Source organism: Piliocolobus tephrosceles, chromosome 14 (assembly GCF_002776525.5).
Source record: "Piliocolobus tephrosceles isolate RC106 chromosome 14, ASM277652v3, whole genome shotgun sequence".
In the NCBI taxonomy this organism is placed as follows: domain Eukaryota; kingdom Metazoa; phylum Chordata; class Mammalia; order Primates; family Cercopithecidae; genus Piliocolobus; species Piliocolobus tephrosceles.
Genome location: NC_045447.1, coordinates 41,106,707 through 41,178,614, shown reverse-complemented (window position 1 = coordinate 41,178,614; position 71,908 = coordinate 41,106,707). Strand labels below are relative to the sequence as shown.

At 44.0% G+C, this 71,908-nt stretch overlaps 1 protein-coding gene and 1 non-coding gene across 2 annotated transcripts; both read left to right on the top strand.

The window, feature by feature from the left end:
- Positions 1-19,716: 19,716 nt before the first annotated feature.
- On the top strand, positions 19,717-51,533 carry ANP32B (acidic nuclear phosphoprotein 32 family member B). Its single transcript, XM_023203008.2, has 7 exons — positions 19,717-20,129; positions 30,889-31,038; positions 34,777-34,899; positions 40,852-41,041; positions 47,070-47,188; positions 48,218-48,269; positions 51,077-51,533. Exons 1-7 carry the CDS (start codon positions 20,076-20,078, stop codon positions 51,142-51,144), a joined length of 756 nt encoding a protein of 251 aa, XP_023058776.1. The 5' UTR covers positions 19,717-20,075; the 3' UTR covers positions 51,145-51,533.
- Positions 51,534-68,245: 16,712 nt separating this feature from the next.
- Positions 68,246-68,351, top strand: LOC111536850. Its single transcript, XR_002729830.1, has one exon. It is a non-coding gene; the product is annotated as a U6 spliceosomal RNA (small nuclear RNA).
- The last annotated feature ends 3,557 nt before the right edge of the window (positions 68,352-71,908 follow it).

Sequence of the window (71,908 nt, the reverse complement as noted above, 5' to 3'; positions counted from 1 at the left end):
ATCACTTTTTGTTAATGTCTGTCTCCCCAAAGGTGACTTGTAAGAGCAGTATTTTCTTATCCCTAAAGCACAGTGCACACACATACACAAACACACACATACTCCAAATGTGCTCATTAATAACTATATGTTAGGTACTTTTTTAGAGGCCTTAGAGACATTGACTCACTTAATCCATATAACCTTATATACATTTTATTGATGATCCAACTGAGGAAACAAAAACTTTCAGGTTGTAAAGTGATGCTAAAACAGCAAATCCATGTGATAGCAAAACCAAACTTGGCCCTTCGTTGCTGCACATGGTTGCCGCCTGTTTTCTCTAACAAAAGAAAAAAATAGCTAATAATATTCAGTGAATGAAAGAGACTTTATGACTTAAATGACATTTAGGAAGATGTTTCCATACTTTTCAGACTTCATAGTGTTAGGGTTGAGAGGGACCTTGGGGATCTCCTGGTGCAAGTTAAAGGTAAGGCAGGGAAAATAGGGCTTGCCTGTACCAGAATAATCCTGTAGAAGAAATCCTGTTGAAGAAACAGGAATCTAAAGCTTAAGGGGAGAGATCAGGAAGAGGAAAAGAAGCCAGGAGAGTGAAGGGGTTCATCAAGGAGAGAAAGGGTAGTTAAGACAATTATTCAGCTAGCACCTTTAGAAACCCTGCACAGAAGAGGGCCGAGCGCGGTGGCTCACACCTGTAACCCGAGCACTTTGGGAGGCAGAGGCAGGCGGATCACAAGATCAGGAGATCGAGACCATCCTGGCTAACATGGTGAAACCCCGTCTCTACTAAAAATACAAAAAATTAGGCGGAGCTTGCAGTGAGCCGAGATCACGCCACCGCACTCCAGCCTGGGTGACAGAGCAAGACTCCGACTCAAAAAAAAAAATTCGTTTGTTGATTTTGTTTTTGTTTTTCTTAACCCATCCTTGCTCAAAGAAATAAAATACATTCATTTGTAAGTAACTAAAACACAACCAACAGACTGACCTAACAACAAAAGTTCACACTAAAAGTCCAGGGTAATTCAGGCTCCAGGCTTGGTTTGATTTAGCAGATCACCAATGTCATTAAAGCTGACTTTGATGTGAGATGGCTGCCAACAATTCCCAGAGCTACATAAGTCCTTGTCCATATCCAGATGGACAAAGGTCATTTCTACAAGCCTCTCTCTCAGGAGCCCCCAGAGAACCTCTGTTAATCTAAACTGAGTCATATGCCTACAGTGGCTATGTGGGAACTTGCTCGGTGCCCCTCTTCCCTGCAGATACACCCATCCTTCAGCTGCAGGGGATATTCCTGCTCTCAGCCTCAGGAAATCATTTCATGTTCTCCTAGGGTACAGCCTGAGACCAGTGACAGGCTGATGTGGGAATACACTTCGACTTCGGACAACTCTGAAGGGCTAGCTCAGCCCCCAAGCTCCCAGTGGGACCAGAGAAAGCCTTCATTGTAACTACCCAGCAACTATTTTGCTGGTCAGCTTCTCTCTACACCCAACCCTGTCTTCCCCACAGTTGTATGTCCTGAGAACACTTTTCAGTAAACCATCTGCATGCCATGCACAGTAGTGCATGCCTATACTAGGTACAGATACAATCCTATACCAGCTACTTAGGAGGCTGAGGCAGAAGGATTGCTTGAGCCCAGGCATTCAAGTCCAGCCTGGGCAACACAGCAATTCCCTGTCTCAATACTAAAAAAATGAAATAAGAAAAAATAACCCTGTCTCAATATTTAAAAAATGAAATAAGAAAAAATAAAAATGAAAAAAAAAAAGCCCTTCTGCATGCAACTTTTCATCTTAAATTCTGTTTCCGGGGAATTTAGTCTAAGACAGTGCTCATTTCTGAATCAGTAAGTGTGACAAGATATGGGACTATGCTGATAAATTAGGATTAATTGCATGCCCTATCCTAGAGTTGGAATCAACCTCTGTTGCTTAGAAATTAGCATTATAGGCCGGGCACGGTGGCTCAAGCCTGTAATCCCAGCACTTTGGGAGGCCGAGACGGGCGGATCACGAGGTCAGGAGATCGAGACCATCCTGGCTAACCCTGTGAAACCCCGTCTCTACTAAAAAAAAAAAAATACAAAAAACTAGCCGGACGAGGTGGCGGGCGCCTGTAGTCCCAGCTACTCGGGAGGCTGAGGCAGGAGAATGGCGTAAACCCAGGAGGTGGAGCTTGCAGTGAGCTGAGATCCGGCCACTGCACTCCAGCCTGGGCCACAGAGCGAGACTCCGCCTCAAAAAAAAAAAAGAAAGAAAGAAATTAGCATTATAGTCTAGCATGTCAGAGCTGCAAGAGTTTCAAAGATCATGCAGTCGTTCTCCTTTAGCTAACAGAAGACACAAAGAGGGGATGGAAGTTACACAGTTTACCACCTAAGTTACACAGTTAAACCAGGACCTGGACCCAGATGTCTTTATTCCAGAGCAGAGTTCTTTCCACTGTAACCCATTTCCCATTTTTGGTCATTAAGCAGAAATGGCAATTGATCTATCTCAAAGTGACAGGACTGCCTGTCTAATGGACCTCAACATTCTCACAAATAGGTGGTAGACAATCTCTGCACCCCATTCCTTTTTAACAGCCTAGAATGCCTAATTTATAGACATATTTTTATTTTATTCCATTCAAGATTTTAAAATATTTTTTGAAATAGTAATGTGTGCATATGGTTCAAAAAATATTTTTAAGTATAAAAAGGTATGCACCAAAAAGTTTCACTCTTACTTCTTCCCCATCCCGCCTACTCCCCTCCCACAGGTAATTTCTCTTATTCAGTTTCTTATGAACCATAACAAGAACTTTGAAGTCAATTGTTCTGATTACCAAAACAGTCTGGGGGAGTGGCAATCCTGCGATGTAGACAGCCTCAGTGAATGAAAGAATGAAATATTGACCAAGTCCAAATTCAGTGTTCTTTCCATAATATCACCATGCTTTTAAAAAGACCTCAGTTGTGTGGTGAGAGCTTAGATACCAGAAGTAGGATAAAAGATATGTTAGCCTGGAAGACAGGCCGAGCTATTGAACCAGGGCCCTTTAAATTCCCTGACTGGACAGAGCCTGCAGAGGGGTTGATTGGCCCAAGCTGTGAAGAGAAGAGGAACTCAACAGGCGGGTATCTGCATTGAAATAGGACTTGATTCATCCCGCATCTTCATGTAATTCACCTAGTCTGTCACAAAGTCTTGTCAAGTCTTCTTGTGAAATATTTACCCTATCTGTTCCTCACTTTCTCTTCTCACAACAAAAAAACATACTCCAGACTTCAGTCAACTCACATATGGGTTATTGCCACAGGCTTTTAAAAATTTATTATTTATTTATTTACTTATTTATTTGAGAGGGAATCCCACTCTATCACCCAGGCTGGAGTGAAGTGGCGCGATCTTGGCTCACTGCAACATCCACCTCCAAGGTTCGAGCAACTCTTCTGCCTCAGCCTCCTGAGTAGCTGGGATTACAGGTGTGTGCCACTACGACCAGCTAATTTTTATATTTTTGGTAGAGATGACAGGGTTTCACCATGTTGGCCAGACTGGTCTCAAACTGCTGACATCAAGTGATCTGCCTGCCTCAGCCTCCCAAAATGCTGGGATTATAGGCGTGAGCCACTGCGCCCGGCTGCCACAGGCTTTTAATTGGTCTCCTGGTACAGAAATAGCTTTAACCTAAATGAGCATTTATTGCATCCAGTTTCCATTTATAGCTTATGTGTAAATTTTGCTGGTCCTTTAAAAAGCCCACTTCTTTCAACTTCCAACTCCATGTAGTGGCAACAACTCCATTAGCGTGTTAGTTAAAAGGCTCAAAGAAGACTTGCTCCAGCTCAGAAACAAGGCTGATCACCAGAAAGATGAGACTTGCCCAGCAAATGGATAAATTGTTTATGCATTGTTTATCAATTGTTTATCCATTGTTTATCCACTGTTGCCGGGTGCAGTGGCTCAAGCCTGTAATCCTAGCACTTTTGGAGGCTGAGGTGGGCGGATGACCTGAGGTCAGGAGTTCGAGACCAGCCTGGCCAACATGGCGAAACCCTGTCTCTACTAAAAATACAAAAAAAATTAGCCGGGTATGGTGGCACATGCCTCTAATCCCAGCTACTCAGTAGGCTGAGGCAGGAGAATTACTTGAACCCAGGAGACGGAGGTTGCAGTGAGCTGAGATCGCACCCTCTGTATTCCAGCCTGGGTGACAAGAGCAAAACTCAGTGTCAAAAAAAATTGTGATATATTCATACACTGGAATACTAATCAGTAAAAAGAACGCCAGGCACAGTGGCTCATACCTGTAATCCTAGTACTTTGGGACTGAGGTGGAAGGATCTCTTGAGGCTAGTAGCTTGAGACCAACCTGGACAACATGGTGGGACTCTGTCATTACAAAAAATAAAAGAGAGAAAGAAAGAAAGAAGAAATGAGCTACTGATGCACCCAACAACCCAGATAAATCTCAAAACATCATGTTGAGTAAAAGAAGTCAGATATAAGAGAATACATGCAGTATGATTCCATTCATATGAAGTTCAAGAACAGGTAAAATAATCTATGGGGGCCAGATGCAGTGGCTCATGCCTGTAATCCCAGCACTTTGGGAGGCTGAGACGGGAGGATCACCTGAGGTTAGGAGTTAGAGACCAGCCTGGCCAGCATGGTGAAACCCTGTTTCTACTAAAAATACAAAAAAGCCAGGCATGGCAGCAGGCACCTATAATCCCAGCTACTTGGGAGGCAGAGGCAGAATTGCCTGAACCCAGGAGGCAGAGTCTGCAGTGAGCCGAGACCACGCTGCTGCACTCCAGCCTGGTGACAGAGTGAGACTCTGTCTCAAAAAATAAATAAATAAATAAATAATAACAATCTGTGGGGATATAATTTAGAATAAGGGTTGTCTCTGATAGGCATTGGAAGGAACACAGGGGCATGCGATAGCAGTACTTTCTATCTTGACTGAGGGACTGGTTATATAGGTGTATACTTTTGTTAAAATTCATCAACTGCATGCTTGAGATCTGTGTATTTCACTGTAACTATTCCCCAATGAGGAGGAGAGAAAAAGACAGAGTCCAGACATGATAGCTCACGCCTCTAATCCCAACACTTTTGGTGGTCGAGGCAGGAGGGTTGCTTGAGCCCAGAAGTTCAAGACCAGCCTGGGCAACATAGGGAGACCCCCATCTCTACAAAATAATTAATAATAATAATAATAATAATAATAATAATAATAATAATAATAAAATTGGCCAGGCGTGGTGGCATGCACCTGTAGTCCCAGCTACTTGGGAGCTGAGGTGGGAGGATTGCTTGAGTCCAGGAGTTCGAGGTTGCAGTGATCATGCCACTTTATTACAGGCTGGGCAACAGAGCAAGACCCAGTCTCAAAAAAAATAATTTAAAAAGCCCAGATGTTGGTAAAAAAAAAAAAAAACAGAAGCTTCCTAGTAGACTCCTACTTTTTCTCAGTTCCTTACTAAAAAAAATCTGAAGAAAATGGAAAATTAGGAATCCCCAACACCGTAAAAAGTCTGAAAGAAATCTGATGCCAGAGTCTTGGCAGCATTTCTGTTCTCTGTTCTTCTAATGTGCATGCTGCAGCTGCATTAAGAAAAACTGACCCAATTTAGAGCACACATTATACTCACCTGAATTTTATGAGCGGATGCCTGTGAAAAGGAAAGAATGCCCTTGGCTGCTCCCACACCATCTGTCCTCTGCCCCTCTGGGACATTAGCCTGATGGGAACAGATCACTGAGGAGGCAGAGCACCTTTTCCCTGCACCTACACCCAAGGTCAGGACCCTCCTCTGCCAGCTTGCTTGCTTTTTCAATGTAAATCTCATTTGTTTCAGAGTAATTCATGGGCAGAGTTTTAAACATCAAATAGAACTACTCCAAAGTTTGGAGGCGCAGTGGCTCACACTTGTAACTCACTCCTAGCACTTTGGGAGGCCGAGGCGGGTGGATCACTTGAGGTCAGGAGTTCAAGACCAGCCTCACCAACACGGTGAAACCCAGCCTCTACTAAAAATATAAAACTCAGGCCAGGCGCGGTGGCTCAAGCCTGTAATCCCAGCACTTTGGGAGGCAGAGACGGGCGGATCACGAGGTCAGGAGATCGAGACCTGACCTCTAACTAACGTGGTGAAACCCCGTGTCTACTAAAAAATACAAAAAAACTAGCTGGGCGAGGTGGCGGGCGCCTGTGGTCCCAGCTACTCAGGAGGCTGAGGCAGGAGAATGGCGTAAACCCGGGAGGCGGAGCCTGCAGTGAGCTGGGGGATCCGGCCACTACACTCCAGCCTGGGCGACAGAACTAGACTCCGTCTCAAAAAAAAAAAAAAAAACTCAGCCAGGCATGGTGGCTCATGCCTGTAATCCCAGCTACCGGGGAGGCTGAGGTGGGAGGATTGCTTGAGCCCAGGAGGCAGAGGTTGCAGTGAGCTGAGATTGTGCCACTGCACTCCAGCCTGAGTGACAGAGTGAGACTCCATCTCAAAACAAACAAACAACAACAATAACAAAGTCTGTTACCAAAAACGGCAGGCCTCTGCCTTATCCCTTCCCACCTCACTTGTCATTCTCCACAGACAGTGCTCCAGAGACTGTTCTTTTAGCGGTTGCTTCTGTTGTTTACCTCCTTTTATATAAATACTATGACTATATTATTATTTTTTAAAATTTTTGCCATTAACTATTGACTTCCTACTATGAAAAATAAGACTACCTCTCTTCATCCTTACTCTCACACACTTTTGACTCCCCCCTCCTTTCAGTAGTGGTTACTTATGTGAATGTGACTCTGTGGTGTTTACAGGTGATTTTAAGACCTACATATAACATACTATAATTACATATTTTTATACAACTTTTAAATTTTCCTGGCATTAAGAATAACCTCCTTTTGTCTTCCTTTGGCTTAATTTGCTACATCCGTCAGAACTGTAAAACTCCTTTCTCTTCTCAGTATGGTTACACAGGTGGTAACCCTTGATTGTTATTTCCTGACATCCCCACACCACCCCACCTCCGGCCACCCCAAGAACCTTCTGTCCTCTGGTACCCGCCTGCACGGGATTGCTTTCTGGACCAGCTGTACAGCTAACATTATTGGAGTATATTCTCCAGGAGCAGGGAAAAGGGGTGCATGGAGGGTCAATAGTCTGACACCCTGAATGTATGAAAATGTCTTTATTCTATGCTTACTCATGAATGATAATTTGGCTGCAGAAGTTCTAAGATGATAACTTTCTTCACAATTTTGAAGACGATGTCAGTTGCTCCACTGTCTTCTAGTTTCCGGTGTTCTATTCAGAAGGCTCATGCCATTTTGAATTCTAGTCCTTGGATTATGAATTTTTTTTCCCCTTTTAGGACACTTTTAGGATTTCTAGTTTTCTGTAACTTCATTATGATATGTCTTGGTGGGCTATTTCGATCTGGAATCCCAAAGGAATTGCATTGTATTACTGTTTGATAATTTCATTATTTACAGCTATCGGTACTAAAAATACTGACATTTGGGGGTTCCTCAAGGAACCTGCTTCCTGATCACCCTGGGGGAATGTCCACTAGTCTTTAAGACCGACCAGTGGACACAGAGTTCCCACAGGAGCACTTTTTAGTGCCTCTCTCATAAATATAAATGATATTTAAGGATGATCATATACTCAGGAAAGACTCTACAATGAAAGCCAGAACTCTGTGTTACAAAAAGAAACCTGGAGGCCGGGCACAGTGGCTCATGCCTATAATCCCAGCACTTTGGGAGGCCAAGGCAGGTGGATCGTCTGAGGTCAATTTCGAGTTCAAGACCAGCCTGGCCAAAATGGTGAAACCCCGTCTCTACCAAAAATACAAAAAATTAGCCGGGCATGGTGGCGGGCACCTATAATCCCAGCTACTTGGGGGGCTGAGGCAGGAGAATTGCTTGAACCTGGGAGGCAGAGGTTGCAGTGAACCGAGATGGTATCACTGCATTCCAGCCTGGGTGACAAGAGCAAAAACTGTGTCTCAAAAATAAACAAATAAATAGAAACCTGAAAATGGAGACAATTCAGAGATCAGAATAAAACTTAAGGGGCCAGGCATGGTAGCTCCTGCCTCTAAATCCAGAGCTTTGGGAGGCTGAGGTGTGAGGATCACCTGAGGCCAGTATTTAAGAGAGCAGCCTGGGAAAAACCAGCCTGGGCAACATAGTGAGACTTTGTCTCTACAAAAAAATTAAAAATGAAAAAAATTAGCCAGGCGTGGTGGCTACTTGGAAGGCTGAAGCACGAGGATTGCTTGAGCCTAAGAGTTTGAGGCTGCAGTTAGCTATGATCATGCCACTGCACTATAGCCTGGGTCAAAGCAAGACTGTGTCCCTCAAAAAATGAAAACTTAAATATATATATTTAATGTACATATGTTAGATATAAATATATGTTCATAAATATATTTATGTATACACATATTTATGTATATATGTTTACGTAAATATGTGTATGTATTTAAAGATGTTAAAATATGTTCACCTGAGCTCCATATGCTTGAAAGAAAAAAAAGATGCTAAAATATGTTACATTAATGGAATAAAAACAGCGTGTTATGAAAAATGAACATTAAAATAAGAAAGAGCCCTTGGAAATTAAAAATATGATAGCCAAAAAAAAAAAAAAACTAAACGTGTTTATCTTATTTTTTCTTAAACCAGTCACTTTCCCCCAGAAAAGACTCTTCCAGTCTCCTGCCTCTGGAGATTTGCCATTAGCATTCTGCAGTCAGCTGGGAAAAGGGGAGTTGGAGGAGTAGCTCGCCATTTAGGATGTAGACTTCAAGTTCATCCCCTCCATTCTGTCTTTTCCGTCTTTCTTGAACTCTGATTAGTCAGATGTTGGACCTCCTGGACCGAGTCTCTAGTTTTATATGTATTCTTCCTTTAGTATATTTCTTTATATTTTCATGCTACTTTCTGGGCAAATTTCCTCAATTCTATCTTTAAATCCTTTTAGTGATTTGGAAGAGTATGAAGATAAGCATATCAATTTACCATGACTAACTAGAAATCCTTCTGATAGCTTTCTACATCTTGGCTGATAGTTTGTCCTTTTGCAGAAAGAGAGATAAGAAATGGGCCTGGGGAATCCACAGCCACCCTCATCTGTGCCTGGTGTCCCTAAGCCCAGTGCCTCTATGAGCCTGTTTCTCTAGAAAGTAAATTTCTGCTCTTTTGCCATTTGTCCACTGGCTTAGCATTTTCTAAACTCTCCCAGAGGTACTGGTAAGGCCACAGACAGAAAAATAAACGAACAGAGAAGGAGGTTCAGAAATAGACTTAGAGCTGGGTGTCATGGCTCATACCTGTAATCCCAGCACTTTGGGAGGCTGAGGCGGGTGGATCACTTGAGGTCAGGAGTTAGGGACCAGCCTGGCCAATATGGTGAAACCTCATCTCTACTAAAAATACAAAAATTAGCTGGGCATGGTGGCATGTACCTATAATCCCAGCTACTCAGGAGGCTGAGGCAGGAGAATCGCTTGAACCAGGGAGGCATAGGTTGCAATGAGCCAAGACTGCAGCACTGCACTCCAGCCTGGGTAACAGAGTGAGACTAGTCTCAAGAGAGAAAGAGAGAGAGAGAGACTCACGAATATGTAAGGATTTAGTATGTTACAAAGATCACATTTCATGTTCATTGGGGGAAAGATGGTTATTGAAGAAATGGTATTGGAATAACAGCTAGCCATTAAAATGAAGAAAATTAGATCTTTACTTCAAACCATACATTAAAAGTCCAAGAAGGCTGGGCGCAGTGGTTCACGCCTGTAATCCCAACACTTTGGGAGGCTGAGGTGGGTGGATCACCTGAGGTCAGGAGTTCAAGACGAGCCTAGGCAACATGGTGAAACCCCATCTCTACAAAAATACAAAACAATTAGCTGGGCATGATGATGGGTGCCTGTAATCCCAGCTACTCAGGAAGCTGAGGCCAGAGAATCACTTGAACCTTGGAGGCAGAGGTTGCAGTGAGCTGAGATCGCACCATTACTCTCCAGCCTGGACAACAGAGTGAGACCCCTGTCTCAAAAAAAAAAAAAAAAAAAAGGCCGAGTAAATGAAAGATTTCACATAAAAAATGAAACCAGAAGTACCAGAAGAAAATATAGGTGAATACTGATATAATCTTGGAGTGAGAAAGGTCTTTCTAATCATGACATAAAAGCATTAACCATAAAGATTGGTTTGATCCTAAATAAAAATTTTAAATTTTTCTTCATCTCCCCCGTATGTGTGTGGTATATGTATGTGTGTGTGTGTGTTGTGTTTACACCTATACATGGAGATATATCTCTATCCTATAAACATTTAAAAAGCACACACAAAAAAAACTGGGAAAAATAGTTTCGACATGTATATGTTAGACTATGGGTTAACATTCTTAATATATAAGAGCACTTGTTAAATAATTTTAAAACACCAATAAGACACAAACATGCAACTTATAAAGTACTTATAAAGGCTTAAAAATATCTGAAAAAATATTTAGCTTTATTTGTTATATAAAGAAGTACAAATTCCAGAGCATTTCCCCTCCCCAAAAAAGAAGCCCCATACTCATTAGCAGTCACTCCCCATAACTCCCAGTCCTTGGCAACCACTAATCTGTCTCTATGGGTTTGCCTTTTTTTTCTTTTCTTTTTTTTTTTTTTTTTTTTTTGTTGTTGTTGTTTTTTTTTTGAGACAGAGTCTCACTTTGTCACCCAGGCTGGAGTGCAGTGGCCAGATCTCGGCTCACTGCAAACTCCGCCTCCCGGGTTCATGCCATTCTCCTGCCTCAGCCTCCCGAGTAGCTGGGACTACAGGCGCCCGCCACCGCACCTGGCTAATTTTTTGTATTTTTAGTAGAGACGGGGTTTCACTGTGTTAGCCAGGATGGTCTCGATCTCCTGACCTCATGATCCGCCCACCTTGGCCTCCCAAAGTGCAGGGATTACAGGCGTGAGCCACCGCGCCCAGCCTGCCTTTTTTTTTCTTGAGAGGGAGTCTCACTCCTTCGCCCAGGCTGGAGTGCAGTGGCGCGATATTAGCTCACTGCAACTTCCACCTCCCTGGTTCAAGCAATTCCCATGCTGCAGCCTGCCGAGTAGCTGGGATTACAGGTGCACGCCACCACGTCCGGCTAGTTTTTTTGAAAATATTTTTAGTAGAGACAGGGTTTCACCACATTAGCCAAACTGGTCTCGAACTCCTGACCTCAGGCAATCCGCCTGCCTCAGCCTCCGAAAGTGCTGGGATTACAGGCATGAGCCACTGTGCCCAGCCAAGTTTTGCCTATTTTGGACATTACATCTAGGTGGAATCATACATCTATGTGGCCTTTTATGTCTGGTTCATTTCAGTTAGCATAATTTCAAAGTTCATCAATGTTGTAGCATGTATCAGAATTTAATTTTTTTAAGGCCAAACAGTATTCCATTATATGGATATATTTGTTTCCCATTTGCTGCTATAACAAATTACTACAAATTTTTATTTATATTTATTTTTTATTTTTTTTGAGACAGAGTCTCGCTCTGTGGCCCAGGCTGGAGTGCAGTGACATGATCTCTGCTCACTGCAGGCTCCGCCTCTCAGGTTCACATCATTCTCCTGCCTCAGCCTCTCCAAGTAGCTGGGACTACAGGCGCCTGCCACCACGCCTGGCTAATTTTTTGTATTTTTAGTAGAGACAGTGTTTCACCGTGGTCTCGATCTCCTGACCTCATGATCTGATTGCCTCGGCCTCCCAAAGTGCTGGGATTACAAGCATGAGCCACTGCACCCGGCCACAAATTACCACAAATTTAGTAGCTTAAAACACAAATTTATTACCTTACAGTTCTGTAGGTTAGGAACCTGAAGTAGGTATTATTGGGCTAAAACCAAGGTGTTGTCAGAGCTGTGTTCCTTTTTGGAGGCTCCAAGGGAGATTCTTTTTCCTTCCCTTTTCCACTTTGTAGATGCCATCCACATTCCTGAATTTATGGCTCCCTTCCTCCACCTTCAAGGCCAGCATTCAAGTCCTTCTCACACCACATCGCTGTGGCCTCCTTTTTTGTAGTCAGAATTTCCTTTTTTCTTCTTTCATCTTCCTCTTCAACTTTTAGGCACCTTGTGATCACACTGGCCTATGCGAATAATCCAGGATAATCTCCCCATCTCAAGGTCCTTAATCACATCTGCAAAGTCCCTTGGGGGCCATGATTTTGCCTGCCACACAGATACAACACATTTTGTTTATGCATTTACTAGTTGATGGATTTGGGTTATTTCTACTTTGGAGGTATTATAAATCATGCTGCTATGAACATTCCTCTACAAGTTTTTGCGTAGATTTGTGTTTTCAATTCTTTTGGATATTTGCCTAGGAGTAGAATTGCTGGGTCATATGGTAGCAATATGTTTAATTTTTTTAAGTGTACAATTCAGTGGTATTTACAAAGTTGTACAACCAAACCATCACCACAATCTAATTCTGGAATGTTTTCATCACTCCAGAAAGAAACCCCAGACCTGTTAGCAGTTACTCTGCATCCTCCCTCCCCCAAACCTCTGGTAACCACAAATCTGCTTTGTCTCTCTCTACCTATTCTGGACATTTTACATAAACGGAACCACACAGTACGTGGCCTTCATGTCTGTGCATTAGCATAATGCACTTAGCATAAAGTTATTAAGGTTTACCTATGTTCATTCCTTTTCGTGGCCAAATAATATTCTATTGTATGGATAACCATATTTTGTTTATTCATTCATTGCTAATGGATATTTGGGTCGTTTCCATTGTATGCCTATTAAGACTAATGCTGCAATAAACATTCATGTGCAAATTTTGTGTGGACGTACATTTTTATTTTCTTGGGTATATACCTAGGAGTGAAATTGCTGGCTCATATGTAATTCCATGTCTAACTTTTTCTTTTTCTATGAACCTGACATTGTAAACAAAACAACTTCAAAATTGTTTTCCAAAGAGGTTGTTGGCCAGGCGCGGTGGCTCATGCCTGTAATCCCAGCTCTTTGGGAGGCTGAGCCGGGTGGATCACCTGAGGACAAGAGTTTGAGACCAGCCTGGCCAACAGGGTGAAACTCCCTCTCTACAAAAACACACACACACAAAAATAGCCACGCATGATGGCGGGCACCTATAATCCCAGCTACTCGGGAGGGTGAGGCAGGAGAATCACTTGAACCCGGGAGGTGGCAGTTACAGTGAGCCAAGACCTAAAGAGGTTGCACCATTTTACATTCTTACCAGCAATGCTCAAGGGTATGAAGTTGTATGTCATTGTGGTTTTTACATTTCCCTAATGACGATGTTGAGCATTTTTTCATATGCTTATTGGCCATGTGTATATCTTCTTTGGAGAACTGTATATTCAAATCCTTTGCCCATTGTTTTTTAAGATGGAGTCTCACTGTGTTGCCCAGGTTGGAGTGCAGTGGTGCAATCTCGGCTCACTGCAACCTCTGACTCCTGGGTTCAAGCAATTTTCCCGCCTCAGCTTCACAGGCACCTGCCACCACACCCAGCTAATTTTTGTATTTTTAGTAGAGACAGGGTTTCACCATGTTGGCCAGACTGGTCTCGAACTCCTGACCTCAACTGATCTGCCTGCCTCAGCCTCCCAAAGTGCTGGGATTACAGGTGTAAGTCCCCGTGCCCAGTCTGCAATAGTTCTTTATACGTCTGAAGACAAGTGTCTTATCAGATATATGATTTGCAAGTATTTTCTCCCATCCTATGCATTGTCTTTTCAGTTTCCTGAGGGAGTCACTTGAAACACAAAACTTTAAATTTTCATGAAGTCTAATTAATCTATTTTTCTTTTTGGTGTCCTATCTAAAAAAAACTTTGCCTAATCCAAGGTCATCCTACTTTTTCTTCTGAGTCTTATAGTTTTAATTCTTATATCTAGGTGTATGATCCATTTTGAATTAATTTTTGTAAATGATGTCCAACTTCATTCTCTTGCTTGTGGACAGCCAATTGTCCCATATCATTTGTTGAAAAGACTTCCCTCATTGAACTGTCTTGGCACCCTTGTTGAAAACTAATTGACAACAATTTTTCAAAGATAATACCTAGTTTAGGCAAGAGTGAGGGGAAGTCTTGTACACTGCTAATGGGAGCATAAAGTAGTAGCCTTTGAAGGGCAACTGGGCTACGTGTATACCAGTTCGAAATGTGTACACTCTGATTCAGGAATTGCACTTCTAGGAATTTATTCCAAGGAGCTAAATGTATTCAACGATGTTATGTATAATAGTAAACAATTGAAAGTAATCTAAATGTCCATTAGTAGGCGACCAAGTGAGTAAATTACTCTCCAATCCATACAATAAAATATGAATATTTACATTCTTACCAGCAATGCTCAAGGGTATGAAGTTGTATGTCATTGTGGTTTTAAAAATGAAGTAGTAGCCTTTAAAAATGAAGTAGATCCAACTTACTAACTTTGAGCAATCTCTGTGACCCATTGCTTAGTGAAAATTAAAAACGTATTTTACAGTATCATTTATAGAATTCCATTTATGTAAAATTATATATTATATATATGCACCTTCATTCACAGAGTAATAGCTTAGAAAATATTCACAAAATTGTTAACAGTAGTCCATCTAAGTAATGGGATTTTGGCTGGCTTTTATTTTCTTATTTATACTTTTTTGCATTGCATGAATTTGCTACATGAATATGTATTGTCTTTATGCCCAGAAAAAGAAAACATATTTTCATTTTTGTAGAAGAATATCTTCAAGGAATATGTATTGTACAAGATTATTCAATGACATGGAAATATGTCTATAATATATTGTTAACTAAAAAGCAGGTTATACTATCCCACTTTTGAGAAGTATTTTTAACTGTAATATTTCCTAGGTATTATATTTTTTTCACTTCTATATGTGAAATATCTCTTATAATTGACATGAATATTTGATGTTGTGGGTTCCCCCTCCCTCCCTCCTGAAAAGCTCTTACTAATGAGATGATGCTTCTCACTATCACTATCTGAGACTTGAGAAAATGCCATATGTGTGTAGAGAAAAGATTGGAGGAACAGACAACAAAACATGAACAGTGCTTGGCCCTTTAAAAAAGCCTTAGATGGAAATTCTTATTTTCTTCTCTGTAAGTATAGTTTCCAAGTTTTCTATAGTACATGCATAGATAAACATAAAAAGAAGCCAGGGGCCTAGATGCCCTTATTTTCAAGGATAAGGATATTTGGTACTTGTAGCCTTTATCAAAATAAGAGACTAGCAAATTTGGGACCACACAAGCCACCTCAGTAGTGCCAGGGTCTAGAGTGAGACAGGACAAAAGCACAGGCCCACAGAGGGGTGCCTGGCTGGACAGGAGCAGGTAAGGCAAGCTGGAGAACAGATGGCAGAGTTCAGTCAGCAGGAGCTGGACTCTTGGATCAGTCTCAGCTCCATGTGGACAAGGAAACCCCTGTGAGCTATGAGAGGGTCCAGATGGCAGGGATGCTGGCTAATTATGGAGAAGGGCACTTCGATATTTTCCAGTGTCAGGAGCATGTTCCAAGTTCCTCAAGAGAGACCAAGGACTATGTGAAACAGAAAATGAGCCTGACTATTTGAGATTTAAAAATATATTTCCCCCTCAGCCAAAGGGGTAGCACATGGAGCAGAGATGGAAAACCGATGGCCACAGCAGAATGTTCCTAGCCTTGAAGGAGGCCAGCAGGCTCTGGGACGCTGCTTGGGTAAGGAAAGGACTCAGGCTTGCAGTGACTGCGGCTGCGGGGGTGGCAGAGAAAAGTGACAGGCACTCAGTTTCTCTAATGTGATTATGTCCAACCCTCAATAGTTCTGAGATGAGCAGCCTGAGGCCCAGAGAGGCTATATGTTTTGCCCTCACGCACACAGCCAGTAAGTGGTGGAGTGGGATTCTCGTCTCACTGAAGTCCTTCTCCAAAAAGGGAAAACCACTGAAGAAAGTTATATTAATACAGATTTATCATAATGATAGGCGGAAAAAGCAAGTCTCTAAAAAAAATCTTCTATCTGATCCCAACACTTAAAAACAAAATGTATAGTATAGAAAAAATTGCAAGGACATACAACTTAATGGTGGTTATATCTCAATGGCAGGAACTTTTAAATTTATTTTGAGTTTTTAAATTTTCTCTGCACGATGAGCAAGTAAACCTTTTTAAAACAGGAAAAAAATGTTTTATTTTTCAGAAGCAGTTCTGAGGACTAGTTGATCAAAGTAATGAGAATTAATTACAGTGAGCCCTTAATGATAGAGAAATCTAGCTTCTTAGTAGTTATGTGAATTTCAGCAAACCTACTTGGCTTTCCTGAGTCTGTTTCCTAAACACTATAAAAGGTGGATTATCATCCTGTCCCGGGGAGCTGTTGCTAGGATTAACTGAGAAGCAGTGTACACAAAAGTCCCATGCACAGCACTTGGCATAAGGATGGTGCTTAATAAATATTAGACTTGACTCTTGGTAGTCATAGCTCTTCCTTGCTGCACCAGGAAGGCCTAGCACCTCCAGCTGGTTCAGATAGCAGAAAGGAACCTGGGCAGGGGCCCATTGCTGGGCCTAGAGCTTCCTGTACATCTGACACATTCCCCTCCTCTGTTTTTACCATGTGAAGACTAACAGGATCTCCTCCCTTAACCCATTTTCACCTATTTGCCTCTCCCTCTCCCCTTGTCTCAATAATCTCAGCTGCCTAGATGGTATTTTTCTTAAGTACATGTGACATTATTTTTAACATAACACACATTTGCAAAGCATCTGCTCTGTTCTAAAGATGGACCCAAGGTCTTCCTCTCCATTCCTATCATCCAGAAATACTTGTCTGAGTTCTAATTGAGAAGTTAGATCCTTCAACAACTACCATTTGTTGCCAAACTGCAATAATAGAGGTACACACACTAAGTTGTGGAAACTCCGGGGCGGGGAAGAGATTATGTTCTTACCAGTGTATGCACATGTGTATGGAAGAGGACAGGAAGAATGGAAGTATTTAAAGAGTAATCATTTCCTCATCCTATATTACACATCAGCTTCAAATACTGTCATTACTAAAAGGTAGGGCTGTTTCTTCTCATCTTCAGATTTATTAAAGTCTGTCCACAGCCACAAAGTTTGTGGGGAAGGCTCAAGTCATCTGATGATATGACAAGTAACATGCTGTTGCTGAGGCAGGGGGGTGGGGCACAGGTCCAAGGAGTTACAAACTGGCTCGCAGTGTTCTGCTCATTTTAGAGCTTTTCGGAAGACACAGCCATTCTGATTAACAGGCAGTTTTAAGGCTCAAGGGGTGCCAAAACCTGGCATTATTTGATATTTTTATTACTTACTGGTCAAATGTTAACATCAATGGAAGTAAAAAGAAATTCATTCTTAGTTTGGTCTAACAAACTCTTTTTACATTTCCTTATTCCCTTTCAGCCCTTGTTGAAATCCATAAATCCATGGTCACGATAATACTTGCAGATTAGATACAACTGAATATTCTACATCTGTCTCACACACAGATGCATACAGAGAATGATGTTAAGCGCAGCAATATTCAAAACCCAGGCCCTGTGACAACAGCCCCTTCAGGCCTGTAGACTGACACTCCTGTAGAAGATGTTGGCAGGGCAATGAGACACACCCTGTTCTGCCTGTGTTATTTATGCCTCTGGCAGTGAAGCCCCTGACAAAGAAGCATGTCACTGGAACACATGCTCTTTGTTCACAGAGGTGCATGCCAGCACCGGCTGCGTAAGAAGGGACAGTGCTGTGTCTGTAGTTTCTCCTCCTTTGGTTCTTTTGCCTTCTATTTGCAGCACATTGTGGCTATGTTTATTAATTACTTTGTAGCTTAATACTATAAAACACACATCTATCCTGTGAGCTATGTACCCTGGGGAAAGAGTCCTTCATACCCTCCAGTTGGCCATAAAGAGAGGACAGAGTCTCAAGATTTGCCCTGATGCTAAAGATTAATACCATCTCCTCCGGGAGCCACCAGGACTCCTTCAGCACCATCCCCTCTTTCCCTGCAAGAGGACAGTCGCATGCTGTTTGGTATTAAAAGTCCTCTACAACTGTTCCCAACCCACAGCACCAACGCAGCCCCCCACCATGTTATGCCTCCACTCAAGACAGACTGATGATGTAGCAGAAGATGGTGGCCTGCAGAGTCAGACCTATCTGGGTCTAAATCTTAGCTCCGCTTCTTGTTGGACGTGCAGCTTAAAATTCCTGAGCTCCTCATCTGTAAAATGATTAAATTATCACCTACTTCAGAAAGCTGTCTGAGAATCAGAGAAATAGTATCAAGCCCCTTAAAGCAGATGCTCAATAATGGCTTGTTGGCTCATGAAACCGATTTGGTAGTTGTTTTGTTTTAGTTTTTTTGTAAAATCCCTCATTGCATAGCCCTGTGGTTCTCACAACCTTAGTTACAGACCTCTTGTAACCTCCTGAGAACATGTCTCCATTTTCCCTTGTCATGAAGACGTCTGCTGAGACTATAGCAGGAGTCAGGGAACCACATACTAGAAAGTTTTTCTTTTCCCATATTCCTTCTAAAACTTTCATCTTCAAATGTTAACTCACTCAGTATTTTAAAAGCTGATCTATAATTGGCTTACAACTAAGTTGGGGTTGTTTGCCACTAAAACTTAGGTAAAATACGAATTGGGGCACTTTCTTAACTTCATAAAACTTTATATTAATGCATAGAATTTCAAGTTTTTCTTTAACAAATTGTTCTTAGTTTTTGGTGCTTCTAGTCAGTACAATCTCACATTGTATTTGACATATTATGTATTTACTTATTTTACACTGAATATAAAGTCATTCCCAGATGGTCTGCAAAGCACAACACCCACCGCGATCTGGTGCTCTAACCCCTGGGACCCTTTCAGCCAGACCATGACAAAGGCTGCCTGCCAGGTTTCAGCGAAACTTAGACCACCAAGAATTTACACACCTCACAGGGGTGCCCTAACGAATAAATGAGATTAAAAAAAAAAAAAAAAGGCGGGGAAACCCTGAGGCCCTATTAGAAATGCTAATTGTTCCCTTCTCTAGCTCCTATTAAAATGTTAGAAAACCGAGGGAGACTCTCCTGAAGAGGGTGGAGATGCTAGCCTGCTCTGTGGCTTAGCAAGCGACCCCAGCTGCCATGCCAGGGCCGGCCGGCCACGATTCTGTCCCGACGAGGGGCGCGCGGATCCTCGGCGGCACTACGGACGCCACTCTGCCAAGGAGGCAGCGGTGTTCGGCCTGTTGGCCCCAGACTGTGTGGCAGGCAAAAGGTGAACCTCAAAGCCTCTCTGTCCCGGGCTTCTTCACATTTCGCGCCTCCGCAGGCGTCGTACTGCCCCCGTGAGCCTCCCCGGATGGACTGGGCTTTAGGGACCCCTGAAGCCGGACTGCCAAGCTTCCCACCAGCCCTTCCTGCGAACCTCCGGGCCCGGGCCGCAGACCCAGCTCCGGGCGCCACGAGGTAGGGCCGGGAGAAGTCTCAGCCCGGCGGGGGTCGGGGAAGCCCCCCCCACCCCCGAGAAAGGTCTTACATCAGCCGCCCCACGTGCAATCGGAGGGAGGGAGGAAGTCGCTCCTCTACCTCGGCTGCGCCTTTGCCCAGCCTCCGCCCCGCCTGTCGCGCGTCTCCCCGCCCCGTCCTTGGTGCAGCCGCGGCCGCCGAGCCGAGCAGCGCCGCGCCGGGCCGGGCCGAGTGGAGCCGAGCAGCTGCCGCGCCGCGTCGCCGGTTTAAGCGCAGTGCAGGCCACGGCCGGGGGCGGCGGTAGTGAGCCCAGCGCTGCGCTCCAGCCCCCTTTTCCCTCCATGGTTTCTCTCCGCTCCCGTGAGTAACTTGGCTCCGGGGGCTCCGCTCGCCTGCCCGTACCCTGCCAGCCACTCAGGACCGCGCCGCCGGCCTCCGCCGCGAGCAAACCCTTCCGACGGCCTTCGCTGCGCAGGCCGGGACGCCTCTCCCCCCTCCGCCCCCGCCGCGGAAAGTTAAGTTTGAAGAGGGGGGAAGAGGGGAACATGGACATGAAGAGGAGGATCCACCTGGAGCTGAGGAACCGGACCCCGGCAGCTGTAAGCAGAGCCCCCTCTGAGCGCCCTCTCCCCTGATGACTTGCATGTAATGGTGGCCACCTGCGGGGCCCGGCCTGAGGGTTTGCCGGCCCCGGCGCGGGGAAGAGCGCAGCTCGTGGGCTCGGACGGGGAAGGCGGACGGGCGCGGAGGGGGGAGCGAGCGCGCGAGGATTAACTCTTTGCCGCCCGCGGGCCCCTGGGGCGGCCGGAGGAAGGCAGCGGTGTGGGGGAAAGCAAACTTTGAGCGCTTCGCCCGCCAGGGTCTTTCCCCGGAGGGAGCGCGTGTGCAAGTGGCCGGCGGCGAGGGAAGGAGGCGGGGGTTGTGTAACGCTGGGAGCCATGTTTGCAGCCTCCCGGGATGCGCGGCCGGGCGGAGGCCGGGCCTGTCGAGGAGCTGCGCGGCCATCCCCGCCTGGGCCAGGCCAGGCTCCGCGCGCCCCGGGCCGGCCGGGGAAGGGGCGCGGATGAGGCGGGGCGGAGGGGGGGGCTTCTGTGACCGGAGCTCGCGATGGGCGCCGGCCCGGCCGAGGGCAGCGGCCGTGGGGCGAGGAGGGGGCTTTTTTCCTTTGAAGGGAGCGAGAAGCCCCCTCGGGCGCTTGGGCGGGCGCGGCCTGGCGCGCAGAGCGGGGGAGGGGCGGGCCAGGGCGGCGGAGGTGGCGCAACCGCCGCCCCTCCGGAGGCCAAGTTTGAAAAAAGGACGCGGTTCCCGCCATTTTTCAAGCCTAAAAATAAAACTTTCTCTCTTGTTTCCTCGCTCCCTCTTTGCCCACGGCCTTGCCCACTTCGACCTCCCAGAGGCAGCCCGGGTTGACCGAGGCCAGCCGTTGTGGCGACGGCTTCGCCCTTCCTCCTGCGCCGCGGCGGCGGAGCCCGGGGCCCCTGCCCCGGGAGGATGGCCCCTTCGTGTGGGCGGGCGGCGGCTCCTCACGCCAGCCGGGGCGCGCCACAGGCCGCCGCAGCGCCATGTTGGCGGGTGCCCGTCTCCCTCCGCCTGGTGAGCCGACCCACGAGCTTGGCCTTGCCCGCCCTCCCTCGGCGCTGGCTGTCGGCCGCCTCTTCCCGCGCCGAGCCCTGGGTCTGTTTCCCCCCGCCCCGCCGGGGCTTGGCTCGTACTGTCGGGAGCCGCGCGCCGTGGCCGCCGCCGACTCATCCCGTCGCGGGCGCGCTGCCGATCCCCTCCCCCTTCTTAAAAGGGCAACGGCAGGCGGCCACCCCCGCTCCGCGCCGAGCGTGCGGGGTTTCGGGCGGGCCTCAGCTCGGCGCGCGGGATTTTGGGCGGGCCTCGGCTCGGCTTGTGGGCCGGGCGGCCCCTAGCCTCCCACGTGCTTGAGAGCGGCCTCGTTCGGCCAGCCGCGCGCCTTCCGGGCTGCAGGGGCCTGAGGGAGGCTCTCTGGCTGCGTGGGCGTGGGTTCGGTCTGTGGGAATCGTCCTTTTCGTCTCCCGGTTTTAGCGCGGCTGCTCGCCGCCGCGAGTCCCCCCACTCCGCGAACCGGCGCGGGGCCAGTTAGCGCCGCGGCCGGGTGCCCCAGCGGGCCAGTGGTTTTCCCGCCGAGGGCGGCCCCGCGGGGCTTCCCGCCCCGGGCTACGCGAGCTGCCGGGTTTCGTGCCCTCAGGTGGCTGTGGTTAACAAGTCGCGAACTTGTGGGAATTCGTCGACCAGGGTTCACCTAGTGTGCTCGACGTTTTACATCCTTGCTTTCTAGTCTTTGAGGTCACCACTAACGCGGGGTGGGCCGGGCTCCACCGCCCGGCGCTGTCCCTCCCGGAGGGCCCGCGAGAGTGGGCCGCTCCGGGGGTTCCGAGATGGAGGGTCGCGGGCGCGCATTTTTCCGACCTTCCGTCAGACATTTTGTGCCCGCCACGTGCTAGCCTATCGCCGGGGCGTCCAGTTCGCGCCAGAAAACTTGAGGAGAGGCGTTCTTGCCATGGGAAGGTGTTCCTTCCAGACTTTTCCATTGCGGCGTAATTGCAAATCCGTAGGTTATGGACTAGCTAAAATCAGCCAAAGTGCCTGCGAGAGAAGTACACATGTGGGTCTTCAGAAATGCTTTAAAATCTAGAGTTTGAGTTCTTTAGAATATGCTCAAACTAAAGATCTGTTATGATTCTCGAGTAGTGTTCCCTCTGGGAAATAACAGTTGGGCTGCTGTTCCCCTTAGATGATGATTTCATATATGAAGTAATATTGCTTTAAAAACACATGTATATTTACAGGTGTTCATTTTTCTTTTTCTTTTTCTTTTTTTTTTTTTTTTTTTTTGAGACTGAGTCTCTCTTGTGCCCAGGCTGGGGTGCAGTGGCACTGTCTCGGCTCACCTCAGCCTCCACCTCCTGGGTTCAAGCGATTCTCCTGCCTCAACCTCCCCTGTAGCTGGAATTACAGGCATGCGCCGGCACGCTGGGCTAATTTTGTATTTTTAGTAGAGACGGGGTTTCTCGCTGTTGTTCAGGCTGTTCTCCAACTCTTCACCTCAGGTGGTCAACCTGCCTCGGCCTCCCAAAGCGCTGGAATTACAGGAGTGAGCCACCGCGCCCGGCCGCGTGTTCATTTTTCAAGTAATCAACTTAACCTCCTTGCCAGTCAGGCCAGAGCCATTTAATTCAGTTTAAATTAAAACATTTTCTCGGTTATACTATCCACATTTCAAGTGCTCAAACGTGACAAGTGGCTCGTGGGTGCTGCATTGGCAGCACTGGCCTGCAGAATCCACTGGTTTATTAAGTAAACATTGGAAGCCTGAGAAACCATTGAGGTGGTGTGGTGCTTTTTGCACTTGGGAGACTTTGTGAGGCCTTGAGAGAGTGTTGCGGGAGCCAGCTGAGATTGTGGGGGTAGAGGAAGGTTCCCCTTAGGGAGATTGAGACCAATGGGAGTTAGGAACCCAGGTGGACGAATAAAACTTTGACCTAAAACTGAAGGGTTTTCAGGAAAAAATGCTGTAGATTTTGAAGGAAATTCTAAAAGAGAGTTTAAAGTGTTTTTCGCACAGAGGCATCATCTTTAAGGCAAATGAAAAGTTCGGAGATCACGCCCTTAAAATCACATTCAGCTAGTCACATGATACCTTATGTGCGATGTGCTGGAACATACTATAAACGCCACAGAAATTGGTGGCATGGTCAGCTGTTAGGCAGTAGGCTTGGCGTCTGGGATCCTGCAGACTTGTCATGTGGGGTAACAACAATCCATTACCCCGTTGAAGGTATACTGTTGTATGCATAGGATGCTCTGAAATATACAGCAGTGTCCCATGGTTGACCTTAATGATTTTAAAGTCAAGTGAGATGTAAGTGTGTGTGAAGAGGGCAAATAGGGGTTTAATTGTAAATGTGTTCTTATGTTTAAGACCAGGTGGGCTTTTATTGTGTATATGGCTTTTTTCTTATTACTAGGGTTTGAAGAAGACCCTAGTAACACTTTTGTTCAATTGGGCTCTTGTGTGTTCTGACCAAGGAAGACAAGAAGGTAAACATAAAAGTGTTGCTAGGGTCTTCTTCAGTTCACCTAGTACTATATCCCTATTCCTTATAAACACAAGTTTGCCCATTTCCCTAAGGGATGAGGGCGAGGGATTGTAGAGAAATACTGAATTTTTTTTTTTTCTAAGTGCAAAACAGCTCTTATAGCAGCAGGGTGTATTCTTATGGTGGAACAAAATGGCCTAAGATGGCATTTTAAAGTAATCTTCATGAAGAATGGTGGTTACCGTTTAAAAACTTAGACAAGGATAGGAGCTATTTTGCATGACAAGGAAATATTTTATATAAAATATTGGCAGTTCACTGAGAGTAAATTGAACAGTGCTAGAATATACCATATATACACCATGGAAACTGGAGGTGTTGTCAGTGGATGAGAAGACACTGACATGCAGTAGTTAGATATAAACCACATTTAGTTGTATTCCAAAATTGGAAAAGAATACCTGTTCTTTATGTGAGATTCTTACCCTTCCAGTAAACTGAACGTGTCGCTCTGTTAGAAGCACATCATTAACCATGCATCTGGGGACAATCAGCCTTCCTCTCAGCTCTGAGTTTTTCATTCAAAGTTAGAAAGCCAAGCATTTCCTTACTGTGGCTTGCAGTCTATGCCCCTGCGAAGTGCTGGTGTGCTATTTGCTGGATTGTGACATTTCATATACCAAAATAAAAGCAGTCTTTACGTAGTCCCAGTTTACTGGGAAAAAATGTAGATTGTCTTTAACTTCCATCTTTTTTTGATCCGCACCCCCTCCCCAGCTTTTGACCTCTTTTATTGTGTCTACTGTGATGTAATTTTGAGCTCAATCGCATATTCTAATTGGTTGCATAGCAACTAATCGGGTTTTTTTTCTTGTATAAAGTAATGTATTTTCATTGAAGAAAATTAGATATAGATAGGCCAAAAAAATTGTAGGTATAGATAAGCAAAAAGAAGATGGACATACATGCCTAACCTACCATCTAGACACTTTAGTGTATAGTCTACTAGAATGTTTAAATTTTTTCTAAACTTGGTTCATCAAATAATCTGAATGCTAGCTAGCTTGTTTTGTTTAGAAAAAAAATACAGTGAACATCTTTGTGTGTGTCTTTTTTTTATAGACTCATTATTAATGTCTGCATAGATCATAATTTAAACATCTCTCTCAGGTTGTTCACAGGGATTTTGGCTGTTTTAAATACTGCTGAAATAAAACATCTTATAATGTTATTTTTTCCCCCCTGCCAAATTGCTTTTCAGAATGGTTCCCTTCTTTTAATACCCACCAGTAGGGTATTGGTGGGTCTTAAACACATTGGAGAATCACTAATATAAATCTGTTCTCGGCCGGGCACAGTGGCTCATGCCTATAATCCTAGCACTTTGGGAGGCAGAGGAGGGTGGATCACCTGAGGTCAGGAATTCAAGACCAGCCTGGGCAACATGGCAAAACCCCGTATCCACTAAAACTACAAAAATTAGCTGGGTGTGGTGGCAGGTGCCTATAATCCCAGTTACTCTGGAGGCTGAGGCAGGAGAATTGCTTGAAACGGGGTGTGGGGGGCGGGCAGAGGTTGCAGTGAGCCAAGATAGCACCACTTCACTCCAGCGTAGGCGAAGAAGAGTGAGACTCCGTCTCAAAAATAAAAATAAAATAAAAAGTTCTATTATTTTGAAAACATTATTTTAAATTAATGGGTAGAAGATTTGAACGCTGACTAACTCAGAAGGATGGAAATTGCAAGGATGGCAGGAATTTCTATATTTTGGGATTATTTCACTTACCATAATAACCAGTATTCTAATTAAAAGAATTGACAACTCACAAAGATCTTTAATTCCTCCATACTCTTTCCTCCTTTTATGGCAGAGACAACGGGTATAGTTGGAGAGCATCACCCCACCAGTTAAGTAAAGTTGATCTTTTTTCATAGTAGCTAGCGGAGTGGCAAATGAGCACATTGAAGAGAATGAAAGGGAAAAACATTTTTCCATCTCCTGTGGCCCCCACCTCCAATCGCCGGGGATAGTCCCATGACCTAGACTCATCATAACTTAAAGAAGGACCTCATAGACATTTTGCCATTTAGAACCTAAAATATGTGTGTTTTCTTTTTTTTTTAGAGAGAGAGTGTTATAAATCATTGTTATATCTTCCAATCAGATCTGAAAAGGTATTTGGCCGCACTGTAGTTCAGATTTTTCAATGAAAAAGTAGTAGGAAACTACTGTTTTGCTGCTAACTGTAGAAAACAAATATAAGAGTTAAGTAGGAGATAGTACGGATTTTTCATTTTTAAATGTTTACCTTAAATTTGTGCTTGAGAAAAGGCAAGTTTAATTGGCGGATGAGGGAAGACGAGGAGTGAATTTGGCCCCAAAAGTTAAACTGTCCATCTTCAAGCAGAAGGCCAGTTAACTCTTGGACCAAATAGATCATTATGCACAAATGAACAAGGGCCTGCCTAACCTTTCTTCATTAGATAACAGCTCTGGGAGGATTTGAGATATAAGAAGAAACTAGGACCTTTCTCCTTTGATTAGGACCTTTGGTTTATTCTGAATCTAGATTGGGAAGCTGTGGGATCATCTTGACCCCAGCCCCACTCACTGTCTCAACCACACTCTTCCCAAGCTGTCATCTCCTTTGCAAGGCAGTTTAGATCTCTATACCCAGGGAGGAATGAAAAGAGATGATGAGGCTTAGTTAGCTCTGTGGAGATCCACTGAGAACCCCAGAGTTGATATAAAGATTGTTTTAAGCTGAAGACATTTGAGATTCAACAGATGCAGAGAGAAGCCTACTTGGAGTTTATCTGGCTAAAAGCAAATACATATCACATACGAGGGAATTCTCCCTTTGGAGTGTGCCTGTTCCCAGGAAAGAGGCCAAGAATAAATCTCTGGTGGGGGTGGGGGGAGTAGTCTTATGGCCCTAAGAAAACAAAGACCACTCATATCTATGTAGACAGACATTGTAAACTTGATCTCTCATCTGTTGTGAAAATCCCATTTGTGTTCCCTAAAGAAACCTGTTCTTCCCAAAAGGTTTTTCTCCTCCTATCTTTTCCTCTTCTAAGTTAGGTATATAAGCCCTAAATTGTAACTACTCAGTTATCACTGAGCGTGAGTGCACCCGTGTATGTGTGTTGCACATGTAAATACACTTTTTCTGCACCTCAAATGCCACTTTTCTGCCATTGAAACAATATCTGAGCTCAGAATACCTTTTCGTTAAGGTCCTGTTGAGAATTTTCAACAACTTTGAAGTTGGCTGATGGAACATTTAGACCTGCTATCCTTGGGTACAGCCCTGAGTGGGGCCCTCCAGTGGTCTCTACTTTATGCAGTAATTCCCATTATCCTCTGTGCTTATTCCCCAGTGACTCATCTTCTCAATATGCTTCTTGCATTCTGTTCTTGGGGTAGCATGTTTCTTTACATTCTCAGCCTTCCTGGAAAAGTCAAGGGACATGCCTTTTCTGCCTAGCCCAACGACTCTCTGCCCTATTTATCCCAGTATATCCTATTGCCTCTTACTGGTAGAGACAGTTAAAGGTCTCAGGTATTCATTTCCTGAACTTCTCACTCTCACTTAATAAATTCACTTACATCTCTGTCTATCCTAGCCATCTCTCTTGAAGGAGCTGTCCCTCCTCCAACAAGGGTAGAATGATACCTCATTTTTAATATGCATTTTTACTACTTAAAATTGAACCTTTTTTTTTTTTTTGAGACAGAATCTTGCTCTGTTGCCCAGGCTGGAGTGCAGTGGCGCAGTCTCAGCTGACTGCAACCTTCCGGCTCATGGGTTAAAGCATTCTCCTGCCTCAGCCTCCCGAGTAACTGGGACTACAGGTGCACACCACCATGCCCGGCACATTTCTTTGTATTTTTAGTAGAGATGGGATTTCGCCATGTTGGCCAGGCTGGTCTCAAACTCCTGACCTCAGGTAATCTGCCCGCCTCGGCCTCCCAAAGTGCTGGGATTATAGGCGTGAGCCACTGTGCCCAGCCAAACTTTTTTTTTTTTTTCTTTTAACTGGGTCTCTGTCGCTGGGATTGTAGGCACTAGCCACTGCATCTGGCCTTGAACAGTTTTTTTAGTGTTGGCTATTTCTGTCTTTAAGAGCTTGTCTGTCCTTTGTTAGTGTTTCTGCTGGGGTATTTATTTTTTCCTCACTTAGGGTAAAAACGATAGAAGATATCCTTAAGAACAAGATAATGCAAATAGCCAGAATTTCCATAATCGAGAGGTTACAAAAAGTAACAGTCAAATAAATCGGAAAATAATTTTGCAGCAGTTAAAATGAACTACTCATTTAAAACAGAAGTTGATGTTTTAAATAAAGAACTCTTAACTAATAACAGACTCAGATGTTTGTATTCTTTCACTTAGCAATGGATTCTGAAGACACAGTCCTAAACACAGAAGACATTTTAAGTAAAGATATGGCATTATTTATAGTAGGGAAAATTGAGCACAAATGTTCAACAGGGAGGATTGTAAAATGATTTGTAGTATATCCACACACTGTAATTTCTTTGGCTATTAAAAAATACTCTATGATCAGAAAGTTGGTCCCCTTTATGTCCAGGTTTTCATCTTAGTCCCCCGCAATTGTGTCACAAACCTCTGTACAATATTGCTGACAAACCTGTGACCATTTTTTTCCTCATTCAGCAGTTATATAGGCTCTTATACAGTGATATAGTGGTAACCGGAATATACATGACCCTGTGATCATGAAGCTTAGTCTAGCAGTGACTTTTTTTTTTTTTTTTTTTTTGAGATGGAGTCTCCTTTGTCACCCAGGCTGGAGTGTAGTGGCACAATCTCAGCTCACTGCAACTTCCGCCTCCCAGGTTCAAGCAGTTCTCCTGCCTCAGCCTCCCGAGTTGCTGGGACTACAGGCACATGCCACCATCCCTGGTTAATTTTTGTATTTTTAATAGAGATGGAGTTTCACCATGTTGGCCAGGCTGGTCTTGAACTCCTGACCTTAGGTGATCCACCTGCCTTGACCTCCCAGAGTGCTGAGATTACAGGCATGAGCCACCAAGCCCAGGCCGCAAACACATTTTTTAACCTGCATTTGAGTCCTCTGGTACTTTTTGATGACGCCTTGCAGTGGTTAAAGTGGAATTTTGCAAGTTGAAAGAAATGTCTTTAAGAGGTGATTTCACTCTGTGAGCTGAGAGGCAATATGGCTAACTCTAATTCTTCTTCACTTCATTTTTGGCATATTGGTGTGTTTTGTATAACATTTTTGGATTATTTTGGATAGAATTTTAGAAAATCTCCCAAGGTAAATGGGAACATTTTAATTGTATTGCAGTATACTGTTTACATAGGTGGGTGATGGCAGTTGACCTTTCTAAAATTGTAATGGTTCGTTGGTTTTATGTTTAGTTTCTTTTTAATACAGAATAAATATATGCTTGTAAAAAATTTAGTACAGATATAAGTAAAGTAAACAGCAAAGGTCTCTGACATTTTCCATTCTCTTTACCCAGAGGTTACTTTCTGGCCATTTATAATGTTCCAAGCCCTAGTCTTTACAACTTTGTGAGGTAGGTTCTATTATCTCCACTTTATGGGACACTGAGGCACCGAGAAGTTAAGTGACTCAAACAAGGTCACACAAGTTCTGAGTGGCAGAGGAGAACCAGAATTTGATCCCAGGCATCTGTCTCCAGAGCCCAGCTTTTGTCAGAGTTGACCTATTGAGTTTTCAGATGTGCTCATTTCTTATCAGAAAAGGGAAGAATGGCAGAGATATCTAAATAAAAGTGGAAGGAAGGGAAGAAGTAAGTGGATTTAAAGAGTAAAAAGGATGCCTGGCTTCTGAAGAGGAAGTAGACGGGGTAGTGAGAAGTGGTTAGGCACTTACTATATTGTGGGTATTGCTGACTTGAAATCTGTTTCCTTCTCTGTAAATGGGGGAAGGAGAGTGGTGGTAAAAATAATAAATGATTAAGTACTCTATAATTGATAGCAATTACTAGAGTAGCATCATTGGATGTTGTATGAGAGGATGAGGACACTGTTAATAGCTCATATTCTCTTTTCAGACTATCAGCATCTCCCTACCATATACGTGCTTATTTAATGCTATTAAATATGGTAGGTTCACTAAAAGAATGCCTTTGTTGGTGCAGTTAGAACGGTAATTTGCATCACTGTGAGTAGATCAAAGTGGGCTAAAAAGTTGCAACTTTCAGGATGATCATAGAGCAAGAATGGCAACATGGATTATTGTGGTGGATCTGCATGTAGACTATTAAGTAATCAATATTAAAAAGTTCAGATCATCAGATGTGATACTGTTTTTGAGACGGAGTCTCACTCTGTTGCCCAGGCTAGAGTGCAGTGGCGAAATCTCAGCTAACTGCTACGTCCTCCTCCCAGGTTCAAGCCACTCTCCCACCTCAGCCTCCCGAGTAGCTGGGATTACAGGCACTTGCCATCATGCCTGGCTAATTTTGTATTTTTGTAGAGAGGGGATTTCACCTTGTTGGCCAAACTAGTCTTGAACCCCTGACCTCAGGTGATCTGCCCACCTCAGTCTCCCAAAGTGCTGGGGCTATAGGCATCAGCCACTGTGCCCGGCCAGATGTGATACTCTTGGATGGACTTAAATTCTGAAAAAGGAGACTGTGTAGCCTGAAAATGAAATTTAATTTATTATCTAGCAGTTCTCTCCTAGAAATGTGCAACGCAGATTGATCTTTGTTTTCAATTAAGGACTCTTGCATCCTGATTTCTTCCCAGTGTCAAGATAATCTTGGCAAAGATTAATAAAACCAGAGTTGGAAAGTGTGTTGGTGCAGAAACCTCTAGCCAGAATCTCTTAGTGGTCTTGATAGGAAACATAAAGCTTTCCTCTTTTCCAGTGGTCATCTTCTGGGCCTTAAGGTAGAACCAGCCTACAGGGTGTCTTCACTCTGCATTTGCATTTAGATAAAAGCTGCCCTTTGGGGAACAGCCTGGAGAAAAGAAATAAGGGGAATACACTTATTTCACTTATATCTTAAGAAGTATACTTTCTGTTTCTGGAAAAATAAAGAGTGTGTTTGTACCCATGGAGTAATATTCCATCTTTGAATCTGTCAGTATATTGTTACTGAAGGCTTAATCAGTTTTTATCTTTTTATAACTAAGATCTAGGTCTGAGTAAGAGGCTGCCTGTATATATGGATGTGTTTGCAGGATATTTATGGTAGAAGTTTTTGCATTATTTGTTTTCAATGTGTTTTTGAGAGCTTATCCTTTTTCTTTGTCATCCACAGGTTCGAGAACTTGTCTTGGACAATTGCAAATCAAATGATGGAAAAATTGAGGGCTTAACAGCTGAATTTGTGAACTTAGAGTTCCTCAGTTTAATAAATGTAGGCTTGATCTCAGTTTCAAATCTCCCCAAGCTGCCTAAATTGAAAAAGGTAAGTGCTTTTTCTTTAACGGTAAAAGAGAGCGATCCTGGGAAGGGAAAATGTATGATTTTACCTGTAAGGAAGTACTTAGTGTAGCAGAAAGCACATGGCCTTTGGAACTGGCCAGATATGGGATTGAATTCTAGCCCTAGCATTTCCTTGATGGGCGCACTTCTGCAGTTTACTTAATCTCTCTAAGGCCCAATTTCCTCACCTGTAAACTGGTGGTATTACTTGACCTTGCAGAATTGCTGTGATGTTTGGAAATAATGTATGTTGGGTGCTCAGTAAATAGAAGTTAGGAAGAATAATTACTGTATTTTGTGAGTAATTTATTTGTTAATTGTTATAAAACCAATTCTCTGTCCTTTCGGAAAAAAGGACCAAATGCTACATAAAAATGTTTTCTCTGGTCATTGCACATTTAACTGTCACAGGGTCCCAGAACGTCAGAACTGGAAGAAACTTTGCTCCTCTAACTCAGCCCCTTAGTTTATAGGCACAACAATAGTCCCAGAAAAGTGTAGTAATTTGCCTAAAGCCACCCACAGAAGTGGTTAGTACTAGAGCCAAAACTAGAACCCGTATCTCCTAACCCCCTATCATTTCCATTGTATAGGAAAAGATACGTGGTTATATAAGTCTTGCAGAATTCTCTGCTATTTCAATATTCACTTTACTAGGAAAGTTAAGTTGTACCTTTATTTAAACTAAGGCACATGTAGAAGAAAACACAATCAAACTTGGGCAAAGGTAGGTTGTTCCTAGAGCTTGGTTGAGTTCTGAGTGGGACAGTTAGTTTTTTGGTATTGGGGTTTGTTTGTTTGTTGTTGTTTTGCAGGGGGTGGAGTGGGTTAAGTATAATACATGAGGCCGGGCATGGTGGCTCATGTCTGTAATCCCAGCACTTTGGGAGGCCAAGATGGGAGGCAGGAGTTCGAGACCAGCCTGGCCAACGTGGCAAAACCCCGTCTCTACTAAAAATACAAAAAAATTAACTAGGCACGGTGGCACGCACCTGTAGTCACAGCTACTCTTGGCAGGCTGAGGCACGAGAATCGCTTGAACCCAGGCGGTGGCTGAGGTTGCAGTGAGCCGAAATCGCGCCACTGCATTCCAGCCTAGGTGACAGAGCAAGACTCTGTCTTGATTTAAAAAAAAAAAAAAAGTATAATACATGAATTAAAAAGTAGAAGTATTTTTTGTTTTGCTTTATTTGCCTTGCGTTAGGTAATATTATTAAATGCTCAGGCAGTCTTCATGAGTTTCAGGTGACCGTTTCTGATGAGAAAGAAATTTCCCCTTCTAAGTATATACTAGAGGTTCAAGTATAATCCTTTTATATTTGCATGGTTTATCAGTGACATTGGAAACGCTGATTAGCCCAGTTAAACATAGGATAGCTTTTTAGCATCTATTTATATAAACTTGATGCTAGCAGATCCTTAGTGTGTATTTTGTGTTGTTTTCCTAGCGCTTGGTCTCTTACTCAGAAATTCAGCCTATCAGTGACCACTTTTATAGGGACTTTAATAAACCTTTCTGAATTCTGAATAGAGCTTGCTTGAGTTCTGAGGAGGACAGGGCTTTTGTTTTTGTTGGTTTTGTGTGGGGGGGGGGGTGGGCGTTAAGTACATGAATTAAAATCTTTTAACATTTAAACATTAATCACTTCACTTATAGGGCTAATGAGAGGGAATCATACTTAAAGGCAGGTTGAGTGTACTCATGATCAATAAGAACTTTATTTTCTTCCTATTCCAGAACACAAACTGGTGTTGTTTTTTTTGTTTTGTTTTGTTTCTGAGATGGAGTTTAACTCTTGTTGCCCAGGCTGGAGTGCAGTGGCCCCATCTTGGCTCACTGCCACCTCCGCCTCCCACGTTCAAGCGATTCTCCTGCCTCAGCCTCCTGAGTAGCTGGGATTACAGACATGTGCCTCCACCCCCGGCTACTTTTTGTATTTTTTTAGTAGAGATGGGGTTTCCACCATGTTGGTCAGGCTGGTTTCGAACTCCTGACCTAAGGTGATCAGCCCACCCCGGCCTCTCAAAGTGCTGGGATTACAGGTATGAGCCACTGTGCCTGGTCCAGAAACTGTTTTTAACAAGAAATAAGTACTGAAAAAAAATGGATGTGTAAATGTCACAAATTTTCTAAATTTACACATCTATTTCATTTCAAAATAAATATGCTAATAAATGTTTTGGTAGACTGCCTTGTTTTGGTAGATTGCCTTGTTATTCCTACTCCCTGAGATACACATGTTAAAAGGATATGGATGTTACATGTGTATATGATATTCTAACCACGTGGTTTAAAACATGGGTCAGGAAAAGTGAGCTCTGTTTTTATTTGATTTACTAAAATCACCAATAAAGCTAACACTTGACTATTATTTATGGGCTTATGTTTTTAAACCTAGACCATGAGCGGGTATTTCACTGAAATATTCCATTGAAAGGAAAAAACTGTTTTGAAATGTTATATTTTCCTCTTCTGAAATATTTAACAACACCTTAAGCAGCTGACTTGTTTTTTTAACTTAGTTTTTCAGCAAATACACATATTTTTAAAAGTTACTCTACTCTGCATCATGTAGTACATTTCATTGCATGGCAAAGACTTTATTACATGAAGCTTTCATGCTATTCTAGGTACGTAGCATAATAAGGAGGACATGGATATTTATGAAGCCAGCCTGTCTGGCTTCAAATCATAGGCCCACTATGGTAACAGCTGGGTGATCTTGAGCAAGTTTATTTTCCTCATCTGTAAACAGGAGTGGTAATTCTGCCTACCCCATAGAGTTTTTGTGAGATCAGATGAGTTAAGGTGTTTCTAGTGCTTTGAGCAGTGCCTGGTATTTAAATACTATGTAAGGGTTAAAGTTACTATTGTTGTTGGCACTTTAAAAGAGAGAATTAGAACCAGCTGTGTAGCGGAGTTTTCTTGCCTGCAAAAGGAAGAGCTTGAATTAGATGTTCTTCACAATGCTTTCCAGGCTCCAATTCTTTCTACTCTAAGATTCTAATATTCCTTGGTGAATGCTCATTCCCTCATTGGCACATTACTTGCCTGCGCTACTTGACTTGCAGCTTAGAAATTAGAGTAGGTTCTAATAAAGGCTAGTGCCAGGTTTATGCAAGATGTGGCCTCCAGGGAGCTGGTTTTATAAACCTGCCCCTGTTGACCCATTCCCTTTCCTGAGGTTATGAAGCTTCTTTATGGGCTTGTAGGGCCCATCCCTCTCTCGTAGCTTTCAGAGCAACATTCCCTGGTGGCTTCCAGGTGTAGAACTCCACAGTGTATGTCAGTATTGTCCAGAAATTAGGTTTCAAGTGGGCATTGCAAGCTTTGAAGGCACACAAAATAAGCTGCTCAGAATGCACAGACTATTAAACCATTTACCCTTTCTGGCAGGTATAGGGTATTACAACTTGTCAAAGGATTCTAATTGGTTTTGACCTACTTTTTAAGTTGGAAAATTTATTCACTGATGTTAGAGACCAGTTCTTGAGTAAGCTGTTAGTAGCAGCTGATTAGGAAAACACAATACTTCTGAGCTTTCCTTCTGCTGTTAATTATTTGGATTTAAACAAAATGAACACGCATGCCCTGATAGAAATATGGATCATTTGATCTTGATACATATTTGAGAACTGTATTGGTTACTTATAATACCTTAAATGATTTGTTTTTCTCTTTGTGTATTTGTGTTTGTGCTGTATCCATTTTCTCTTGCAGCTTGAACTCAGTGAAAATAGAATCTTTGGAGGTCTGGACATGTTAGCTGAAAAACTTCCAAATCTCACACATCTAAACTTAAGTGGAAATAAACTGAAAGATATCAGCACCTTGGAACCTTTGGTAAGTAACTGAGAATTTGGAAACTGGGATTTACTGGTCATTTTCATTTTCATATTTCTTTATAGTGGGGGGGAAATTACTGGCAATAATAATTGGTTGAGAAAGTGGTGGTTTTTTACTTTTTATAGCAGTCCCAATTTTAAAGATCAGGGCCTCTCTAGCTAGATGTATTCTTGTGACTTTGCTCTCTCCCTGCCTGATATTGTGGTGGCATCCTTCAGAAGAGAATTTTTGGGGGTATTTTGTTTTGGGTCCACTTTTGAAATTTATATATTGACTATATAGCCTTAAACATGTCTCTTAACAATTTTTTCCCCCAGACTGGCCAAGCCATTGTGCACGTTTATACTCTAACAGAAAAGGCTATTTATGTTGTGTGGCATGCCTGAATTGTAGATGAAACAATCAAAGACAGCTCCATTTTAAGCTTTAAGTCATCTAATTCATGATCTTATATTCTACCTGGATTACCGTTGCCTAGAGTTTTGCATGGAAACCCCAAGATCCTCCTCAGTCTTACATATTGGGATAAGATATGAAAAGCTAAGTTTTAGTGCCACTTGGGTTGTAGACTTGCTGTGTGACCTTGGGCAAACTGCTTCTTCTCTCTGGGCCTCAGTTTCCTCATTTATAGCAGGGAGGATAATAATCCCTGCCTTCCTTACCTCACTTAGGAGTTCTGAGAATAAGATAAAGTATGTATTTACTTTGCTTTGTAAGTTAATGTACTTACTTTGCTTTTTGTCCAGTTTGTGTGGAAGTTGTAGTGGCCAGAAAAGGACTTCCAGAGGCAGGACTGGAGGCAGGGGGCTTAATGCAGTTTGTAGGGCAGCCCCATAGGCTGTGCTATTTGGCAGAGGGTTATGTAGCATATAGGTGTCTTTCAGAATCCAGAAGAGACCCTAGAGGGTAAGACATTTCTTCTCTGTTGTCTCTATTCTGATGTCAGAGTATATTAAAATATGTGGATTTCACATCACTTGTATAGAATGCTCTTATTTCAGGGGAAGACAGAGTTAAATTGTAGCTTCTTTTAATGAAGAGGACTTCCTGACAACAGTTAGAAGATCTTTTCCTTCCTAAACAATTTGAGACTGCTCCAATACAGATTTAATCACCTTTCATTGAGTCTCTTTGTGTGTGTGTGTGTAATATATGTATTCTTTTAGAGAGGTCTCACTATGTTAGGCCAGGCTGGTCTTGAACTCCTGCCCACAAATGATCCTTCCACCTCAACCTCCCAAAGTGCTAGGACTACAGGCCTGAGCCACCATGTCTGGCTGAGTCTCTTTAGTTTTACATTTCATTAAGTTGTCCATATTTAAGAGCTCATATTTCTCACAAATGTAATGCCTCACCAGTGCTCCATGCATTTTGCCCTTTTTCCTATTACAGGTATACCCAGATACTCAGGCTCTTACCAGTTTTATTCATTTCCTTCAAACCAACCCCCATTTCTAGTATTTAAGCCAACATTTACTGACTTTTGCTGCATCCAAGGACATGAACATTTGCCCATTGTATCCTTATATGACCCAGGGAAGAGAGAATGACTGTCCTCTTTTTAGAGATGAGGAAGCTGAGTTTAGAGAATGTAGATAATTGTTCGGGACAAATGGCAGAGTAGGGATTCAAATCTAAGTCTAGGCTGGGCATGGTGTTTCACACCTGTAATCCCAGCACTTTGGGAGGCCGAGGCGGGCAGATCACTTGAGGTCAGGAGTTTGAGACCAGCCTGGCCAACGTGGTGAAACCCATCTCCACTAAAAATGCAAAAAATTACCCAGGTGTGGTGGCAGGCGCCTGTAATTCCAGCTACTTGGGAGGCTGAGGCAGGAGAATCACTTGAACCCAGAAGGTGAAGGTTGCAGTGAGCTGAGATCATGCCTCTGCACTCCAGCCTGGGTGACAGAATGACACTCCATCTCAAAAAAGGAAAAAAAAAAAAAAAATCGAAGTCTGCTGTGCTTTCCATAGCCCCATAGCCCTTGGGACTTGTTCTTCTCTTTCCACCTGTAAATTTATTTCATGCCCAAATTTCCTTAAGCTGGGAATTCCAACAGGAGCACCAAATTTTAACTGCTGATGCTTTCCCATTCAGATGGGCTACACTAAGCCTTTGTTTATTGGTTAGTGACAGACATACTAATCCTAGGTTGTTGTGAGCATAAGAAACCCTTCTCCTCCCACCCCCCCACTTTTTTTTTCCTCGTTTGATTTTTAAAGAACAGAGTAGCAGGCAGTACCTTTTCACTGTTGGCCAGTTGATGACTGGCCATTACCTAATTCTCGTGGCAGCCTGAATTCTCTGATGATCAGAAGCCGTTTTCAGTGTTGTAGCACACAGCAATGGAGCAGAAGCACATACTGTGTGGGAGTTGTTTGTTTGCTTGAGTTTTTTCCTGATCTGGTCAGTAATGTATAAGAGGACCCTCTGGGCCGGGCGCTGTGGCTCAAGCCTGTAATCCCAGCACTTTGGGAGGCCGAGAAGGGCGGATCACGAGGTCAGGAGATCGAGACCATCCTGGCTAACACAGTGAAACCCCGTCTCTACTAAAAAAAATACAAAAAACTAGCCGGGCGAGGTGGCTGGCGCCTGTAGTCCCAGCTACTCGGGAGGCTGAGGCAGGAGAATGGCGTAAACCCAGGAGGCGGAGCTTGCAGTGAGCTGAGATCCGGCCACTGCACTCCAGCCTGGGCAGCAGAGCGAGACTCCGTCTCAGAAAAAAAAAAAAAAAGAGGACCCTCTGGTGGCTGTGAAAGTCTCAGTCCCCCAGGATAGTGAAGGATGAAAAGTAATCTTGGTTGTGTTCACCATTTTTAGAGGATCTGCTATACCCATACACTTACTGGGTGCTTTAGGCATGTTTTATTAGTAATTGTCAAAAAAAAAACTTGGCTACAAAGTGGATGGAAATAGCATGGCCCTTATTTTATATTGAGGAAGCTAAGGCTTGGGTGAGGCTGAATCCCTTGTCCAGAGTCACACACCCTCTGGCAGAGCCACAGGGCTGCACACCAGAGCTATTTCGAAAAGCCTGGGGTCCTGCCATTCTGCTGTACTTGGCACTGAGATTCCTGGCGGAGCTAGGTTGGTCTCCTGAAGTTCTAACTTGGAGAAGGTGAAGGGGGGAGAAGTTGGGTCCATTTTGACTTCTGGCAGTGTTCTTCAGTGGGGAAAAACACCATCCTCATCCTCATTAACCACATACATTTTGAACACCGTCTACTTTGAGCCCAGTTCTTACAGTCAATGCAATGATTGTGAATGCCTCTGCTTGCTACAGGGACATTAATCGAGAGACAAAGAAGGCATCAATTCAAACTTCCTTGGACACCTTTTTTAAGAGACCTGGGCCATCCAAACCATCCCCCAAAGCCCTTCTAAATTCTAAGAAGGCAAGCAAAATTATTGTTAATAAAATGTTTAATGTTTATTATGGCTAGCCTATTAGCTTACATCAAATTTCTGGTATGGTAGAGTTGTAATTTTTTCTATCAGTATTTACACATTACATTGGGATCCTGAATAATCTGTGTATAGTGTATTTTGTGCCTATTGGGCCTTAAAGCACAATTTTACTACTTTCAGCAGTTCCAGAGTACTATAGTTATTTGGGATTTTTGTTGTTTTCTTGCTTTCATTTCATTTTTCAACCTGCTGGTTGGCATGTCCAAATTGTTTGATAAGGGGTGCTTTGCCAGGAAGTAGCCAGAAATCTCACATAATTGTACAGTTTCAGAAACAGGAGCGCCTTGGAGGCCCTGTATACTGGAAGAGTCAGTGAAACTAGATAGAGAAATGACTTTTGGTATTAAAAAGCATTAGATAAATAACAGAGGTTGTATGTGTTTTTGTGCACCTATTTCTAGGAAATAATTCTGAAATATAAATGGCTCATTCCTTTAAGTGGAGAATTTTTAGAGTGAACCTTTTTGGAAAAGCTGCCTGAAGCTGACTCTAGCTGGCATTGAGTCAGTCTTTGTGAAGAGAAAGCCAGTATGCTAGCTAGCTGTCTGGGGTGGCATTGCAGCATTTTTTTCCTCTTTGGCAAGAAGTCATACCTGGGCTTCTGGAAGTCAGGGCCTGACTGGAAGGAAACCTAATCTGAAAATTACATGATACAAAAGCAGCTCTATGACCAAAAGGGCTGGGGACAGCTTTCTTAAGACGTCAAGGAACTGACTATTTAAGCACATTGTTTGATCCACAGACTCTTGGATCATTGTACAATTTGTGTTTTGAGGGGTGCAACGTTTGTCTGTTGCTGTAACCCTGCTGTGTGTTCCCTGCATGAATAAAACAAGTGTAGGAGCCTCTTTCTTGGTCAAGAAGATCAAGTTTCTTCATGTGCAGGGGTCAGTAGCCCTTTTATCTAAGGGCCAAATAGTAGGTTCATTTGGCTTTATAGCTTGTTTATATAGTCTCTGTCACAACTAGTCTGCTTGGCCATTTTAGCACATAAGGAGCCATACATAAATAAATGAGTGTGACTGTGTTCCAGTAGAGCTTATTTTACAAAAACAAGTGGTGGGCCAGAATTGGCCACTGGACCACCGGTTCCCAACCCCTGCTCTAGAGCCTTGAGGCAGATTTTCGTATCATTTTATATCTCCTCAGAACTACATAGATACCTTGAGTTCTGAAAATAAGGTTTTGTTTTGTCTGCCTTTCTTCTCAGGTCGTTGTGAGTGTTGTAACAGCTTTCCTAATAAAGCAGCAAAGCCTGTTAAGCATCAATATTTATTTTTTAGAAATTATTTCATGTGGAAGTCCTCTTAATGTTTGTTTGGGTGTTTTTAGTACTCTTTTCTTAGAGAATACCAAGGATTTTCTCTTGATTTAGAACCATTAAGGTTGTGTTTGTGAAGCTATCTAGATATATGTACTTATTACCCCTATTCTGGAAGGCACCAGGCTATGTGCTACTTCACATTGGGTTTGCCTTTCATAGGCTGCTCCCTCTTCTATCTACAAGGGTCTACTGTTGCTTCCTGTTGCTATCTCCTGACTTGCCCATAGTGTAGTCTCTTAATTTACCCTTAATCAAAACTTAATAGACCTGGGATTGAAATGCTAGTACACATAATAACAAATGAAGATCTGAGTAAATACATAGACATTTTCCAATGCACTTTGACTACTCAGAAAACTTGACTTAGGCCAACTTTTTATAGCTTAACTGTTTTTAGATAGATGAAACTGATGGTTCCAAAGAAATAAGGTATTGCAACAAAATTTCAAGGTATGGTAAATAAAATCTGAAGACCTTCACATCATAGAAGTCTGGTAACATGTCAGTCTTTTCCCCAAACATTGAAAAAGAAGAGTGCAATGTTTCTCCATATTTCTGAAGTTTCAACTCTGCGCCCCTCTGCTTTTTCCCCAGCCTGTATTGACTCCTGTCTTCCCTGAAAATAGCTGCATTGCCACACTTTATATTTTATTATATTTCATCCTCTAATGTTTCATGTCTGTGTCCTAAGTAAAATTGTAAGCACCCTGAGATTGTGTTATAAATCTCTGAATTTTTCCCTATACTACCACCCTAGGACATTAAAGACTGCTTGATACCCAGGAAGTTCTTAATGGCCATTTGATTACTCAAATGTTAACATTTGTTTCAGCTAAATTTATTAAACTGTTTGATTGTCTCATACTGTGAAAATATCTGGATTTAATAAAAATTATTTTCAATTTATATTGCTTTAGACTACTACGCTGCCAGAAAAACACATAGTTCTCTGGGAGAGTAGATAAAGGAAGAGAGGGACTAAAGTCTAGTAACCTAATATAAAGGTTGCAAAAGACTTGATGTGTTTTTTTATATATGAGACTGAATGGGTAGCAGGAATCGAATATAGAGCCTAGAATTTTACCTCTTCAAGAGATGGGTTTGTTACTTATATTCCTTTGGTTTAGGAGTTGTGGTTTTTGATCCTTTTCTTCAGAAAAAGTTAGAATGTCTGAAAAGCCTGGACCTCTTTAACTGTGAGGTTACTAACCTGAATGACTACCGAGAGAGTGTCTTCAAGCTCCTGCCCCAGCTTACCTACTTGGATGGCTATGACCGAGAGGACCAGGAAGCACCTGACTCAGATGCTGAGGTGGATGGTGTGGATGAAGAGGAGGAGGATGAAGGTGAGTAAACTCAGCATCCAGTGAACCTGATGTCTGCCTTTCAAAGCCTGTGATAAAAGCTATTGGATGTTGGCCGGGTGCAGTGGCACACACCTGTAATCCCAGCACTTTGGGAGGCCGAGGCGGGGGGCATTGCTTGAGCCCAGGAGTTTGAGACTAGCCTAGGCAACATGGCAATATCTTGTTTCTACAGAAAATAGAAAAAAAAAAATTAGCCAGGTGTGGTGGCACATACCTGGAATCTTAGCTACTCAGAAGACTGGAGGCTGAGGTGGGAGGATCACTTGAACCTAGGAGTTTGAGGCTACAGTGAGCCATGATTGTGCCTCACTGCACTCTATCTCAGAAGACAGAGAGGCTGCCTCAAAAAAAAGCTACTAGATGTTCTTACTATTGAGGAAAATTGTGTGTGTGCACGTGCGCGTGTGTGTATATTTTTTTAATGTAGGCATTCCATTAAATTGATAGCCTAGGCCTATTTCATAAGCCCCTGGCCTCAAGGGATCCTCCCACCTCAGCCTCCCCAAGTGGTGGGATTACAGGGATGAGACATTGAACCTGGCCCGGGAAGTGTCTCCTGAAGCCTACAAGCTAGTTTAGGATGCTGCGCATGTTAAACTGTAAACCCCTTACTCTTAACAGGCTTGCCACTCTGCTGTTTTCAAGTCTTCCTACTTCAGGGGTCTTCAACCCACAGGCCACAGACAGGTACCACTCCATGACCTGTTAGGAACCAGGCCGCATGAGCAGTGGGGAAGCCTCATCTGTATTTACAGCCACTCCCCATTGCTTATATTACTGTCTGGGCTCCACCTCCTGTCAGATCAATAGTGGTATTAGATTCTCATAGAAGCACAAACCCTATTGTGAACTGCACGTGTGAGGGGTCTAGGTTGCATGCTCCTTTTGAGAATCTAATGCCTGATGATCCAAGGTGGAGCTGAGGTGGTGATGCTAGTGCCGGGGAGTGGCTGCAAATACAGATTAATATTAGCAAAGAGGTTTGACTGTACAGAGATCATAATAAATCAATTGCTTGCAGACTCATCAAACCCTATCTGTGAGTGGCAAGTGACAATTAAGCTGCATCTGGTGGCAGGCTTTATAGTGGCAAGTGAGTTGGTGTACTTCAGTTGTTCAGCTACATCTGGTGACAGGCTTTAAGTCAGAATCTGATGCTTATTTTAGTCCGTGCCTGGCCTGCCCATTTTTTTATTTACCACTTCCATCCGCACCTCTTTCCTGCACTGTGTATTCGTCTAAGTCACAGTTTTGGTAGGCCCACAAGCTAACCCTATCCAACATGAGTAAAAAACGTCGCTGGAGAACTTCTTTGTAAAGGGGGAAAGATCCAATAATGAGACATCGGAAGACAAGACTGCCAATGAAAAGAAAGCTTCATTGAAAAGAAAATACCAAGAGTGCTCCTTAAATTACAGGTTCATTGCAACAGATGATTCACATTCTCCAAGCCCACTTTGTATAATATATGGCAACCAGCTATCCAACAAAGCCATGAAACCTTTGAAACCGCTTCACTGATTGGGCACAGTGGCTCACGCCTGTAACCCCAGCACTTATGGAGGCCAAGGTGGATCACCTGAGGTCAGGAGTTCAAGACCAGCCTGGCCAACATGGGGAAACCCGGGCTCTGCAAAAATACAAAAATTAGCCAGGCATGGTGGTGCATACCTCTAGTCCCAGCTTCTTGGGAGGCTGAGGCATGAGAATTGCTTGAACCCGGGAGGCAGAGGTTGCAGTGAGCCGAGATTACACCACTGCACTTTAGCCTGGGCAATAGAGCAAGACTCCATCTCACAAAAAAAAAAAAAAAAAAAAAAGTTGCTTCACCACTTGGAGACCAAGCACCCTACATTTAAAAGACAAGCCTTTGGAGTTTTTCAAAAGAAATAAATGTGAACATGAAAAACAGAGGCAATTATTGAAAGCTTCCACTTCATCAAATGTGACTGCACTGAGAACATCTCATTCTTAGTGGCTAACTGCATTGCTAAAGCAAAGAAGTCCTTAACTAACTGCATTGCTGAAGTAAGATGCCTTTTACTATTGAAGAGTTGATCCTGCCTGCTGCTGAGGACATTTGTCATGAACTTTTAGGAGAGGCTGCAGTTAAGCTGCAGTTCAAAAGGTGGCACGTGTTCCTCTTTCGGCTAGCACCATAACTACATGAATTGATGAAATAGGAGAGGATATTGAGGCACAGTTGTTAGAGAGGATTGATGAGTCACCGTGGTACGCAATGCAGGTTGATGAGTCTGCCAGTGTTGACAACATGGCAACAATGCTTGTTTTTGTGCGATATATTTTCAGGAGGATGTGCATGAGACTATGTTATGTGTACTTCGTTGCCAACCAACACCACAGCTGCAGAACTATTCAAGTCTTTTGAATGGTTACATATCAGGAAAACTGAATTGGTCATTTTGTGTCGTATATGCACAGATGGAGCGGCTGCCATGACTGGACGGCTTTCTGGTTTACTACTCGAATCAAAGAGGTCACTTCTGGATGTGAGTCTATGCACTGTGTCATCCTTAGAGAAATGCTGGCTAGCTGACAAATGTCACCTGAACTTAACGTTTTGCAAGATGTGATTAAAATTATCAACCACATTAAAGTACATGCCCTTAACCCATGTCTGTTCACACAGCTCTGTGAGATGGATGCAGAGAACACTTCTCTTACACAGAGAAGCGAGATGGCGTTCTAAAGGTGGATCACTGGCCAGAGTTGTTGAGTTACGAGGCCTGCTCTAGAGATTTCTTTTAGAATTAACAGTCACCACTAGCAGAACATTTTAGTAACACAGAATAAGTGGTAAAACTTTTTTTTTTTAAGTTCAGGGGTACATGTGCAGGTTTGTCGCATAAATAAACGTGCCATCCTGTCACCTAAGTATTAAGCCCACTGTCCATTAGCTAGTCTTCCTGATGCTCTCCCTCCCCAGCCCCCACAGGCCACAGTGTGTGTTGTTCCCCTCCACATGTCCATGTATACTCACCATTCAGCCCCCACTTATAAGTGAGAACATACATTATTTAGTTTTCTGTTCTGAGCATTGGGATTTTTGACATGTTTCAAACAGTAGCAGTGATTTTGAAAGAGCCTGAGCCAGGGTCGTCTTCTCGCAGCTGGTACATGATCACCTATCTCAGCTTTCAAAAGAGTTTGAGCATTACTTCCCAACCACAAAAGACCCCGACCTGGGAAGGAATGGATCCACGACCCATTTGTGAATAAGCCAGGTCAGTCGACTTTGTTCATGCTTGAAGAAGATCAACTGGTTGAGATCGCAAATGGCAGTGGCCTTAAAAGTATGGTTTGAGACAACTTCAGAATCTCTATATTCTGGATTAAAATCAAGGTGGAATATCCCGAGATTGCCAAAAAAGCACTGAAAAACCTGCTTCCATTTCTAATATCCTATCTTTGTGAAGCAAAGGTTTCTGCAGTGACAGCAACCAACACAAGATTATGGAGTATACTGGACATAAGCAGCACACTTCGGGTGTCAGTGTCTGCCATTGCCCCCAGATGGGACTGTCTAGTTGCAGGGAAAACAAGCTCAGGGTTCCCACTGATTCCACATTATCGTGAGTTGTATAATTATATCATTATATATTACAGTGTAATAATAGAAATAAAGTGCAGAATAAACATCATGCATTTGAATCATTCTGAAACCATCCCCCGACCCCCAGGCTGTGGAAACATTGTCTTCCACAAAACTGGTCCCTGGTGCCAAAAAGGTTGAGGACCACTGTCCTACTGTACTACAGTCATCATCTTGGGTAAATACTTACCTCTTGATTCATAGGTACTTGGTACCTGTTTGTTACTGCCAACTATAAATAAAATAGCTTTCCCTTCCATTGACATATGACCAGAGTTTAAAAAGGTAATGATTTCAAATAACTATATGTTAGACTCCGTTTTTCATTCATAAGGGAAATAATCTCTGATCATAACATAGAATTAAAAGATGATTTTCAGTAGTTTTGGCATTTGACCCAGAATGTTTACATATTTTACAGATCTCCTGATTTTAAGAAATAACTAATACTTTCTACCCAAGATATCACTCCTGATAAGTTTGTGTTTTCTTTGCATGCTGAGTTTGTTTACTCTCAGTCGCTCTTATAATAAAACACTTCTTACTTCCAGGTGGCTTAGAGCAGCAGTTTCCAACATTTTTGGCACCAGGGACTGGTTTCATGGAAGACAGTTTTTCCACAGATGCGGGAAAGGGGTTGGGGGCAGCAGCTGAATGGTTTTGAGATGAAACCATTCCACCTTAGATCGGGCATTAGATTCTCATAAGGAGTGCACAGTCTAGATCCCTCCCATGAGCAGTTCACAATAGAATTTGCACTCATGAGAATCTAACAGGTGATGTGACAGGAGGCAGAGCTCAGGTGGTAATGTTCACTGGCCTGCTCTTCACCTCCTGCTGTGTGGCCCAGGCCACGGACCAGTGCCAGTCCTGGGAGTTGGGGACCCCTGGCTTAGAGGAAGCAGAATGATTAGTTTTCACATCAGTCAGTATAAATACCTCTTTTCTTTAAAAATTAGCGCATACAGCAGAAATTATCAAGAAAATAGAGGAAGAAAAGAAGGAGTTTGGATGCAATTAATGGAAGCATTTTTGCAGTTTTATTTTGAAGCATATTGAGACAGGCAAAAATTAGTGAATTATAAGGTGGTAAAATGGACAGAGAATAGGACATCTCACCTTCTTCCAAATGTTATGTCCCTTTGTCCCTTCTATAGTTTTTCCATTTTTCCTAAAAACCGTTTGTGCTTGTTGTCTATTTAAGTTCACCTCAAGGACAGCCACATGTGCAAGAGCTGGTAAAGGACATTCCTTGGAAGGTGGGGGGCAGTTCCTGAGAGGAAAGATGGATCAGCCAACAAATACTGGAGCATTTCCTATGTGCCAGGCACTATGGAAAATAGTGATTAAAAAAAAAAAAAAACAAGATTCCTACCCTCTTGGACCTTACAGAGAAATGGTTATATATTTTTTAAATCATAAATAGGCTACGTATGGTGGCTCACACTTGTAATCTTTACACACTTGGGTGAGGAAGGATGATTGCTGGAATCCAGGAGTTCAAGACCAGCCTGGGCAACATAGCCAAACCCCATCTGTACAGAAAAAAATTGTTTTAAATTAAAAATCGTAAATAATAATTGCAAGTAAGCAAAGTGTGTTGTAATGGAGCAGCACCACATACTCATGGTGAGAGCCTATGACCTGACATTGGGAGGTCTGGTGAGTAAGACTGCCTAAGCAAGTGATGTTGACTGAAACTCCAAGGTGGAGTCAGAGTTAGCCAAGCAAAGAGGATGGAAAGAGCATGCAGAGACCAGGAGGCAGGTGAGAGCATGGTGAGCTCTAGGACTCAGGAGAAGCAAGAACTGCCACACTAGTGGTCTGCACAATCAGGTAGAGATGCAGGTGCCTCTCAGCCTCCTGTCCCCTGAGTCACGGGGTTATTATGGGTGTTTCTCAGGTTCCTGATTTGAGCAGCTGACTGTGACTCTGGTGGTATCATTACCCAAGAGAAGGTACATGATTTTTTTTTTTACTTTTTACTGTGGAAAATTTCAGACAGTGACAAAGGTAAAAATACTAGCGAAACAAACCCCCATGTTCTTATCACTCAGCTTCAGCAATTATTGATCATAGCTGATCTTGGTTTATTCCTGCATACCCTTCCCTTCTTCCCCACTCTATATTATTTTGAAGCAAATCTTAGTCATTGTATCATTTCATCAGCGAGAATTAAAGTGTTTGTCCTGTCTACCAGGACTTCTAGCTCTCTTGATTTTATGGGACTCTATTGGACAAAGGGGCTGAGCTTTATCTCATAGTAGAAAGAAAGTGACTGCAGTTTGTGGCCTTACCAGCATTTGTTCTGTGAGCCAGCCCACAGATCCTTAATACCTTGTGCCCTGTGGAGCATCGAGGATATTTAATGAATCCCTTTTGGACTGTTTTCAGAAGGAGAAGATGAGGAAGATGAGGAGGATGAGGATGGTGAAGAAGAGGAGTTTGATGAAGAAGATGATGAAGATGAAGATGTAGAAGGGGATGAGGATGACGACGAAGTCAGTGAGGAGGTCAGTGCAGCTGTTTTCTACCTTGCTTCCTATTTGTAATTACAACAAAAGTGGGGGTTTCAAAAAGATGACAAAAGAAAAGAAAAACACCTTTTGAAGAAATTAGTATACCTGTGAATACATTTACAATATGAATCTGGTTAATTTAGTTTTTGTCTGCCTTTAAATAACTACTAAATGGAATGCCTACTGAACTCAAACTAGTACGGTTCCTGGCTGTGCAAGGTAAGTTCTGGCCCTCTGGGGGAAGGAATGAGTTGAGTATTCAGTATGGTGAGAAAACTGGAAATGTTGAGAATTGATGGTATGTTTGTTCCTTCATTGAATTGTAGGGAAGTCTGTGTTTACCAAGTCTAAATTTTTTCTTGTATATTCAGTTTAATTCAGTAAATACATACCTGCTATGTTAAAGAGTTGGGGGTATAAAATGAAATGAGATTGTGGTGTGCCCTGAAAGAGCAGATAGTCTGGTTTGTAGAATACCCAATAATAGAGGATCCCTGAGGAAATGAATGCTATACGAGGGCAGGAGAAAACAGTGTCTTGACTTTGACCCTCAAAGAGGTTTGAGAAACAGGCAGACAACATTAGTTGTTAACAAAATGCATCCTCTTTTGTAGTATAAAAATAAGGCTAGGGATTTGTGTGATCTCATTAGGTGTATGATTGACATTAAGGTTCTGAAAGAAGCTTTGTATATGAATGGGATATAGAAAGGAATTTTTGTCTAAACCGGTTTTGAAATTTGAGATTTTAAGATGATTTCTTGAATCTTCCAAAGTTATATACTAATTAAACATCTAGCAAATGAACTGCTTGCTTCTTAAAAAAGTTTTTTTTAGAAAAATTATAAAGCACATTAAGGAAAATCAGTGGGTCTTGGTACATCAAAGTAGATAAAAATAACATTACAGTTTCCTGTTTGATTGATATTGTCGCATTTATTTGTACTTAATTTGGCAGAATTTGTACTATTTGCACTTTTCAGTTTGGCAGAATTAATCTAATAGGCTGTTTGCTATTCTTTAGGAAGAAGAATTTGGACTTGATGAAGAAGATGAAGATGAGGATGAAGATGAAGGTGGGCCTAATGCATGCATTTTGATCATTCTCAGTTAAAAATTAGATAAAAACATCCATTATTTAGAATTTGATCCCACTGAGAAGAAAATAAAATACCCTTGGCTCTGGCGGTCTACACACACATTCACGTTCTCGTTTCTATCATCCCATCAGTGTGTCTGTGCTGGTGCAGGCTCCTTGCTGCTACAGCAGTTATTCCTGTCTAATGGCGTGGGTCCTGTTGGTCTTCAGTCCTCGTGGTTTTTTTTGGGGGGCGGGGCGGGGGGTGTTGTTTTGAGACAGAGTCTCATTCCATTGCCCAGGCTGGAGTGCAGTGACACTATCTCGGCTCACTGCAAGTTCCGCCTCCTGGGTTCACGCCATTCTCCTGCCTCAGCCTCCCGACTAGCTGGGACCACAGGCGCCTGCCACCACGACCAGCTAATTTTTTGCATTTTTAGTAGAAACAGGGTTTCACCATGTTAGCCAGGATGGTCTCTCTCTCCTTACCTCGTAATCCGCCCACCTCAGCCTCCCAAAGTGCTGGGATTACAGGCGTGAGCCACCATGCCCGGCCTCCTATTTTTTTTGAGATGGAATCTCGCTCTGTCACCCAGTCTGGAGTTCACTGGTACAATCTCAGGTCACTACAGCCTCCACCTCCCAGGTTCAAGCGATTCTCTGCCTCAGCTTCCCGAGTAGCTGGGATTACAGGCATGCACCACCACACTTGGCTAATTTTTGTATTTTTAGTAGAGAGAGGGTTTCGCCATGTTGGCCAGGCTGGTCTCGAATTCCTGGCTTCAAGTGATCCACCCACCTCGGCCTCCCAAATTACTGGGATTACAGGCATGAGCCACCGTGCCTAACCTGGTCCCCATGTTTTAAATATGTTTTTAGGACCAGTCATTTGGTTTACTGCCAAGTGTGAGGTTTCTGTGTTTGGGAATTATTTCATTTAAAAAAAAAAAAAGAAGGCTTTAATAATTGAACCATCATTTTCAGGATATATAAACAGATGTAGCAGTTTCCCAGTTTTATTAGTGTTAGTCCTTTCCCCACTACAACCAAGACAAGTGAAATAGCTGTTACTTATTTAATACTATTGAAAGTATGCCACCCTGGACAACATAGACCCTGTCTCGACAGAAAATTTAAAAGTTAGCTGGGAACGGGTGGGGTGGCTCATGCCTGTAATCTCAGCACTTAGGAGGCCGAGGCAGGTGGATCTCCTGAGTTCAGGAGTTACGAGAGCAGCCTGGCAACATGGTGAAATCCTGTGGTGGCACGCAGTCAAACCCAGGAGGCAGAGATTGCGGTGAGCTGAGATCACACCACTGCACTCCCCTGGACAACAAAGCGAGACTCTGTCTCAAAAAAAAAAAAAGTTAGCTGCGCATGGTGGTACGCGCCTATAGTCCCAGCTACTCGGGAAGCTGAGGTGGGAGAACTGCTTGAAGTTGCAGTGAGGCTGTGATGGTGCCGACGCACTCCAACGTGACAGAGGGAGACCTTGTCTCAAAAAATAAATAAAAGTCTCATGGTTGTGTCTCAGAATCAGGTGTTCACTGTGGTGTTGGCTCATGTTTTCTCAGCATCCACTTTGTGTCAAGCTCTCAATTACATTTACACTAGATATTACCCTGGTTAGGACCTGGTTACTGCCTTTAAGAACCTGTATGATTGGGAGACCGAGGCGGGTGGGTCATGAGGTCAGGAGATCGAGACCATCCTGGCTAACACAGTGAAATCCCATCTCTACTAAAAATACAAAAAAATTAGCCAGGTGTGGTGGCGGGCGCCTGTAGTCCTGAGTCAAGATCGCACCACTGCACTCCAGCCTGGGCAACAGAGTGAGACTCCATCTCAAAAAAAAAAAAAGCTGTCTGAAATACGATTTTAACATATAGTTAATTTCATTAAAATAACCATGGATTTTATTAGTTGAAAAAGTTGGTCTATATGTAAGTCTCTGTGTCTCGACTACATAATACTCTTAAGAAGTTCCTTTATAGTTAATACTAGTTTGCTACAATTTGAGTCTTAACGATGTTCCATACTAAGTGTTTTTTGTGTTATTTAATTCTCAGAGTAACATTTTAAAGTCAGTACCATTATCCCCATTTTACAGATGAAAAAGACTTAAAGAGGTTAAGCTTGTCCGAGGTCACTTGAAAATAAGCATGGCTTGAAGACATGCTAGATAGCACGAGGGTTTTTGTTTTGTCTTTTTGGAGACACAGTTTTGTTCTTGTCACCCAGGCTGGAGTGCAGTGGCACAATCTCAGCTCACTGCAACCTCCACCTCCCAGATTCAAGCAATTCTCATGCCTCATCCTCCGGAGTAGCTGGGATTACAGGTGCATGCCATTATGCCTGGCTGATTTTTTTTTTTTTTTTTTTAGTAGAGACAGGGTTTCACCACGTTGGCCAGGGTGGTCTGGAACTCCTGACCTCAGAAGATCCGCCCGCCTTGGCCTCCCAAAGTGCTGGGATTACAGGCATGAGCCACCACGCCTGACCAGCTCAGGTTATTAATACGCATTTTAGTAACTGCTAGATTTGTAAAAACATCTGGAAGAAAACACCTTAAAATTGAGGAAACTGGATTAACTTTCCTGTGTGAGTTGAGGTGCTGCTGTGCATTTTGCTTTTCTTGGTTCTGTGGTCACCACTTATACTCGCTATTAATCACCTATATTAATCTGATCAAGTTTACATTGTTTTATCTCCTAACTGTCAAAAACTTTGTTGTTGCCTTCATTGGCAATAATCTAAGCAAAATGCCTTGCCACTGTCCTAAAGTCAATTTTTGTTACTGTTCAGAAGAGGAAGAAGGCGGGAAAGGTGAAAAGAGGAAGAGAGAAACAGATGATGAAGGAGAAGATGATTGAGACCCCAGATGACCTGCAGAAACAGAACTGTTCAGTATTGGTTGGACTGCTCATGGATTTGGTAGCTGTTTAAAAAAAAAAAAAAAAAGGTAGCTGTGATACAAACCCCAGGACACCCACCCACCCAAAGAGCCAAAGAATAGTTCCTGTGACATTCCGACTTCCTTCCATGTAGTCCCTCTTGGTAATCTACCACCAAGTTTGTGGACTTCACCCCAACAAAATTGTAAGCGTTGTTAGGTTTTTGTGTAAGACTCTTGCTGTAGCGTGGATAGCTGTGATTGGTAAGTCTACCGTCTGTGGCTACCAGTTACACTGAGATTGTAACAGCATTTTTACTTTCTGTACAACAAAAAAGCTTTGTAAATAAAATCTTAACATTTTGGGTCTTTTTTTTCATGCTTTTCTTTTTAATTATTATTATTATTTTTTTTTACATTAGGACATTTTATGTGACAACTGCCAAAAAAGTATTTTTAAGAATTTAAGTGAATAAACACGTTACTCTTTGGTAAAGCCTAGTTGTATGCTTACATTTTTAAATTACACTCTCATTGTAAGCTCATGTTAAAACACACCAAATAACTGGTTTATTTGGCATTTTTATATTGGTAGTTGTTGAGGGCAGTTGCACAAATGTGTAGGATCTTTGAGCATTTAGATCAAATCCTCATTGATAACTGAGGAGTAAATGAAGCATACTTTTAAAAATAATGTTCAAAATGGAATACTCTGGTGCCCTGAAAACCAGTAAAATAATGTTAGGTTTCAAGTATTATGTGAATTAAGGGAAAGAAGATAGTGTAAAGCAGAAGGCCTTCACCAGAATCCCAAGAGATCTGAATTCTAGTTCTGACTTTGCCACTGATTTTCTCTGTGACCTTGTGTTGACTCTGGGTCACCTCCCAGTCTGTAAAATTGAGGGGGTGTGACCAAATGGCTTCTCAAGTCACTTGTAGCACTGATGTTCTGTGACCCTTGTTGACAGGAAGGTCTGAAGAGGAAAATGGGCTTTGCACTAGGCTGAAACATGTAGGGTTTGACTGATGGGTGAACACAGTATGGTTTGTTGTCAAGACAGGCGTGAAAAGGGGGAATGACATGTGAAAAGCCTCACCAAGCAATGGATAGGCACTGCCTGAGGTCAACTCAGGTTTTCCAGAAGATGGAAATTTTCTCTATTCTTACAGATCTTAAAAAGATTTGAGAAAGGAGAAGGATATTCTGTCTGTATTCAGTGATTAACCATTTAGCAAAAATAGATGTATGACTGCATTATCAACACAGTTTTTTATAGTGGAAGATTTAAGGATTGTTTTAGTAAATCTTAGCTTACGGCTACTAGCATGAGTGAGGTTTTTGATGCATGTAAATGCAATATGTAAAATTGGAATCTAATTTGAATTTATAACTAACAGAAGTCACAGTCTATGGAGCCCCCAAATTCTGTACTTTAAAATCAAAATCTCCCATAGACTTTAAAATGGAGTTTCTTTTTTGCAAAGAAAATTTGATTTCTGATTTTACAGGTATTGCTTTATTTTCCCCAACCATAAGGCCGTTTTGGCAAACCTTCAATACATTGTAAAATGGTTTCTTCTGTAGCCTAGGTGTGTCCTTAAGGTTTTGCTTATTTGTCAGATATCAAACACAGTAACTGTGAGTGATTATTTTTCCTGGTTTTTTGTTTTGTTTTGTTAGTTTATTTTTTTTTTTTTTTTTGAGACAGAGTCTCGCTCTGTCGCCCGGGCTGGAATGCACTGGCCGGATCTCAGCTCACTGCAAGCTCCGCCTCCAGGTTCACGCCATTCTTCTGCCTCAGCCTCCCGGGTAGCTGGGACTACAGGCGCCACCACCTCGCCCGGCTAGTTTTTTGTAGTTTTTAGCAGAGACGGGGTTTCACCGTGTTAGCCAGGATGGTCTCGATCTCCTGACCTCGTGATCCGCCCATCTCGGCCTCCCAAAGTACTGGGATTAATGGTTTGAGCCACCGTGCCCGGCCTGTTAGTTTTTTTTTAAAGAAAGTTTACAGAACTTTCCAGTATCTACCAAGCCTGTAGGATATGCCAGGCTCATTGGCTAGGCAAAAGGGAAGGGAATTGGGTTAAAGAGACAAGCCAGCCTTTGGTGCTCATAGTAACTAGTCAGGAAGAAAAGACATCAACACAAGTAATATTTACTAGGACCTAGGAGCAAGAGGTTTAGGTAAGTTTTAGTATAGCTCAGAGGCTGGAGAGGTAGCACCTAACCCTGAGGGAGGGAAGCTTCTTAGAAAAGAAAGTACTTGAGATGCACATGCAAGTGTGAATAGCGTTTATAAATAGGAATAGAGAAGGGAGTATCTTGGTAACCAGAGGTTAGAGGTAGGAAACTGCTGAGTACAGTTAGATACAAGTAGATTTGGTAGCACGTGAATAGATGATACTGGACAAGTCATTTGGGCCCTTACAGAGAGCCTTGAAGGTCAAACCCTTTCTGTGCATTATAGTAAAATGTTGATTTCATATCTCTGGCTGGTGAAGATGCCTTTGACATGGTCCTCAGAGAAGCAAGCTGTTTGGTGATGAGGTCACACAGCAGACTATTTTTGGAGTTGTCTCCTATCTGAAGGAGAACATTGAGAGGATTTGCTTCCGGTTCTGCAGTAAAATGAGTTATAAAATGTCTGAGCTGGCAGCTATGATGGGCTAGATGACTGGTCCTGACTAGCTGCTCCAAGGTTGGTGGAGGTGTATTTCACATACACACCTACATGTGTGATACATTGGTGTGCCATCTTTTTGAAGCTATTATTCCATGCTTTGAAATGTTGAAGCCATTGTTTGTAAAGATGGGGAAACAGGCACAAGAGATGATCCAGGACTGGCCCAAGGTGTCTTTGTGAAGCAGTGAAAGAACCTAGCCTAAAAACCATGGCGCCTTTTTTTTTTCTTTTTTTTTTTTTGATATGGAGCCTTGCGCTGTCGCCCAGGCTGGAGTGCAGTGGCACAATCTCGGCTCGCTGCAACTTTCGCCTCCCGGGTTCAAGCAATTCTCCTGTCAGCCTCCCAAGTAGCTGGGACTACAGGCACCCGCCACCACGCCCGGCTAATTTTTGTATTTTTAGTAGAGACGAGGTTTCACCGTATTGGTCAGGCTGGTCTTGACTGACCTCAGGTGATCCACCTACCTCGGCCTCCCAAAGTGCTGGGATTACAGGCGTAAGCCACTGTGCCCAGCCCATGGTGCCTTGTTTTCAACCTCTGCTCTTACCTTTAGTTCACTCCTGTTTGAGGAGTCCAGCGCCTGAAGAATGATACTGGCTAGCGTGGAAATGCACAGACTACCTTGTGTAAGATACTGCACCCTACCCGTGCCTGTATCACCACCACCAGGACTCCTGGTACATACTCCAGGATAGGTACAGGAGAGTTGAGTCATCCTGTTCCCTGGCATTCCTATTCGGGCTGCACTACCTACCCATCACCAGAGAAAGGTGAGACGGAAGCACAAAGTGGTTGTACACTATGCTATGACCTTCCAGTTTTCTCCAGCTCTGTTGCGTTGTGTTGACATCAATTTTAATGAGCCTGTTGATACCGCTGTGTTGACAGTTTGGAAAGGGAATCAAGTTACTAGTAGACTTAAGCGCCAGCCAAACAGTTGCTCTGCAGGAAAACCACCAAGATTGCAGTGAGTGTGAAAGTTCTCAGAGCCAATTAGGTCAGCTTGATAATCTCTGATCAAGTGGGTATTTTATAACTTGTCCCAGTGGTGTTGGGAGGGCATATAGAGAAAATACTACTCTTACTTTATTACTTTTTGTTAAGATGGTCTGACTCTGTCACCAACGCTGGAATACACTGGCACAGTCATGGTTCACTGCATGCATGTTCAACCTGGGCACAAACAATCCTCTCACCTCAGCCGAGTAACGGACTATAGGCGCGTGCCACCATGCCCGGCTAAATATTTTTTATAAAGATGAGGTCTCACCATGTTGCACAGGCTGGTTTCAAACCCCTGGGTTCAAGTGATCCTCCTGACTTGAACTCTCAAAGTGCTGGGATTATAGGCATGAGCCACCGCACCTGGCCAGAGCTAACTCTATTTCCGATTAAGGGGACTCGACCCTTGGGGTGTCTGTGTTTAAGACAGCACTCCCCAACGCCAGCCCTGGCAGAGGAATAGTGGAGGTATGGTGAGGGAGGCCTCAAACTGAGAATCTAGAGATCTGTAGCCCCAACCTGGCCACTGAATGGTATTTGCTACCCCTCTGTCACTTCCCCTCTGTGAACCTCCAGTTCTTCAACTGAAGCTCTGAGGCCCAAGCTAAGTGAGCCTGCAGGTTGTTTCAACTGTACAAATCTGCATGTGGGTCACTGAGAACCTAACCAGCAACAAGGATGCTAATAGTTTTTCATGCTCTTACTCCCAGTTACCCTCTCAAGGAGTAGGTAAGGGTTTGGGTTAGTAGAAAATGTCAGAGCTGTGTTTAGGCTGATGGAATTGAAAAGGATAAACCAGTAGCAGGGGGCCAGATGAGAGCTGCACCTCAGTGAAGGAGGTGTCTTCCAGAAACTGCCATAGGTATGTATATACATAAGTTGGTCAGACTAGTCAGTCATCTAGTAGTGTTACAGATGCAGGTTAGCACATATATCTGCCATCGATGGTCATTTATTGAGAGGAATTTAGTCCTCAACTTTCCTGAAAAATAACCTATAATCCCCTTTTATGGATGTGGAAACTGAAGGATTTAGAGGTGAAGTGCCCTACCCAATGTCATGTAGCTAGTAATGGTGGCTGGACTGGGATCCAAACCCAGCTCTACCCAAACCCAAAGCTGCTGTGTGTCACCATATGTCCCTCCCTAGGGCCCTTGCTCCTGGCTGAGTTATGATGAGAACATCAGTGGGCCTATTTCTCCCTTAGTCCAAAGTAGGGAGCAAAGTAGACACTAGCTAACAAAACTCATTGGTTCCAAAGGTTCAGGACAGGGTGAGAACAGAGCTAAAGTTTCCAGGGTTGGAACCATAAAATGCTTAGGGACACGGGCAAACACTGAGCACTGTAAATACTGACAACTGGCCGGGCACAGTGCCTCGCGCCTGTGATCCCAGCACTTTTGGAGGCCGAGGTGGGTGGATCACCTGAGGTCAGGAGTTCGAGACCAGCCTGGCCAACAGGGTGAAACCCCATCTCTACTAAAAATACAAAAAATTAGCCAGGCATGGTGGTGGGCGCCTGTAATCCCAGCTACCTGGGGGGCCGAGGCAGGAGAATCGCTTGAACCCAGGAGACAGAGGTTGCAGTGAGCTGAGATTGCATCATTGCACTCCAGCCTAGGCAGCAAGAGTTAAATTCCATCTCAAAAATAAAAAATAAATAATACTTAAAACTACAACTCTTATGATAATTTCACACTGTGGGAGGCAGCCTTGTCATACACCATCTTAGAGAACTTGCCAAAGACCCTTTGCTTCTTGGAACTTAGTTTTCTCATTTATAAATTGTGAGAGCCCTGCCTACTCTCTGAGTCAATAAGCTAGACAGGGCCAGACACCCATGAGGAGTAACTTAAGAAGAGCTGGGGACAGCCTATGCCATGGGCCTCTGTCGGTGATAGACTGACTGCACTAGTGTGCATCCAGCCAGGGCCTGAGCACATGAGAAATCCCTAGAAGTGGTTCTGCATAGCCGATGCTAGACCAGCTGCACCTGGGAGTTACAGTAGCAGTGTGTGGGTCAGAAGCCAGCAGAGTGAGTGACCTGGCTCTGGGGAGTTTGACAGTGGGTGAAGGGCCCTGCCGGCCCCAAGAATGAGAATTCCCATCCAGCCCTGGCTTCTTCCATTCCAGTGACTGGGTCAGGGCCTGATCTGCCCTTAGGCTCCCTTCCTGCTGGAACATGGGGCCATCGTTTCCTGCTTCTGTAGCCACCTAGTTCCCCCCACAGGTACCTGTCCAGATCCTACCTACAACCAACCTGTCAAGCTCAGGCTTGACCAGCCACTGGCCTGCCTGAGCCCTGCTTCTGACAAAGGGAATGATGGCCCCTGATGTGCCCATGGCTCACTGCAGTTTACAGGCTCTTTCACATTCATTGTCTTGTTCAAAGGAGGCAGTGTGAGGATCTGACCCCATCTTTCAGACAAGGGAACTGAGGCTCAGGTTCACTTGCAAGGTCCCAGAGTGCAGATCAAGGGTGACTTATTTCCCTGCCTGCCTTAATGCTACTCTTGGGAAAGACGGGGTGAGGCAGCTAAAGCTTGTCTCAGTGGATGGGAATTTCTGAAACCTAGAGCTCTCCACAATGCAGGTGTTTTCAGTAAGTGGAAGACAAAAGAAACGAAGCTGAGGAAATCCAAGTTCCCACTCACAGCTTCTCCTGGGGCTGCATTACTGACCACCTGAGAGCCCTCAGTGCTGGCCCGCCACCCCCAGCTTGTCCTCCACCACTGCTCAAGTAACCACACAGCTGGTGCTCTCAGCAGCTCCTAGCTCAGGAACTTTCTGTGACTTCCCAGGGCCTGCAGAGCACTCCTGGCATTGTTTCCCCACCAACCTGCTCTCAATCCACCTTTCAGCCTTCTTTTCACACTGCCCCCACATGCCCTAGCTGGCCATCTGCACATTGTCGCACTTTGACTTTGTTCAAGCTACCTCCTCTGTCTCTTTCCTTACCTGTACCAGCAAACTCCATCCCAGTGTTTAAGAACCAGAGCAAAGGCATTAGTTCCAGAGAGCCTGGCAGGCAGGAGGCTTCCTTCCCTGGATTTCTCGTTGGATGGCCTTGATGACTCGTTCTGGCCCTGGCAGTGGCTGCTCTGCTCCCTGTCCTGTCTCCCCTGCCAGATAGCACTCTGGGCCATGTGTCTGATTCCTCTTGGTGGGCCCAGTACGCTGGCACTCAGTGAATGTTTCCTCAATGACCAAATATATTCATTTCCAGGGGCCACTATGACAAAGTACCACACACTGAGTGGCTTAAACAACAGAAATTGATTGTCTCACAGTTCTGGTACCTAGAAGTCCAAGATCTAGGTGTCAGCAGGATGGGTTCCTTCTGAGGCTGCTCCAGGCCTTTCTCCTTGGCTGGGGATGGCCATCTTTTCCAGTGTCCCTTCACATGGAGTTTTCCCTGTGTATGTGTGTGTCTATGTCCAAACTGCCCTTTTTTTTTGAGGTAGAGTCTCGCTCTTGTGGCCCAGGCTGGAGTACAATGGCGTGATCTCAGCTCACTGCAACCTCTGCCTCCTGGGTTCAAGTGATTCTCCTGTCTCAGCCTCCCAAGTAGCTGGGATTACAGGTTTGTACCACCACAACTAACTAATTTTTTATATTTTTAGTAGAGAGGGGGTTTCACCATATTGGCCAGGCTGGTCTTGAACTCTTGACCTCAGGTGATCGGCCTGCCTCAGCCTCCCTAAGTACTAGGATTACAGGTGTGAGCCACCTCACCCAACCCCTTTTCCTTTTTCTTTGTCTTTTTCTTTTTCTTTTTTTTTTCTTTTGAGACAGGGTCTCTGTCTGTCACCCAGCCTGTAGTGCGGTGGTGTGGTCATAGCTCACTGTAGCTGCGAACTCCTGGCCTCGGGTGATCTTCCCACCTCAGCCTCCTGAGTCACTGGGATTGCTAGCATGAGCCACTGCATGCTGCCCGACTGCCCTTTTCCTAAGGATACCAGTCGTCTGGGATTAGGGCCCACCCTAATGACCTCATCTTAACTACGTCTGTAACAAGCCTGTTTCTGAATGGTCACATTCTGAGGTACTGGGGGTTAGGACTTCAACATAGGAATTTTAGGGGGGCACGATTCAACCCCTAACATGAAACAAATGAGTTTGAAAACCTCTGGACTGAGAATGGCAGTCAGGTGCTTCACTACCCTCACAGTCCGGTGTTTGGACACAAGAGTGATGTGATTAAACGGAGGACTTGGGAGCTCAAGTCTGGAGGACAGAATCAAGTCCTGGTTTGCCTCCTATCTGTTTTGTGATCTGTGTAAGTCAGTTATTCCCGACTGTATTTCTCTTTCACATTATATTAATTATATTAATTCCCATCTGCCTTCCAATCTCACCAGAATTGTTTCATTTTGAGGCACAGAGGGTAAAATGGCAGCAGATTATACAAATCAATATAAGAGGGTCTGGACTCCCAAAAATCAGAACTACCAATCTGGAGTTAACTAAGTTGGTATCTCCAGACATTTGTGGAAACTTCTAATATGCAGTGAAAGGCAGGCACCCTGGGCTAGAAGAAACCAGATCACATCTAGTCCCTCGGCTGATGCAGAAACGCCCTCTGTAACATACCTACCTAACTTGTTGGATACCTTGGTGATGGGGACCCCACTTCTTATAAGGCAATGTATTCCATCTTTTAAAAACAGAAATTTGGCTGGGCATGGTGGCTCATGGCTGTAATCCCAGCACTTTGGGAGGCTGAGGCAGGCGGATCACGAGGTCAGGAGTTCGAGGCCAGCCTGGTCAACATGGTAAAACCCCATCTCTACTAAAAATACAAAAATTAGTCGGGCGTGGTGGCACATACCTGTAATCCCAGCTACTCGGGCGGCTGAGGCAGGAGAATAGCTTGAACCCGGGAGGCGGAGATTGTAGTGAGCCAAGATCCTGCCACTGCACTCCAGCCTGGGACAGAGCTAGACTCTGTTTAAAAAAAAAAAAAAAAAAGAAACAGAAATTTTTAAATCTCAAAAATAGTAACGCAGGTCAGGCGCAGTGGCTCACTCCTATAAATCCCAACATTTTGGGAGGCCGACACAGGTGGATTGCTTGAGCTCACGAGTTCAAGACCAGCCTGGGCAACATGGCGTAACCCCGTATCTACAAAAAATAGAAAAATTAGCCAGTCGCAGGGTGTGCACCTGTAGTCCCAGCTACTCAGGAGGCTAAGGCAGGAAAATCACTTGAGCCCAGAAGGCGGAGGTTGCAGTGAACCAAAATCACACCACTGCACTCCAGCCTGGGTGACAGAAGTGAAACCCTGTCTCAAAAAATAATAAAATAGTAAGGTAGCTTTATTTTTTTAAATTTTTTTACCTTGTTATTAATATGATAAATCCTTTTTAAAAAGCTCTTATTTATGCAATTTCCTGTAACACTTTTGGCTGTAATTTTGCCCAATGGAGCCAAGGAAGAGTGTATTTAATTCAGCTTCTTTCTTTCTTAAGACAGAGTCTCACAATGTTTCCCAGGCTGGTCTCAAAACTCCTGGGCTCAAGCAATCCACCCACCTTGGTTTCCCAAAGTGCTAGGATTCCAGATGTGAGCCACCACACCCTGCCAAATTCAACTTTTTTTTTTTTTTTTTTTTTTTTGAGACAAAGTCTGGCTCTGTCAATCAGTGTCTATCAGGGGTACCCTGTCCCTTGTTCCATTACATCCCTATTGATACAGCCTTAGCTGCCAGCCCTGTGACATCACCATCATACTGCCACAGCCACTGGGCTCAGTTCACTGAAACTTCCTGTGTGCTCTGCCATGCACAGGGCTGAGCCTTGTCTGCCCCACCTCTCCGTCCTGGACCTGGGCTGGTGATGTTTTAGGCCCCAGTGAATTTTTTTTAGCTTGACAATGGTCCTTCCCTGATCTTAGGAGGAGACTTCCGTGGAGGCCACTCAGATAATAAAGAAGGAAGCCCTATTTTAATAATGCAGGCTCCATTCCTCATGTCTATGGTTAATGTGGGGACAGTTCTTGTCGAGAGGGAGGACCATAAGTACCCAGAGGTTATGGCGGACAGCACTCCCTCCTGGTGTAAATCTAAAACTGCTCAAACCACATGGGACAGCCCAGCCATCCATGTTAGAACTGATGCCATTCTCCCTGGGGAAGAGTCACTGATTCTTCCACTCAACACATTGAGCATCTACTGTGTACACAGCTCTGTGTGAAGTACTGTTTACTTGAATCAGCAGAAGGGCTCAAATGTCAGGAGGTGATGAGTTATATTTACATATGAGAATACAAAAAGATGAATAGGATAGAAATAGTCTCTAGTCCTACCCACATAGAACCTACAGGCTAGTGAGCAAAACACTTATGTAAATATGTAATTGCAATGCAGTGTATAAGTTCCGTAGCATCGGGTGGCACAGGAACTGAGGAAGGGCAGGGCAGGGACAGAGCTCCAGAGGAAATGACCTGAGGAGTGAGTAGGAGGGAGCCAGGCAACGTGGGAAAAGAAGAGCATTCAGACAGCAGGACCATCCTGTGCAAAGGGCCGAGGGCCAGACAGCTGAGAGATAACTCAGCATGGGAGTAATGAAGAGTGAAGAGGGAGCTCATGAGAGATGAGGTTGGGGAGGTAGGAGTGGGGCAGGCCAGGAAGAGCTCTCGGGGCCAGGTGCAGTGGCTCATGCTTGTAATCCCAACACTTGGGGAAGCTGAGATGGGCGGATCACGAGGTCAGGAGTTCAAGACCAGCCTGGTCAATATGGTGAAACCCCATCTCTACTGAAAATACAAAAATTAGCTGGGTGTGGTGGTGTGCAGCTGTAACCCCAGCTACTTGGGAGGCTGAGGTAGGAGAATCGCTTGAACCCGGGAGGCAGAGGTTGCAGTTAGCTGAGATCGCACCACTGCATCCAGCCTGGATGACAGAGCTAGACACTGTCTCAAAAAAAAAAAAAAAAAAAAAAGAGCTCTTGGGGCCTTTGAACAATCTTAAACAAGCAAGTGGTGGGACCAAAATTTCTTTTTGAAATTGCACGTGGCGGCTGGGTACAGTGACTCACACTTGCAATCCCAGCACTTTGGGAGGCCGAGGCAGGAAGATCACTTGAGGTCAGGAGTTCAAGACCAGCCTGGCCAACATGGTAAAACCCTGTCTCTACTAAAAATACACACACACACACACACACACACACACACACACACACACAATAGCTAGGCATGGTGGTGGGTGCCTTTAATCCCAGCTACTTGTGAGGCTGAGGCAGGAGAATCATTTGAACCTGGGAGACAGAGGTTGCAGTGAGCCAAGATCGTGCCATTGCACTCCAGCCTGGGCGACACAGGTAGACTCCGTCTCAAAATAAAAAAAGAGAAAGAAAGAAATTGCACATGGAGCTGCGTGGAGATGGTTGGGGAAGGAGCAGGATTGGAGGCATGAAGACTATTTAGAATAGGCAGCAATCTATTCTAGAGGCAGCAGTCACAATGAGGAATGAAGGGGGCCTGAGCTAGAGAAGTGGACAGGCTAGCAAGAGATTAATAGTGTCTGAGGTTAGGGAGAGAGGAAATGCAAGGCAGGCGCTCAGATCTGGCACCTGATCAGTGACACCCAGGACAGGAAATGGAGGAGGGAGAGGAGCAGGCTGGGAATAGGATAAGAGAAAAGAATGAGTCTCAGCATCCAGGCTTTGACTGAAGTTACAGGTTTCATCCTTTTATTTATTTATTTATTTTTTTGACAGGGTCTCACCTTTTCGCCCAGGCTAGAGTGCAGTGGCATCTGGCTCACAAGCAGCCTCGACCTCCAGGGTTCAGGTCCCATCTTAGCCTCCCAAGCAGCTGGACCACAGGCATGAGCCACCATGCCCGGCTCATTTTTGTATTTTTTGTAGAGACCAGGGTCTCACTATGTCGCACAGGCTGGTCTGAAACTCCTGGAATCAAGCGAACCTCCCACCTCTGCCTCCCAAAGTGTTGGGATTAAAGGCCACCATACCCAGCCTCATCCACTTTGTCATTCAACAGATAGTGAATCCTCCTCTGTGCCAAGTCCTGGAATTATGGTTTCAGGATTCATTGGCACAACAGTTGGCAACTGAAATTAGGAGTATAGACAGGTCACCTAGGAAGAGTGTGTAAAATGAGAAGAAAAGAGGGCCCAGAACAGATCGCTCAGGTACTATTTGTTGTTGCTGCTGTTGTTGTTTGAGAGAGAGTCTGGCTCTGTCAATCAGGCTGGAGTGCAGCGGTGCAATCTCAGCTCACTGCAACCTCTGCCTCCCAGGTTCAAGCAATTGTCCTGCCTCAGCCTCCCGAGTAGCTGGGATTACAGGCATGTGCCACCACCCCTGGTTAATTTTTGTATTTTTAGTACAAACAGTATTTCACCGTGTTGGTCAGGCTGGTCTTGAACTCCTGACCTCAGGTGAGCTGCCCGCTTTGGCCTCCCAAAATGCTGGGATTACAGGTGTGAGCCACCACACCCAGCCTGTTGTTTGTTTTTTAAGGGAGGACAGAAGAGGAGGAACCAGCCAGGTAACAAGACACAATGGAACCAGAGCAGTTGGAAGAAAACGGGAGAGTGATGTCCCTAAAGCCAGTTTTTTGTTTGTTTTTGAGACGGAGTTTTGCTTTTGTAGCCCAGGCTGGAGTGCAATGGTGCGATCTTGGCTCACTGCAACCTCTGCCCCCTGGGTTCAAGCGATTCTCCTGCCTCAGCCTCCCAAGTAGCTGGGATTATAGGCATCTGCCATCACGCCCAGTTATGTTTGTTTGTTTGTTTGTTTTTGAGACAGAGTCTCGCTCTGTCATCCAGGCTGGAGTGCAGTGGCACAATCTCCGCTCACTGTAAGCTCCGCCTCCTGGGTTCACGCCATTCTCCTGCCTCAGCCTCCCGAGTAGCTGGGACTACAGGTGCCCGCCACCACACCCAGTTAATTTTTGTATTTTTAGTAGAGACGGGGTTTCACCTTGTTAGCCAGGATGGTCTCGATCTCCTGACCTCGTGATCCACCTGTCTCGGCCTCCCAAAGGGCTGGGATTACAGGCATGAGCCACTGCACCAGGCCTGTTTGTTTTTTGAGATGGAGTTTTGCTTTTGTTGCCCAGGCTGGAGTGCAAAGGTGCTATCTCGGCTCACTGCAATCTCTGCCTCCTGGGTTCAAACGATTCTCCTGCCTCAGCCTCCCAAGTAGCTGGGATTACAGGCATGTGCCACCATGCCCGGCTAATTTTTGTATTTTTAGTAGATACGGGGTTTCACCTTGTTGGTCAGGCTGGTCTCAAACTCCTGACCTCAGGTGATCCGCCCACCTCGGCCTCCCACAGTGCTGGGATTACAGGCATGAACCATCGCACCCGGCCTAATTTTGTATTTTTAGTACAGATGGGGTTTCACCATGTTGGCCAGGCTGATCTCCAACTCCTGACCTCAGGTGATCCACCCACCTCAGCCTCCTGAAGTGCTGGGATTACAGGCGTAAGCCACCGTGCCCAGCCCCTAAACCCAGTTCAGATGACCCTAAAGACAGGGTCCTCAGAAGCCTAGGGTGTCACATGTGTCCATGCTTCCAAGGCCACCAGTAAGATAAGGCCTGAGGTGCATCATTGCTAGTCTGTCATAGAGCAGTTCAAGAGTTTGGGTTGGGGTTGAGGCCAGACCAAGGAGAGTTGGGCAGCGGGAGGGATAAGTGGAGATAAAAGTGTCCTTCAAGAGGACTGGTTGTGAAGAGGAGAGAGAAGGTGAGAGGTGAAGAAAGGACAAGGGGTGTAGGGAGCTTCCCCAGCAAAAGCTGAAAGACCTGACCAGGATTCAATGCTCATGCAAAATGCCAGCTGAAAAGGGGAGGCTGAATACACAGAAATTAGGCAGGTTTTCTCCAAAAATCTCATGATGCGTAACTAAGGTTGGAGTTTGAGAACTGGAGGACAGAGAATTTAAGTTTGATATAAAGAAAAAATAAGGAACTGAAGAACAGAACTGTAAATCAGTGGAAAGGTCTTTGCAGACCAAGGTGGGACCACTGGTACTTGTGAATACTGTAGAAACAGATCCTAGCTCTATACACAGGTTGGACAAAACGAGGGCTGAAGTGCCTTTCAAAGATTTAAAATCTTGATCCCATCCCACATTTTATTTTATGGTGAAGGGGTGCACAATTTACAAATGAACTACGCATTTCTGAGTGAGAATGGCTAATAAAATTCTCCTCATTATTTCATTCAAGGTCCCTAAATACCCACTGTGTTCCAAGCACTGGGTTGGGACACAGCAGATCTGAGTTCTATACACCAATCCTTTTCCAGTTAATGTCAGTTATTTAAATGGATCAGGTCACGTGCGATAGTGCGCACCTGTAATCTTAGCTACTCAAGAGGCTAAAGTGGGAGGATGGCTTGAGGCCAGGAATTGGAGGCTGCAGTGTATTATAATCACACCTGTGAATAGCCACTGCACTCCAACCTAGGCAATGTGGCAAGATCCCATCTCTAAAAATAAAAATAAAAATAAACAATTTTAAAAGGGGTTTCACCTTGTTGGTCAGGCTCACATCTATAATTTCAGCACCTTGAGATGCCACATCTGTGCATAGTGGTTCACATCTGTAATTTCAGCACTTTGAGAGGCCAAGGCTGGAGGATGTTTTGAGGCCAGGAGTTTGAGAACAGCCTGGGCAACACAGTAAGACCCCCATATCTACAAAAAAAAATTTAAAAATTAGCTGGGCATGGTAGCATGCCCCTGTAGTCCCAGTTTCTTGGGTGGCTGAGGCAGAAGGATCCCTTGAACCCGGGAGATCAAGGTTACAGTGAGCTGTGATCACACCTCTGCACTCCAGCCTGGGCAACAGACTGAGACCCTGTCTCCTAAAAAACATAAAAAATAAAAAATGGGATCAATTTCTGTATAAGTCATTGTTTGCACTCACCTTGTTGGTAAACTGGAAGTGGCTGTGGCTGGAGGAGAGTTGAGGCATATCTCGGTATTGCTGAATGCTGCAGTTAGCAGTGGAGAGGATCTCCGCTTCATTCCTTCTTTACCATCTCAAGAGCTCCTGAGAAAGCTGGAGGTTTGGCCGGGGACGGTGGCTCACGCCTGTAATCCCAACATTTTGGGAGGCTGAGGCAGGCAGATCACTTGAGGCCAGGAGTTCGGGATCAGCCTGGCCAACATGGTGAAACCCTGTCTCTACTAAAAACACAAAAATTAGCTAGGCATGGTGGTGCGCACCTGTAGTCCCAGCTATGTGGGAGGCTGAGGCTCGAGAATCTCTTGAACCAGGAGGTGGAGGCTGCGGTGAGCCAAGATTGTGCCACTGCACTCCAGTCTGAGCAAGAGAGTGAGACTCCATCTCCAAACAAAAACAAAAAAAAAAAAAAAAAAAAGGAAAAAGAAGAAAGGTGGAGGTTTTTGGAACATTCTCAGAGTGCAATATTTGTTTCTAAGTCTTGGGGGGATGTAGAGATGGGGCAGAGGCAGATGGTTCTTCCATTCTACCCTGAACCCCACTGGACTCAGGCTCTCAGGGATACACTATAATGACTGCTAACTTTGGTAGCACCTGCACCTAGTGTGGCTTCCTAATTCTTCCATGAAGCCCAGGGAGAACACTGTAAAATGAGCATATGATCTTTTATTTCTCACTTAATTCATTCTGTGTCATTCCATTGGTTTGTGAATTGTGTCAATAGATAAATGTTTGGACTGTGGGTGTATGGAAATATATCCAGCCCTTCTACATTAATTCTTATGAAAAAAATCTTTTATCCACCTTTTTTACTGTAAGATGAATTTCCCAGTAATGTAACCTCAATGCAAATAAATGCTCTAACGGTTGTGCCAAAAGTTGCAATTAATAAACCCAGGGTCTTGTTCTTCTTCTCAACCCAATTCTAAAATGAGGGTTTTCTCTAAGATGCAAATTTTAACACACACGAATAATCTTCTTATATAAGGTTGATGGTTTCGCTAATACAAAACTTTTAACAGTTTGGATATAAAGTGGCTGTACTACGATGTATTCAATTTCATAAAGTTCTCAACAGCTTGTAGCTCCATTAGAAACAAAACTCAAAGTCTCAAAAAACCCTCAGAAAACCAGGAATAGAGGGAACTTCCTGAATTTGATTAAGAGCATCTACAAAACCCTGCATTTAATACTATACTCAATGGTGAAAAATGGAATGCTTTCTTTCTAAGATTGGGAACAAGGCAAGGATGTCCACTCTCACCACTCTTATTCAACATAGAGCTGAACATTCTAGGCAGTGTAATAGGCAAGAAAGAAAAGAAAAGGCACACATTTCAGAAAGGCAAAAATAAAATGGTCTGTATTTGCAGATGATACAGTGATGTAGTAGAAAGTCCCAAAGAATCCACACACATACACAAACAAACTTCCTAGAATCTATATACTGATGAACACATGGAAACCAAAATTAAAAATAAAATACCATTTATAGTCACTCAAAACATGGAGTATTTGAGTGGAAATCTAACAAAACATGTATAGGATTTCTATGCTGAAAACTATAAAATGCTGACGAGGGAAATCAAAGAATATCTAAATAAACTGAGTAAAACTGTGTTCATGGGTTGGAAGACTAAACCTAGTAAAGTTGTCAGTTATTCCCATACTGGCACACTTTCTATCAGAATTCCAACATTCTTGCAAATATTGACAAAACTTTTCTAAAATGTACGTGGAAAGGCAAAGGAACTAGAATAGCTAGAATAATTTTAGACAGTTTATTAAAATTTAGCTAATTTTAGAGAAAAATCAGTCTACCTAATTTCAAAACCTGTTATGTGGTCACAGTAACAAAGACAGTGTGGTTCTGGCCCAGGAATAGCACATAGATCAATGGAACAGAACACAGAACTCGGAAATAGTTCCACACAACTATTTTTGACAGCTGATTTTTGACAAAGGTGCAAAAGCAATCAACGGAGACAAGTCTTTTCAACAAATGGTGCTGAAGCAACTGGACATCTGTAGGACCCAAAATCAACCAAACAACAAAACCTTGATGTAAGTCTCATATATTGTACAAAAATTTCCTTAAAATGGACCTCAGCGCCAGACGTGGTGGTTCACGCCTGTCATCCTAGCACTTTAGGAGGCCAAGGCAGGAGGATCACTTGAGGCCAGAAGTTTGAGACCAACATGGCAAGACCTTGTCTCTACAAAAAATGCAGAACTCTGCTGAGCATTGTGGAGCACACTTGTAGTCCCCGCTATGACAGAGGTTGTGGCAGAAGGATCGCTTGAGCTTGGGTGATGGAGGCTGCAGCAAGCTATTACTGCCTCACTGCCTCACTGCCTCACTGCACTCCAGCCTGGGTGACAGAGCAAAATCCTGTCTCAGAAAAAAAGAAGACCTCAGACTAAAATGTAAACATAAGACCATAAGACTATGTGCTCACTTTGGTGACACATAAACCAAAACTGGAATGATACAGAGAAGATAAGCATGGCCCCATGTAAGGATGATATAAAAATTTGTGAAGCATTTCATATTTTAAAAACAATTCTATAAACATTTTAGAAAAAAAAAAAGCATAGGAGAAAACATTTGGGATCTAGAGTGAGGCAAAGAGCTCTTAAACTTAGCCCCCAAAACATGGTTCATAAAAGGAAACATTTATATATTGGACTTGGTCAAAATTAAAAGCTTTTGCTCTGCAAAAGACCTTGTAACGAGGATAAAAAGACAAGCTACAGCTACAGACTGGGAGAAAAGATTTGCAAACCACATACCTGACAAAAAGACTAGTATCTAGAAATACGAAGTACTCTCAAAACTCAACAGCAAAAAAACAAGAATAGAATTAGAAAATGGGCAAAAGACATGACGAGATTTCACTGAAGAGGATATACAGAAGGCAAATAAGCACACGAAAAGATGTTCAACATTATTATTAGCCATTTGGGAAATGCAAATTAAAACCACAATGAGATATCACTGCACTCCTCTCAGAATGGAGAAAATGAAAAATAGCGACAACACCAAATCCTAGTGAGAATGCAGAGAAACTGGATCAATTATGTATTTCTGGTGAGAATGTAAAGTCATACAGCCACTCTGGAAAACAGTTTGGCAGTTTCCTGTAAAAATGAAACATGTGCCAGGCGCGGTGGTTCATGCCTGTAATCCCAGCATTTGGGAGGCCAAGGTGGGTGGATCACTTAAAGTCAGGAGTTCGAGACCAGCCTGACCAACATGGTGAAACCCATCTCTACTAAAAATACAAAAATTAGCCGGGCATGGTGGTGCATGCCTGTAATCTCAGCTACTCAGGAGGCTGAGGCAGGAGAATCGCTTGAAACCAGGAGACAGAAGTTGTGGTGACTGAGATTGTACCACTGCATGCCAACCTAGGTGACAGAGCGAGACTCCATCTCAAATAAAATAAAATAAAAAATAAATAAAAAGGAACACACTACCCATACACAAAACAACCAGGATGAATCTCCAGGGAGTCATGCTGAGGGAAAAAAGCCAGCCCCCAAAGGTTACAGAACTGCATTGTTCTGTTTATTAAAAACCCTCTTAAAATGACACAGTTATAGAAATGGAAAACATTAGTGGTTGCCAGGGGTTAGGGAGGGGGTGGGGCTGGAGGGAAGTGGGTATGGATATACAAATCAAAATGATGGTTTTATTGGGGTGTTATGGGAAAGGTCTCAAAAGAGTTGAAACTGGGCAGCTGTGGCGAACTCAGTTGGCAGAAGTCTACGGACTTGCCATTCCTCATGATTTCCGGGTTATAGAGTCATCATTAGCAGACAGAATCATGAGAGAAGAAGACCTGGTTGATAGAGCTTTGGAAGGATAGCCAAACATCAAGGTTGGGCACGATGTCTCACGCCTATAATCCCAGCACTTTGGGAAGCTGAGGTGGGAGGATGACTTGAGCCCAGGAGTTTGAGACTAGCCTGGGTAACATGGCGAAACCCCATCTCTACCAAAAAACATTATCTGGGCAGGGTGGCACACACCTGTGATCCTAGCTACTCAGAAGGCTGAGGTGGGAGAATCACCAGCCTGGGAGTTCAAGGCTGCAGGCGTCACTGCACTCCAGCTTGGGTGACAGAGCGAGACGCTGTCTCAAAAAAAAAAAAAAATCCACATCCTTGTTATTACTTTTCTTTCCAATTTTAGACATCCTAGCAAGTGCAAAGTGGTATCTCACTATGGGTTTGGTTTGCATTTCCTGATAGCTAACTATGTCGAGCATCTTTTCATGTGCCTATTGACCCAGAGATGATCTTCTATCACATGTCTGCATCGAAGATACAGATTTTTTTTTTTTTTTTTTTTTGAGACAGGGTCTTGCTCTGTTGCCCAGGCTGGAGTGTAGTGGTGCGATCTTGGCTCACTGCAACCTCCACCACCCAGGTTCAAGTGATTCTCCTGTCTCAGCCTCCCAAGTAGCTGGGACTACAGGCACCCACCACCACACCCGGATAATTTTTGTATTTTTAGTAGAGATGGGGTTTCACCATGTTGGCCAGGCTGGTCTCGAACTCCTGACCTCAAGTGATCCTCCTGCCACGGCGCCCAGGGAGATTTTGAAGCCCTAGAATGGAGGAGATTCCCAATGACAGTGAGGGAGAAGCGGGAGAGTTGTGACAGCTTTCGGAACCCCTTGAAGTTAAGGGCGAGATGAGAAGGTGGAGACACGTCAGACCCACTGTCCTAACTGTGTACGGGGAGGGGCAGGACCAGCCAAACTAGGGATAAGGCCAGTGACAGGGATAACCTGTCAAGATGAGGTCTGAGGGTGGGAAGGTCCCCACAGGCTGCAGGCGGTAGAAACAGGCCTCGGAGTAGGGGCTCAGGAATGAGACCCCTCCCTGAGTGTTTGGGCAGGTCTGAGCCAACAGGGCCTTACACACCTCTTCTCGTGCAGTCCTCACTACTGCCCTCTGGTGGTAGCTGTCTCCGTTTAACAGGGGAAGACGTTGAGCAGTTCCTCTGCGTGAAGGGACAGAGAGCTCAGAGGTGAACCCTGGCCTGAATTATCCAAAACCCTGTGTACTTCTCAGGACACTGTAGTGTTCCAGCACCCCATAGTGACCCAGTGAGGGAAGAGATTATTATCATGTGGAAGACATTTGGGGTGGGGGTCTCAGCCAAAACATGGACTCATCAGAAAGACTCCTCTTGGCCACCCATCTAAAGAAGGTCCCTTTCCTAATTTCTCATGTGGCACTCAGTTTCTTCACTGCCCTCATCATAATTCAAGATCATATATTTATATGTGAAAATAGTTTACTTTTATTGTAAACTAAAGTTTGCAGGAAAAGGACCGTGGAGGCCTCTTTTGTTCCGCATTCTATCCCCAGCACCTGCTGTGGTACCAGGCAAGCAAGCAGGCACTCGAAACTGCTTTGGTGGATGCAGCAGTGGGGTACACTGGAAAACGGAGGCAAGTGAGGGATGTCACAGGTCACAAGCCTCCACCAGAGACTGAAGGTGTTGACTTTCACCTCACACAGCCTCCAGAGTGTGATGGGAGGTTTGCTCTCTCAGGGACAGCATAAAAATGATGCTTATGTTACAGGGATGAGAACCAAGGTTGGGGAAGCAGAAAGTAGGTGGTGTGACCAGCAACGATGTGATCAGCAAGGGTGTCTGAAAATGGGACAACTGACAGCCCTGGAAGAAGCAGGCTCTTTGGCCATGGACCTGAGGCAGGCCCTCAGCAGCTGGGGCTGGGCAGCTTGGGCGGCTCCATTCCTCACTTCCTCCTCTGAGGAACTGGCCAGAAAGCTGACTTCAGTGACGACTCAGGGAACAGTCAGGTTCACCCAAGGAACAGAATGTGGCCTGAGAACAGATGAAGTCAGTTATGCCTCAGTCATCGCTGTCATATTTTCTCCTCTGCACTTGCTCATTCAGAAAATATTTATTGGCATCTACTAGGTATTAAGAAGTCCTTGTAGGCTGGGTGTGGTGGCTCACAGCTGTAATCCCAGCACTTTGGGAGGCCGAGGTGGGTGGATTACGAGGTCAGGAGTTCGAGACCAGCCTGACCAACATGGTGAAACACCATCTATACTAAAAATACAAAA

Coding starts and splice junctions, on each gene's coding strand:
- ANP32B (XM_023203008.2), top strand. CDS start 20,076: ATGGACATGAAGAGGAGGATCCACCTGGAGCTGAGGAACCGGACCCCG. Junction 20,130..30,888: donor GGAACCGGACCCCGGCAGCT/GTAAGCAGAGCC, acceptor TGTCATCCACAG/GTTCGAGAACTTGTCTTGGA. Junction 47,189..48,217: donor ACGACGAAGTCAGTGAGGAG/GTCAGTGCAGCT, acceptor GCTATTCTTTAG/GAAGAAGAATTTGGACTTGA.